Here is a 72,089-nt window from a genome sequence, read left to right as displayed (position 1 = left end):
ATTTGTATGGAGTTCCGATCCAAAAACCTCTCATCAATGTAGTGCTCCACATTAGATTGTTGGCCAGTCTTGGAATACATTAAACACTAGGAAGTGTTCTAATCCTTCCACCTCGCAACTTCAACTTGACTTTTCCACATCCTATGATTTTGGTCTTCTTGTAATCATTAAGGAAGACATCACTACAGTCATATTTAGCGTACTCATAAAACCACTCCCTATGGGGATTAATGTGAAAGGATGTACCTGAGTCAATCAACCATGCCTCATAATCTACACGTCTACTTGAAGAAGAAGCCAAGTACACATCCCTACCTTCATCTTCGGTGGTTTTTTCTTCTATAGAAGGAGAATCATGAAATACCTTTCCTTTCTCAGGAATTTTAGCTCTAATATCCTCTTTTTAGTGCCCTTATTTTCTGCATTTGCAACTTCTCATGTAGTTATAATCAAAATTACAAGACACAAACCTACTCCATTCCTCTGCGAAAATAATTCACAATTTAGAAAACAAAATCAGACATGTAAGAAGAAATAACACACATGAAACAAGTATTTTTATCTAGGGAAAGAAATCGGCTAAAACCCCCAATGCCTACTTGCATTAATTAAATGAATAGAGATGTATTACAATTTATTTTCTCAACTGACCACACCCTACAAGTGCATAACCTATCTCACTGCTCACTAACAGCCTCTGACCTAGACTTAGTCAAATTTTTCCTCTGCTTGAGATCTGATTTCCTTGCGATGTTCCTTGAGGAATTAGCCCCTATTATTTAGGAAATTCCTCTAATTGAATTTCGAAATTCCTTAGGTTGATCATCTGAATGCATACAACACCTGTACACTCAAGACTAGTCTACAATTGATGTTACACTACCTTGGAATCTCCAACTCAACTAGGTATCTTGAATTCTCTGTGTGCACTAGATATTTTGGGATGATTGATCAATTAACTAGATGATCACTAAGTTTGACTGTAGTCCCACTACTTAACTGGCCTTCCACTAGCTCCTCCAAAAGTTGGAACTAGTTTAACTGAAAACACCCTAAGATAACTGACCTTGATTTGTACAAATTAGCAATCACACATGATGAACTAAACTCTAACTCCTCCAATTCAAATTTACTGAGTAAACTAGGTGACACAAGCCATCTCACACAAGTTAACATCATCCAAGTTGTCTGTTGAAGTGGAAATTCGCATTTTCTCAATTTAATCAAGATAAAATTGAGAATTTCTTGCTGCATTTTTCAACACTCCCTCTTAGCAAGAAAGGGATTATCAACCATCCCTATCATGCAACTTTGGAACTCAAACTTCCCTCTTGACAAGGCCTTTTTCAAAATATCAGCATCTTGTTCCTCTATTGAAATGTGCAACAAGAACATTATTTATCTCTACACACAATCCCGCAAATGGTGATAGCAGATATCTATATGCTTGGATTGATCGTGAAAAATAGGGTTTTTAGAGAGCTTGATGCAGCTTTGATTATCACGTTATATCACAGTTCGATCCATCATCTGACCAAATAATCCAACAAGTATCTTTCTCATCTAGATTTCCTCACATGCTTATTGACTAGAAGCCATGTATACTTCTTCTGCCGATATGAGTGCCACAGATCTTCGCTTCTTGCTAAACCAAGAAACCATTGTGGACCCAACATTGAAAATTCCACCTGATGTACTCTTTCGGTTTGATGGACTCCTCGCCCAATCTGCACCTGTGAAGCCACATATCTTCACTCCCTCTATCCTTTTGTACCATAGTCCAAACTGGATAGTGCCTATGAGGTACCGTAAAACATACTTAGCTACCCTCCAAAATAAATTGGTTTTCCTAACAATAGCTTGGCTCATGGTTGTCTAACTACATAGCACATATCTAGTGATGTGTTCACAAGATACATTAGTGAACCCACCAAATGTTGTTAAACAACAACGTCTACTTCCTCACCTAAAGTGGTATCCTCTTTCCTCTAGTTGGTCGCTAGAGGTGTCTCCATGGGTTTGTAACTCTCCATGTGGAACCTATTGTAGCAGCTACAAAAACCCTCGAAATTTTTTCCTTAGCTTCATTTTGGAGCCTCCCTACCAACCATCCTCAATAGCATGTCTTGTACCATCAAGAATATAGGCTCCAGCTGTTTCTCAGTGTCTTATCAGCCTGTGCATGTCAGTTTGCTTCACTCCCCTCATAGGATGTCTTTCTAGACTTAGACCATGTGCTGGCCAAGCAGATCCCCTAGAAAATTTCATAATTATGGAGGGGAACCAACCTTCCCTCCAGAAATTGTGCAAATCAGCTAGCCATCCTGCTAAGCTCAAGAAGTGTGCAATGTTGTCTATCAAGATTCCTCTGAAAAATTGCGTAATTTATCTCGGGATAGTTGCGCAGCCTAGGAATTGCACAATCCTAGGAGACAGTCACCTGTTCCTATCAGAAATTTCACAATTCCTCTGGGACATCCAACTCTTCTTAGCCTAGAAACTGCGCAAATCCCTCTCCTAGGTTTGCAGACTGCTGCATGTGCCTTCATGTCGACTAGTCCCCTCCAGGACTGAGCTATCATAATTTGCATGCATGGGCTACTATCCCCAAAATAGCAGAGACAGCATGCAAAAGGCATCCCTACATCTAGGGATCTATTCATAGCAGCTGGAGGTTACATGCAAAGCTCATTTTAGAAACCTCTCGCCAAGTGTCGCTTTTTCCTAGATATGTGGCATGCATGTCATAACCTCAATCTTATCAAAACTCATCAACCAGATGCTACAAAGCTCATTCCTCACATTGACCTTGTAGCTCTGACATCCCACATCACATCCAGGAATCTTTGGCACTTTCAGCTTAGTTGTTTCAGGGTAAGTCTTCTTTTCATGTCTTGTGCTATGTTTATGTCGCTTTTTTTGTTTCGCTTTGTGAGATTGTTTTCTACTTGATTTCAATGAGAACTTGTTGTCATTTTGATGTATTTTAGCTTGTAGAAGCAACGTTTTAGTTTTCATTCGCATCTCACTACTGTAGCATGCATGACATTGTTTTTGCACCAACGGTCATCATTACAGAGACTCAATTCACACACATGCATGCTTTCCCATTTTTTGAATCCTACACTTATTATTTACATGAATGATCATTCACTCTTGTTTACACTCAATATCACCATGCATTCAGACTTTTCATGTTTTTAGTCGCCCGTTGGCAGGTCTGGGCTGCCTTAGCCTAGACCTTGACATTCCCTGCTAGCATTGTGCATTTCTAGAAGTGAAGGGTTTGCCTTCCCTCAAAAAATTGTACAAGTCTGTCTCAACACTGGCTTCAAGGCTTGCATTGCGCAATTATCAGAGGTAGTGCCTTGCTGGTCCTAGAAACTAAACAATGTAGTTTGTTGGTTTGCATGTCATAGCTGACTAAAATTGTGCATTGCGCGGTTTCAGTCCTCAGCAAGCCAGGCTGGACTGTGCGTTGCATAGCTCCAGTAGTGAATCATCTTCCCAATAGCCTAAACTATGCTTTGCACAATTTTGGTAGTGAGTCTCCCAGCCTCCCAATTAAAATTGCGCAATCTTCACAGACAGACACACAGGTATGTTGCATGTCAATCCTTCAGCTTGTTTTGGTTTTTGACTGACATATTACTTTTCATGAGTGTTGCTATGTCTCCAAGTATCATAGGTGTTCATCTGCCTCTCATAAGCATAGGTACAATGGATTACAGGAGAGTAGAGTTGAAGACACTGTTAAGAGCACAATTGGGGATGCATTCGATCAAGTGTCTATGAACTTGCCTATCTATGAAGACATCAAGTTGTTCATGGACAAGGATATCAATATGAAATGATAGCACTGTCATAGAAGGTAGCACCATCAGCAGCAACAGAAGGTAGCAAACCTACATGTGACAAGTGCAAGAGGAAGGTTGTTGACAACACAGAGGTGGAACAAAGTTGCAAGCTCAAGTAGATCCACTTGTTATGAAAGTAACTTTGGAGACTAAGGCTAGATGCGACGGTGTGACAAAAAGATCGAATGAAGGAAAAGAGAGAGAAACGGAGAAGGACTTGTAGGTACTCAAGAAGTAACATAAGGAAGACCATGAGATGCACAGACAAGAGGAGTTGCAGCATGAACACGCACAGCAGGAGGCGCAACATACAGAGACCGATGAAACTGCGCCTATACAAGTTATGGACCAATCTATTAGTTGGCATGGAGCGGAAAGGGTGAGCAGTGTTGTCAATCACATGAAAGGGTATTTATAAGCATGGATGTCATTGTGTGCATGCATGCGATCCCACCCATTTGGCACACTCACCGAGATGAAGACAAGAAGCAAGTCCAACTAGAGTTGAACATGGATTTTAACAAGTTGATGCACATGGTCACTAGCACGCACTTAGAGATCAACACAGACACTATGCATTAGTATGTTGTTGGTCCAATTGCACTCAAGGTGATGATGCACATGTTGTAATACGAGTTGGACAAAAGAGCCATATCATTGTACCTGGATGCAATGAAGGCAAGGGTTTGCGCTCAGCAGGATGTCACCATTAAGTGCACAGACACCATCACAGATGACCAAGCTTGGCATCAATTCGACACCGTCAACCATCATGAGAATGTCGAAGAGTTGGTCTTACCACAACGGTCCGAGTGTTAGTGATGTCTTTCATGGCTTGCTCAAGCAATTCTGTCTCACATGGGTACATGTGCAGATAGTATGTAACCTCTTGTCAAGTGGAAGTTCAAGTGTCGATAGTTGAATGTATCAGTCATAGATTAGTTGAAGAGTCATGAGGGTAGATGAATAGTCACAAAGGGGAATGTCAAGGGTCACCCCACCTTTTGCTATAAATAGTCCCTCATAACTCATTGTAGTGGCTTTTGGTCAGCCAAGATTCTGATATGAGTATCTTAGAGAAAGCGTGGAGAGTATTATAATGAGCCTTGGCTTCTCCACTGTTTAGAGCTAGTATATCTCTTTGGAGGAGCAGGTGGCAGTGACTGTAACGTTCCGCTATCAGAACTAGTTGTTGGTCATGGTTGTATCATATCACTGGAACTTTCACTTCTTAATATAACAGAGCTAACATGTTTCATGCATATGTCGTATTGTATTTCAGCTATCTTGTTTAATATAAATGATATATGTATCTGTTTTCTTATGCATGAATGTATGATTTCCTATATAAGTATGTATGATTCTTGCTGAAATGTGTTGTCGGTTTAACCATCACTTTGGATTGCTAGCTTACTTGCCTTCCAGTTTGTGATGCATGTTTTCTCATCTGTTCCATTCTTAACTTCGTGCTCTCATCGGTTTCCAAGGGGCGCACTCACCTCACCCTCTGTGTGTTAGAACCGTTCATGCACCTTCCTTGACATGTTGCATATGTCACACCCTTGTTACTAACAGGGACATCTTACTTTCCTTAGCACGCAACCACGGTCATGGCGATACCGTACAACCCACTGCCGGGACTCCTACACCAAACGGTCTGAGGTCTAATTGGGACTTCTTACCGGGGAGGTCCCCTGACATGTTGGCGGGTCCAACACCATCAACATTTTGGCACTAGAAGGAGGGCCATATTACAAGCTGAGTCCTCATCATCTGTTTTGATCCTTCACACATCTATCATGGACTTTTTTATAGTTCGCCCTCTGAAATGTCAGTCAAACGGACATATCTTTCACATCGAGAGGGAGTTCTGGGATCACTTGTCACAAATCACATATGATGGTGAGGGTGAAGTGGCCTGGCTTGAGCAATTAGATGGATTCCATGCGCTCATGGAGGGCATGGAAGATTTTAGTGAGATAGAGGTCTATTTGCTGCTTGCACACACACTTCGCGACCACCCATCACAATAGTGTGACACACTACCTCTTAACTTTGTGCATTCATTCAAGCAGTTCAGTGATCTAATCGAATCTATTTTCCATAATTTTGATCCTGAAGAACTTGATAAAAAATTGTTAAAACATTGGAAGGCCCCGCACGAATCACCTATGGAGTTTTTGGAGCGCATATTCCTATTCATGTTTGAAGCCTTGAAAATTTAGATGAAATTTCAATACCTCATGGAATGATTTGAATATTTCCTTATAAAATATGTCAATCCCAAGAAGAATTTCAAGCTCAAACCCCGCTCGGCATACCTTGGTGATGGAGTTGTGCAATCACAGACGGACACAATCACTGTCACAAGTGACTATCTGTCGTCCCCTCCTCAAACAACTCCACCATCGCAGAGTGATGTGGGAGAGCATGCACACACATCTGTTAAACCATCATATCCTCCTGACATCGCTCCTTCTGATTTTCATGCAATCTTGGTTGTGAGTGCAATGGGTTATCACATGTATTTTGTACCTCAACCTCCTTCTTCATACTCGGATGATCCTCCGGTTGACAAGGTTTTGTGTTCGTCCATTCCAGACTCTACACTTGTTGTGAACGAGGATCAAGCCATCGACAAAGTTGGTGTTGCAAAGCCAACATGAGTTGTCATTCCTGAAGAGTATGGTTGGGAGCTTGAACATCCACTGGCAATAGAGAGTCATCCCTGTCTGTCCATACCTCCTCCATTTTTTCCTGGCATCCTTGATGATCCTGCCATCCCTGATTGTTGATGTGTATATTTGTCCACGAATGCACCCATTGTTGATCATTCGCAGGACACACCGTATGTCACCCCATCATTTGACAACAGAGAGGACCAATCATTCATTGGAAATCCACTTGATATTTCATCTGCTTTTCCCGAAAACGCAGAGGGTGAACATCCTTTCTTCTCATCTACCCCTTTGTGTGATTCATAAAATCGTGAGGATGCCCACAAACATCCTGAATTTTATGATCTTGATTGTCATGATCTCTCTACTCCTTCATCCGATCACGATATTTATTCAACTGATGTTAATCTATCTAAGTCACTGGTCTACGATGATCTATTTGTCGATGAAGTCAAAACCCCGCAGACTGTCGAGGCACTTCAGCCCAAGCTGATGGTTATGTCAAGTTGTTGCTGTCCTGAGGTTGGTATCACTTCCGATTAGGAAATTCTTCAGACACCTGAGGCTCCTCATCACTCATATGTATGCACTAAATAACAAGCTAACACTCAGATTTCACTTCCTCCACTCGAACCTCACGATCCCATCACTCATTCATTGGAGGAATCTTACACAGCAAGAACGTTTGCATGACACAATTTGTATTTATTTCTTTCATTTGCTTGCATGTAACAACCAAGAGTGTGCATATGCTTAACATCTACACATTGTGTCACATAGCAACATGGTAAGTCGACGGACCACATGTCATGTACTTGGACTCACTTATGTTCTGTGGACACATTTAAACTTAAAGTGTCATTGTCTTCACTATTATATCTTTCTTGTTTGTTGGTTTGCACAACTGTCTTGTTTGCGAACCATGCCTTCACTAACATGGGTAGACCAATGCTCTGGTGGATGCATTGGAAATATTAGTTCACGTGATCAGGCCCATGCACCGTTAGCTTGGCTAGCACATGCATGGTCTTTTCGTCAGCCTGTGCATGTCAGTTTGCTTCACTCTCATCACAGGTTGTCTTTCCGAAATTAGACCATCTGCTGGCCAAGCAGCTCCCCAAGAAAATTGTGCAATTTTGGAGGGGAACCAACTTGCCCTCCAGAAATTAAGCAAATCAGCTAGCCAACCTATTGATCTCAAGAATTGTGCAATGTTGTCTATCAAGATTCCTCTGAAAAATTCCACAATTAAATCCCAAGATAGCTGCTCATCCCAGGAATTGCACAATCCTGGGAGACAGACACCTGTTCCTCCCAGAAATTGCGCAAGCCCTCTAGGACAGTGAACTCTGCTTAGCCAAGAAACTGTCCAAATCCCTCTCCTAGGCTTGCATACTACTGCACGTGCCTTCACGTCGACTGGTCCCCTCCAGGACTGAGCTATCCTGATTTGCATGCATGGGTTGCTCTTCCTGAAATAGAAAAGGAAGCATACAAAAGGAATCCCTAGATCTAGGGATCTATTCTTAGTAGCTGGAGGTTACATGCAAAGCTCATTTTGGAAACCTCTCGCCAAGTGTCGTTTTTTCATAGATTTGTGGCATGCGCATCATAACCTCGATCTTATCAAAACTCATTAATCGGACGTTGTAGATCTCATTCCTCACATTGACCTTGCAGCTCTAACATCCCACATCACATTGAGGAGTCTTCAACACTTTCAACTTAGCTGTTTCAAGATAAGTCTGTGTTTCATGTCTTGTGCTATGTTTCTGTCATTTTTTGTGTTTCACTTTGTGTGAGTGTTTTCTTCTTGATTTCAATTAGCTTGTAGAAGCACCGTTTCAGTTTTCGTTCGCATCTCACTACTGACGCATGCATGACACTGTTTTTGCACCAACGATCGTTGTTACAGTGACTCACTTCACACACATGCATGTTTTCCTATTTTTTAAATCATGCACTTATTTGTTTTCATGTATGATCATTCACTCTTGTTTACACTTAGTATCACCATGCATTTAGACTTCTCATGTTTTCAGCCCCCTGTTGGTGGGTATGGGATACCTTAGCCCAAACCTTGCCTTGCCCGGCTAGCATTGCACATTTCTAGAAGTGAAGGCTCTTCCATCCCTCTAGAAATCGCACAAGTCTACCCCAACACTCACCTCCAGGCTTGCATTGCGCAATTCTGAGAGGCAATGCCTTGCTAGCCCCAGAAACCGCACAATGTAGTTTGCTGGTTTGCATGTCACTGCTGACTGAAATTGTGCATTGTGCAGCTTTAGTCCTCAGCATGCCAGGATGGACTATGCATCACCCAGTTCCAAGATTCAGTCAACCTCCCAACCTCCCAGTGAAAATTGCGCAATATCCATAGATAGTCACACAGGTATGTTGCATGTGAGTCCTTCAACTTGTTTTAGTTTTCGACTGAAATATTTCTTGTCATGAGTGTTGCTATGTCTCCAGGTACCACAGGTGTTCATCTTCCTCTCAGCAGCATAGGTACAATGGCTTCCAGGAGAGTGGAGTCAAAGACATCGTTCAGAGCACAACTAGGGATGCGTTCGATCAAGTGTCTATGAACTTGCCTATCTATGAAGACATCAAGTTGTTCATGGACAAGGATATCAAGATGAAATGAAAACAACGTCACAAAGGGCAGCACCATTAGCAACAACAGAAGGTAGCACACCTACATGTGATAAGTCCAAGAGGAAGGTTGTTGACAGCACAGAGGCAGAACAAAGTTGCAAGCTCAAGCAGATCCACTTGTGATGAAAGCAACTTTGGAGACTGAGGCTATGAGGTGAAAACGCGACAAGAGGATCACACGAAGGAAAAGAGAGAGAAACAGAGAAGGAGTTGTAGGTTCTCAAGCGGCAACTTGAGGAAGTATAGGAGCTGCATAGACAAGAGAAGGAGTTGCAGTGGAAACAGGCATTGTAGGAGGCACAACATAAGCAGACCAATGAAACTGTGTCCATAGAGGTTATGCACCCATCTAGCAGCTGGCATGGAGCAGACAGGGTGAAAAGTGTTGTCGAGCGCATGCAAGGGTATTCAGAAGCATGGATGTCATTGTGCACACACATGCAATCCCAGCCATTTGGCACACTCACCGAGATGAAGACAAGAAGTTAGTTCGACTGAAGCTGAACATGAATTTTGACAAGTTGATGCACATGGTCACAAAAACACACTAGGAGAATAGTACAGACACTATGCATCAGTATGATGTTGGTCTAGTTGCACTCAAGATGACGATGCACATGTTCTCAGAAAAGTTGGACAAAAGAGCCATATCAGTGTACGTGGATGCAACGAAGGCAAGAGTTTGCTTTCAGCACGATGTCACCACTGAGTGCACGGAAACCATCACAGACGATCAAGATTGGCATCAGTTCGCCACCATCGACCATCGTGAGAATGTCGAAGAGTTGGTCTTACCACAACAGTCCGAGTGTTAGTGATGTCTTGCATGGCTTGCTCAAGCCATTTTGTCTCACATGGGTACATGTGAAGATTGTATGTAACGTCTTGTCAAGTGGGAGTTCAAGTGTCGATAGTTGAATGTGATAGTCATAGAGTAGTTGAAGAGACATAAGGGTAGATGAACAGTCACAAAGGGGAATGTCAAGGGTCACCCCACCCTTTGCTATAAATAGTCCTTCATAACTCATTGTAGAGGATTTTGGTCAACCAAGCTTCCAATAGGAGTATCTTAGAGAAAGCTTGGAGAGTATTGTAATGAGCCTTAGATTCTCCACTGTTCAGAGCTAGTATATATCTTTGGAGTAGTAGGTGGCAGTGATAGTAATGTTCCGTTGTTGGAACTAGTGCTTCTTCATGGTTGTATTGTATGATTGGAACTTTCACTTCTTAATATAACAGAGCCAACACGTTTCATGCATATGTCGTATTGTATTGCAGCTATCTTGTTTACTCTAAATGATATATGTATCTTTTTTCTTATGCATGCATGTATGGTTTTCCTATATAAGTATATATGAATCTTACTGAAATGTTTTTTTGGTTTAGCCATCACTTTGGATTGCTAGCTTACTTTCCTTCCAATTTGTGATGCATCTTTGCTTGTGTGTTCCCTTCTTAACTCTGTGCTTTTACAGGTTTCCAAGGGGCGCACTCACCTCACCCTCCATGTTTTAGAACCGTGCTGTCACACCCTTGCTACCAACAAGGACATATTACTTGCTAGTGCGCGCAAACGCGGTCAAGGCGATCCCGTACAACCCACTGCTAGGACTCCTACACCAAATGGTCTGAGGTCTAGTTGGGAATTCTTACCGGGGAGACCCCCTAACATGTTGGCGGGTCCATCACCATCAATAAAAGCTTTCAAGTATCTCGTTGTCATGCATGCCCTCAGAGACAACCAATTCCCCATCGCCTTGCCATACTTCCAATTCGAGGAACTAGCGCATGAGACCCATGTCCTTCATTTCAAACTCTTTTGTAAGGTCCCCCTTCCAAGATCTGATCAACTTCTCATCACTAGTTAAAATCAAGTCATCACCATATAATACAATAATCAATAATTTACCTTCTACAAATATATGATAGAGGTTTTCATCTGCTTCACTTTTGGTGATACCCAAACCAGTGAAATAGCTATTAATCTTGGTGTACCAAGCAGAAGGTGTTTTCTTGAGACTGTACCATGCTTGCTTCAGTTTGCACACATGAGTCTCCCGATCAAAAGTATTGAAGCCTTCTAGTTTGTGGATCTTCCACCCCATCCGTGTAGCTAAAGTAAGAATTGATCTAATGGATAAGTACCTTGCTACAAGATAAAATGTCTCCTCATAGTCAATATCGTCAACTTAAGAGTACCCCTTGGCCACAAATATAGTCTTGTACTTTTATATGCTTCTGTTTGTTGCATGATTTACCCTAAAGATCCATATCGAACCCATAACTGATTTGTTTGTTGGTCTTAGGACCACTTACCAAACACTGTTATTTAAAATGGATTTGTATGCCTCCACCATTTGATCCGGATTTAAATAGGAACATAACAAATTACAGACATAACCATAAACACAGAGATGCAGTGGAAATAATACTTCATTTCATTAATGTAAAATACTGAAATATGTTTACAAACAACAATGGAAATAAACCAACTAGGGCGATGGTAGCTTATCTTTGAGAAGAGATGTGGCGGTTACATGCCTCTGAACTATGTTACAATGAGGATTGAAGGCCTATTTATTGTTGAGAAATAATGGAAAAACCCTAAACATCCAAAAAACTAACCCTAGAAGATGAAATGCCAAACTGTGGGCCCCGTTTGGGTAAATTGGTACATCAACTTCCCGGGGTCGTAACTTTGGCATACGATCTTTGTTTGACGCACACAATATCTCGCTAGAAAGATATATCTAAGAACTACAATTTTGGGAAGAGAAACATTGGTCCATGGACCCATGATGCTCCAGTTTTCCCAAAAAATGTCGTTTAGGGCCTCAAAATGGCTCCTGAAGTTCAAGACCCGAAAAACTACTAAAAATAGTAAATTGTGCTACAATTAAGGAAACTGAAAAGCTAAAATAGAAAATGGTGGGGGTCCAAGTGGACTTGGCAGGTGGCCACCAATATCCACCAGGATCATTCCTCCCCCCTTAAGAAGCAATGGTCCCCACTACGTTGAGTTCCTCCATGAGATGAGGAAACTTATGCTTAACTTGGTCTCTGGTGAGCCACTTTCCCTGGTGAAGGAGTTGGCCTGCTTTGACAACTCGATCTAGTTGAATATTCTACTAGCGAGTGTGCTTGATTTGTGTGTCCATGATCTAATCAGTTGCAGCTTGTTCCATAAAATCTAGATTTAACTCTATGGGTGTGAGTTGTTCTGCAATGTTGGATGTGTCTAGTAATGGTGGAAAGTATGGCCGAAGGCGGTCCACATTGAACACTTGGTGCAGGCCAAGGAATGGGGGAAAGCTGAGCTCAAATGTATTATCTCCCACAACCTTGGTAATGGTGTAAGGACAATATCAGAGTGGTCTGAGTTTCTGATAGGCTCCAGTAAGGCGTTCCTTTTGCAAATGCAAGCAGACTTTGTCACCCACCTGAAACTTGTGTGGCAGCCGATGTTGATCATGTCGTTGCTTGTACTTGGCATTTGATTTCTCCAGAATGTCATGGACCTATTGGCGAATATGTTGGATGTGTTCAATGAAGTTGCTTTCCTTATCTTTTTCGAACTGGACATGAGCTGAAACTGTGTGAGTAGCTGCAAATAGCATGGCCACATCAATCAGACATAGTGGTTGGAATCCCAAACCCACCTGAAAAGGTTTGTAGCCAATAGAGTTGTGGAGAGCCCGGTTGTAGCTGTGCTGAACATAGGGGAGGCTCTCGTCCCATGTGCGTGGATGCTTTGAGTTGTACATACGCGGAATGTGTATGATCATCCTGTTGACAACCTCTGTCTGGCCATCAGTTTGAGAATGGAAGGCTGTGGACTTAGTGATTTTGGTGTTGAGCATTGAACAGAGACTGGACCAAAATGTATTGAGGAACCTACTATCCCGATCTGAGATGATATACTATGGGATCCCAAAGTGTACCCACACTCGTTCAAAGAAGAGTTTAGCAGTGGCTTTTGTTATGATATTCTTCTTGCAGACAATCATAATGGCCATCTTTGAGAACGTGTTGATGACCACAAAAACACAGTCGTTTCCATGCTTAGTGGAAGGAAGGCCTGACATGTAATCCATGGAGATGGATTCCCAAGGTCGACTAGGGGTAGGCAGCAGGGTATAGAGGCCTTGCTTCTTGATGGTTGGTTTGGCAATGGCACAGGCAGTGCATGATATGATGTACTTCCCGACATCTTGTCGAAGATTCGGCCAATAGAAATAATTCTGCGGTAATGCCACCATTTTCTCGACCCCAAAATGTCCAGCAGCCCAACTATAGTGTGCTTCCCAAATCATCTTGGCATTCTTGCTTGAGGGAACACAAAGGTGACCCAGGTAGCATAATAGGGCATCTTGGAGGTGAAAATCTGGAACATGCTGACCCTCCAAGAGTGTCTGGTATGTGTGGCCGAATTCTGGGTTGCTTTTGTAGAGAAGTGGCCAATCAGAAGTCTCGTGCCCATAAGAGTTTAGCACAGTGGTTAATGCCATGATTGGTGATCAACTGAGGCAATCTGTAACATTATTGGTGCTACCCTTCTTATACTTGATATTCAAATGGAACTATTGCAAGTATGTGGACCACTTCTTATGGCGATCATTTTGAAATTTCCCTTGGGTCTGTATGAACTACAGGGGTCGGCGGTCTGTGTGGGTGACCATTTCCTTCCCCAAAATCTAATGCTTCCATTGTCTATAGGCCTGCACAATGGAATACATCTCTTTGTCATAAGTGGGATACTTCCGGACTGTGTTTGAAAGTGTCTCACTGTGATATGCCACATGATGCCCATGTTGAATAAGGACTACCCCAATAACATAGTCAGAGGCATCTGTCTCGACCTCAAATGGTTGTTGCAAGTCTGGTAATGCAAGCACTGGTGTCGTGCAGAGGTGATCTTTCAACTTTGTGAATGCCTTTTGTTGAGATTCAGAACAAAAGAATTCTTCTTTTTCTCCTCCCTTAGTGACTTGACTCAAGGGCCAAGTGATATGATAAAATCCCAACACGAACCTGCGGTAGAACTTGGCAAGACCTGGAAAGTTGCGGAGCTTTATCAGAGTAGTTGGAGATGGACAATATCGCATGACTTGGATCTTGGCTGGATCCACATGCACCCCCTATTCAAAAATAATTTATCCCACATACAGAACCTGGGTCATGCCAAAAGTGCATTTCTCCAAATTGGCACATAACTTGTGTTGCCGTAGTCTTTGGAGAACCTCTCGAATGTGGTGGAGGTGCTCCTCCCAACTCTGGCTGAACATCAGGATGTCATCTAAGTATACCACTACAAATGAGTTGGTGAATGGCCACAAGATGTCATCCATTAGCCTCATGAAGGTTGCCAGAGCATTCGTCAATCCGAAAGGCATAACCAACCATTTGAAAAGGCCCTCCTTAGCTTTGAAGGCAGTGTTCCACACATCGAAGGGTTCGATTGGTACCTGGTGATATCCTGAATTCAAATCGATCTTGCTGAAATATTTGTTCCCCTTCAGTTGGTCCAAGAGGTCATCAATACGTGGCATCAAGTACCTATTATGGACAATGATCTTGTTCAGTGCCCGATAGTCAATACAGAGTCTCCAAGTCCCATCCTTCTTCTGTACCAACACAATCGAGCTCCCACAGGGTGATGAACTTGGACGGTTGTGACCTTTCTGTAGCAGCTCTTGAATGTGCCTCTTCATTTCATCATTCTCCAGAATGGAGCGTTGATAGATTGGTCCATTGGGCAGTGGCACACCTGCGGTGAGATCGATGGAGTGCTTGACCTGATAGGGCAGAGGAACCCTTGCAGGGGAGGTGAAAATGTCCTCGTACTCCTCCATGACCTTGTCCATCTGTAGTTTTCACGCGGAGGGCCCTATCTGGAGGTCGTGGCCACGGTCTTCTTCTTTCCTTGAGGGAATATCATCAGGAGAAAATTTCTCGATTTTGGAAATGAGCTTACTGCATTGTTTTGCAATAATCAAAGAGATGGCAGTAGGCGGTGCTACCTCGAGTATCCTGTACAACTTATATCCCAAAGTAACAATAACAACATGGGGCCTTGTTTCATACACAACATGTCGCTTCCACAAGTATGGTTGTCCTAATAATACATCACAAATTTCAAGGGGAGCAATGTCACATAATACCTCATCCATGAAGGGCTTCATGTTGTATGGAAGGTGACACTGCTAGCTCACGTGAAGATCCCGTCCTTGGTGAAGCCACCCGATGGTGTACGGTTGTGGATGTGTTGTGGTCAATAAGCCCAGCTGCTTCAAGACCTCTACTGAAATGAGGTTCTTTTGGCTCCCGTTGTTGATAATGAACTGTAGCCGGGAGCCCTTTACCCACATCTGGGAGTGGAAGAGACACTCCTCCTCCTCTGGATCTTCGGGTTCCACATTCTGGATCTTTGAGGTGGCAACGGTGGCATTAGGCTCCGCGTTGATAATATGCTTCCCTTTGTCATTCCCCTTGTCGGGTTCTGACTCAGAGTCAAAATATGCATCTGATTCTAAAACCTTTAGCTCGGCCACCAATGACTGCTTGGCCCAAGACTCACTTGTGTTGTGAGTGGAGCTCTTATGGAACTGACACCACTTTCCTGTGTCCTTTTTCGACTTCATGGTGCTATTCTTTGTTTGCAGCTTTGGTGGGTTGCCTTGGGCCACCCCACCTTGGATTTGTCCTTTTTTCTGTGGTTTTGGGGCGCCTTTCCCTTGCTTCGAATTCGCAAATCCAAAGTCTCGCTTCTTCTGTTTAAAATTTTGCTCAACCTTGACGGCATATCGGTATGTTGTGCCGAGTGAGGGGATGTTCAGGAATTCTATTTCTTCCTGGATGTACTTGTGCAGGTAGCTGCGGTATTTGAGTACCAAATGTTGCTCTGAATCCTTGATACCAAACTTTGTGTGAAGGGTATGGAAAATATTGGTAAACTCCAACACGTCTTGGTCCCTTCCCTGCCACAACGTGGTCCACTTTATGTATTGATCCTCCTAGCTTCTGACATGGTAGTACTGCTCCTTGATGGCATCTCAGAAAGTATCCCAAGTGGGTACGGCTGAAAATAGTGAGCCTGTACTTTCATCCTTATGCTCGCAGTAGGTTTCCCACCAGTCCTTGACGTGGGGCACTGCTTCTAGAAGAACAAAAATAATCTTTTCCCGACTGGAAAAATCATGAACATAAAAATAACCCTCTAGTAGATTTAACCATTTATCGACAACATCTGCGTCTATCTGACCCTCAAATATGGGGATTTCTATTGGGTTGTGTTATATTCTTTCCATGACTAGCCCACGTAGTTAACCGGGGTGTTAGAGGGGGGGCAGAGCCCCCTGTTCATTGCATCGATTGCATATTGGAGGGGTCACAGGGGGTTTGAGGGGTGCAGGTAACCCCACTCTATGGGGTCCGGGGCAACACCCCAGAAAATTTTGGTTTTGGAACCTATGTTAGGTTGGGTGGACCCACCTATGGTTTTGTGCATGACTTTTACACATGTTTTTGGAATGGTTTTGGACGTGATGGTTTTCGGTCCATGGTATTGGATGCTTCGGCATTTATAAATATGTATTATAACATTGAAAGGAACATAATGAAAAATCAAACTGGTAGTCTTGATTTTGGGATCCAGGGGAAAATATTTGTGTATATGTGTTTTATGTGTTATGCTCTCGCATTGTTTATTTTATGTGTTTTAAAATTCATATGCATGTAATTTCTGTACGGGGTTAAAACCTATACTTGGTATCAAGCTGTTTTGGCTTCAAGGGGACACCTTTGTTGCTGAGGGGTTTCGCTCGAGCCTGTGGTAGACCCTGTTCACTGGGAGATCTGTGAGATCGATTTTGGTGGTGAAAGAAGATGGCGAGCAGTGGAAAGATAGAGATCAAGAAATTTAATGGTTAGAGTTTTGAGTTGTGGAAACTCAAGATGGAGGATCTGTTGGTGGACAAAGATCAGTGGATCGTGGTAGATCCGAGTACTAAACCAATAGGAGTGTTCGATGAAGAATGGAAGAAGTTGGATTGGAAGGCAAAGAGCACAATATGATTATGTGTCTTAGATTTAGTATTTCTGAATGTATCAAGGGAAGCTACGACGAAGGCTTTGTGGGACAAGTTAGGGACTTTGTACTAATCTAAGTCTCTGGTGAATAAACTGTTCCTGTGAAAAAAGTTGTATAACCTGAGGATGAAAGATGGAGACTCGGTGACAGAGCATCTAAACGCATTTAATACTGTGGTAAATCAGTTAGCATCTGTTGATATTAAAATTTTAGATGAAGATAAGTGCATCAGTTTGTTGTATTCTCTACCAGATTCGTGGGATAGTTTGGTTATTACAATAGGTAGCAATGCAACTGCCTTGCAATTTGATAAAATAGTCTCATCCTTGCTGATGGAGGAGATGAGACGGAAACATATGGAGAGCCAGAATGGTGATGCCTTATCTGTACGAGGACAGTCCCAGAACAGAAATAAAACTAAGTCATCGAGTGGGAGATATAAATCTAGAGGGAGATCTAAATCTCCAGGAAAACCTATAAAGGTGGTGTGTTGGAAATGCAGAAAGGAAGGGCACTACAAAAGGGACTGTAAATCTAAAGCTCCTGATAAAGGAAAGGGATCTGATGATGCTTCTTTTGCAGAGGAAAAAACCACCTCAGATGAAGGTGGGGATGTGTACTTGGCTTCTTCAAGGACTCATGTAGATCATGAGGCATGGTTGATTGACCCAGGTGCATCCTTTCACTTGACTCCCCATAGAGAGTGGTTCTGCGAGTATGAGAAATACGATGGTGGTGATGTCTTCTTAGGGGATGATAGGAAGGCTAGAATCGTTGGTGGCAGAAAAGTAAAGTTGAAATTGCAAGGTGGAAGGGTTAGAACACTTTTGGGTGTTCTGCATATCCCTGCATTGGCCAGAAATCTTATTTCTATAAGCAAGTTGGATGATGCAGGTGTAAAAACAGTGTTCGATAAGGATACCTACAAGATGGATTTGGGAGCAATGGTATTGATGCGGGGAGTTCGGATTGGAACTCTATTCAAGCTGCAAGGTACCACGGTTGTTGATGGGTGCAATAGTTCTGTGGTTCCTGAAAGTGGAGCAGAAAATCTAGTGGTCCCTGGAGAGAAGTCCATGTTGTGGCATCAAAGGCTTGGACATATTGGAGAGAAGGGCCTTCAAATACTTCATGGTAAAGGTATGGTAGAAGGTATGACTAATAGCTCTCTGGACTTTGATTTCTATGAAAATTGTGTATATGGGAAGAAGAATAGGGTGAGCTTCCCCTCTGGGGGTAAGAGGGAAAAACATATATTAGAGCTTGTGCATAGTGACGCGTTTGGACCTGTGAAGGTTCCATCACTGGGTAAGTATGTGTACTATGTATTATTTATAGATGACTTCCCAAGGAATACATGGATATATTTCCTTAAGAAGAAATTTGAAGTCTTTGACAGGTTTAAAGAATTCAAGGCTCTAGTGGAAAACCAGACAGAGAAGAAGATAAAGGTGTTGAGGACAGATAGTGGTGGAGAGTTTTGTAGTAAGGAATTTGAAGAATTCCGTAAGAATTTTGGTATAGCACGGCAAAAGACTACTCCATATACAACTCAACAAAATGGAGTTGCAGAAATAATGAACAAGACGTTGATGGAAAGGGAAAGAAGCATGCTCAGTGGTGTCGGGTTAGGACAGGAATTCTGGGCAGAGGCGGTGGACACAACATGTTACCTAGTCAATAGATCACCTTCATCAGCGTTGGAGGATAAAACTCCATAGGAGGTATGGACTGGTAAGAAACCATCTCTTTCACATCTGAGGGTATTTGGATGTGATGCATATGTACATGTACCAAAGGACAAATGAACCAAGTTGGATAGTAAATCTAAAAAGTGAATCTTTATTGGGTATAAGGATGGTTTAAAGGGTTATAAGCTTTGGAACCCAGTAACAAGGAAGGTTGTTTACAGTCGAGATGTGGTGTTCAGAGAGGTGAAAGATGTTATTAAACATGAAGTCCAACCAAAGGAACCTAAGAAGATAGAGTTTGAGCTAAAGGAGGAAGAATCAGACTCTACAGCAGAGGAGGAATTAGAAGGTGAAGAGCCAAAAACTCTGGGTGTGAGAAGATCAGTTTGAGAAAGAAGGCAACCAGAAAGGTATAGTCCATCTGCTTTCTGTTCAAATTTTTCTTTATCTATTATTGATGATGATCCCAGAACTGTGAAGGAAGCAGTAGATTCAGAGGATGGAAAACTCTGGAAAGAGGACATGGTTGATGAAATGGCATCTTTGTGCAAAGATGAGGCTTGGGATCTGGTGGAGTTGTTGGCTGGAAGGAAACCCATTGGCAACAAATGGGTTTTCAAGAAGACAAATGCAGAAGGAAAGGTGGAGAAATAAAAAGCTCGGTTGGTAGCAAAAGGTTATTCCCTGGTACCGGGAATTGATTTTGGTGATATTTTTTCTTCTGTTGCCGAGGTAACTTCTATTATATTTCTTTTATCTGTTGCTGCTACTTTTGATTTTGAGGTAGAACAAATGGATGTGAAGGCAACATTTCTTCATGGGGATCTGGAAGAGGAAATCTACACGAAGCAACCTGAAGGCTTTGCGGTGAAGGGTAAGAAAGAATTGGTATGCAAGTTAAAGAAGTCTCTGTATGGGTTGAAATAGTCACCAAGGATGTGGTAGCATAAATTTGATACATTTATACAGGGACTTGGCTTCACCAGAAGAAAAGCAGATCATTGTGTGTATTTTAAATTAATTGGTGACCATGTTATTTATTTGGTCTTGTATGTGGATGATATGTTGTTGGTTAGAAATGACAAAGCAATTATCCAGGATTTGAAGACCCAATTGTCCTCCAAATTCGACATGAAAGATCTTGGTGTTGCAAACTATATTTTGGGCATGGAAATTAAAAGAGATCGGGCAAAGAGGAAGCTTTGTTACACCAGAGGAAGTATGTCGAGACAATATTGCAGAGATTTAATATGCAGGATAGTAAACTGGTGAAGGTTCCTATTCCTGTAGGTGTAAAGTTATCTGCTAAATAGTGTCCCAAGACACAAGAAGAGGAAGAGGACATGTCACGTGTTCCATATGCAAGTGCAGTTGGTAGCCTAATGTATGCAATGGTCTGTACTAGAACAAACATTGCACATGCAGTGGGAGTATTGAGCAGGTTTATGTCAAAGCCAGGAAAGGAGCATTGGACAACAGTGAAGCGGGTTTCCAGGTATTTGCGTGGCACTAGTGATTATGGTTTGTGCTACCAAGGAAGACCAGGATTGGACAGAGTATTGGATATTTGTGGCTTTGTTGATGTAGATTGGGTTGGAGATCTGGATCAGAGAAGATCTACAAGTGGGTATGTGTTTAACCTATTTGGAGGTGCAGTCAGTTGGATGAGTAAGAAACAATCTGTAGTGGCACTATCAACTACAGAGGTAGAATACATGGCAGCCACTCATGCAAGCAACGAAGCAATTTGGTTGCAGAGATTGTGTTCAATTATGGGGTTAGTACAGGGAGCTGTAAGGATAGACTATGACAGCCAAAGTGCAATTTTCTTGGCAAAGAACCCTGCATATCATTCAAAGACAAAGCACATTGATGTTCAGTATCACTTTGTGATGGATATCATAGAAGACAAAAAGGTGTTGCTGGTAAAGGTGGACACTTTGAAGAATACTGCAGATGCATTGACAAAATCTGTGAACTCTGAGAAGTTCTCTTGGTGTAGAGAAACAATGGGCATTGCAGAGCTGGATAAATGACTAAGCTCTCTTGTGGCCCCCTGTGGAAATAAAACAACAAGTGGGAGAATGTTGGGTTGTGTTATACTCTTTCCACGACTAGCCCACGTATTTAACTGAGGGGTTAGAGGGGGGGTGAAGCCCCCCGTTCGTTGCGCTGATTTCATAGCGGGGGGTTCATAGGGGGTTTGAGGGGTGCAAGTAACCCCACTCTATGGGGTCCGGGGCAACACTGCGGAAAATTTTGGTTTTGGAACCTATGTTAGCTTGGGCGGACCCACCTATGGTTTTGTGCATGATTTTCGCACATGTTTTTGGACGCGATGGTTTTCGGTCCATGGTATTGGATTCTTTGGCATGTACAAATATGTATTATAAAATTGAAAGGAACATAATGAAAAATTAAGCTGGTAGTCCCTATTTTGGGATCCAAGGGAAAATATCTGTGTATATGTGTTTTATGTGTTATGCTCTCGCATTGTTTATTTTTTGTGTTTTAGAATTCGTATGCAGGTAATTTCTGTATGGGGTTAAAACCTACAATTCAAAATTAACTCGTACCTTAAACGGTGTGGCATTTCCAAAGTAGATGTTGGAAGCTGATGCGTCGCCCCTAGGTAGCTGCTGAATGATTTGGGCAATGTTGTCCATCATCGCGTTCCTTTTTTGCTTGAGGGCTTCTTCGAGCAAGATTTTGATAGGATCTCCTACCCCCTCGTCTTTCTTTTCATCCTCCATGGGAGGCCATTGTGATTTGTGAGGCTACTCTTGCAAAGGTTCGACCAGTTCAAGCCCTAACTCCTTATATCCCGACCTTGTTGGGGACATGCAAAGAAAAATAGAGAAAAACAAACCGCTCTAATACCACTGATCCAGATTTAAACAGGAACACAACAAACTACAGAGGTAACCATAAACACAGAGATGCAATGGAAATAATACTTCATTTCATTAATGTAAAATATTGAAATATGCATACAAATAGTAATGGAAATAAACCAGCGAGGGTGATGGTAGCTTATCATTGAGAAACGATGTGGTGGCTATGTGCCTCTAAACTGTGTTACAATGAGGCTTGAAGGCCTATTTATTGTTGAGAAACAATGGAAAACCATAAACATCCAGAAACCTAATCCTAGAAGATGAAACAACAAATTGTGGGCCCGGTTTGGGTAAATTGGTACATCAACTTCCCGGGGTCATAACTTTGGCATGCGATCTCTGTTTGACGCACACAGTATCTCGTTAGAAATATCTATCCGAGAACTACAACTTTGGGAAGAAAAACATCGGTCCAAGGACCCATGTTGCTCCCAACTTTCCCAAAAAAACGTCGTTTAGGGCCTCAAAACGGCTCCAGAAGTTCAGGACCCGAAAAAATACTAAAAATAGTAAACTCTGCTACAACTACGGAAACTGAAAAGCTGAAACAAACAATGGTCGGGGTCTAAGTGGACTTGCTAGGTGGCCATCAATATCCACCTGGATCACCATTGCATCAACCCATACAGGTTTCTCTACTACTTCCTTGAAATAGGATGGGTCTGTCGCTACAAGCTTAGTCATTAGAGCCATGTAGCTAGTGTACCGATCTGATGATGTTCTCTTCCTGTAATGATTGGAAGGAGCACCCACATTCTCCCTTACATCTTGCACAAGTCTCTCAGCTTCCCTAGTTCTTCTCCTCCTTCTCTAGATGGTTCAGGTTGAGTGGTTGTCTCCACTCTCTGCTCGTCAATTTATGGTTGCTCCACAACTTCCTGATGCTCCTCCTTTGAAGCTAAAAACTCCTCTTCTGGTGGGATTTGAAGCTCTCTCTCATGAGAGAACCGCATCGTTGTATCTTCATTAAATTTTACATCCCTCTGCATAACTGTCATTCTAAGGGATGACAAGTACATAAGGTAGTTGTGGGGAGTTTCTCTGTAACCCACGAATACCCCCTATTTTGTTGTTGGCTATAGATTATTCCTTGATTTTTTGGATACATGGCACTAAAAAGAGACTCCAAATATCCTGAAGAGAGACACATCTGGCGTTCTCCCCGAGAAAAACTCCTTCGCTTTAATCATACCCATAATCTGATGAGGACTCCAATTGTGTAAATAGACTGTTGTTTTGCATGCCTCAGAGCAAAAATGTAGAGGTAGGCCTTGATCATGCAAAATCACCCTCACTTATGCAAAAATACTATGGTTCTTTCTCTCAGCCACCCCGTTCTCCTGGGGGTTGTGGGGTATTGTCAACTCTTGGCGATTGCCTTATTTTGCATAGAAATTTTTAAATTCATTCGACACATACTCACCTCCATTATTGCTCATGAGAGCCTTCACCTTCTTGTCAGTTTCTATCTAAAATAGTGCCTTGAATTCTATGAACTTGGAGAATGTGTCATCCTTCTTCCGCATGAAGAAGGTCCAACACTTATGTGAGAAGTCATCAATTAAAATGACAAAATATTTGTGACTAGTAGTGGAGGCTATGAAGAAAGGTCCACGAACATCAGAGTGGATCCTTTCAAGGACTCCACGTGCTTTATTGTCCTGATCATGGAATTTGGATTTTGTGTACTTCCCCAAAGTACATCATCTTGTTGCTCAAGTGCTCCTTTGGGGAATCTTGTGGTTATCTGTTCCATGATCTTCAAAGTGCCATGATGCAAATGACCAAGTATTTTATGCCAAAGTTCACTGACATCGCAACTATGCACCTTCTCCACCTCTGTGTTCAATGTAACACAATCCTCCACATCTAGCTTATACAAGTTCTTCACACAAACCCATATCTTCTTCACTTTTATTGTGGCTATGTGTCTCAGGAATTCCTTTCCTTTGCTGAATATCACATCATAAACAAGATCTTCTAAAACTACAACAGAGACGATATTTTTCTTTAGGCCAAGAATGAACATGACATCCTTCAGCTTGAAGGGGGAGTCGAATCCCTTTGAAAGGTGACTGTACCAATATCGGTTGTGCTATACCTTTCATTCACCCCCATCTAGATGTGCATATGCAAATATTTCTCCTCTAGCTCACTGAAAAAGTCTCTACACCTTGTCATGTGGAACAATGCACTTGAGTCGAAGTACCACACGCTCCCCTTCATTGAGTTGGATATTTATGTAATGAGGTTAAAGTAAAGCTTGAATTGTGAAGTCAAAGCTTCACCTGTTGCTCCTCCTGAGGTCTTCTTACTTTTCTTCTTGTGTGGACACTTCATGGCATAGTGCCCAAATTCATGAAAATGGAAGCATTTAATTTTGGACAAATCTTTCTTCTTGCCCCCTTCACTGGATTCTAGTTTGGATTCAGATTTCTTCCCTTTTCCTTCTTGGCCTTTCTAGCCAATGAAAAGTTTTCTTCATCCTTGCCCTTTGATGAAGTCCCATCTCTGGTATTTTTCCTTATTTCCTCCTGTACCAAATCAGACAATAAGAGCTCCCAATTTGATAGTTTCTCCCTCTTGTTCACCAAACCTTGATAGCTATGCCAACTTATGTGAAGGCCCATAAGGGTTAGGCATACAAATTCATGTTCAGGGATGGTAACACTGACCCCACCCAATTCATCACGACATTTTGTGAACTTGGTCAAATATTGCAGTATAGTGTCACTATTCTGCATCTTGATACTTCAAAGTTTATCCTTGAGTGCCAACTTCCTATGGTCACTACTATTATGGAACAATTATGTCTTTGTTTTCCAGATCACAAATGCAGTTTATTTTATGTGGATATTTAAGATAATATGATCCCATACTCCCTCCAAGGTTATTCTCCTCGTCTTGGCTACATATTTCTTCCACTATGCAAGGTCCTAGACATCAAATGTTGGCGGCCTTGAAATACCCGTCTTGACATATTCAACCCTTCCATTTTCATCCAATATTGCATCCATTCGGTCCTTCCATGCAAAAAAAATTGGGGTGCCTTCCAAGGCATACTGTAGCCTTAATACATTGAGGGTCATCTTCTCATCTCTGAAGAGATCCTGCTACCTTGATCTTGAAATTTGAACCTTTGAGAAACAACTTTGAATTTCTTGTTCTAATGTTGATATTGCTCTAATGTCATGTAGAAATTATGATGTAGATTTTCAACTTCTCATGAAGTTTTAATTAAAATCACTAAACACAAACCTAGGCTACTGCTCTACAGACATTAATTCATAATTTTGAATAAAATTATTAGACATGAAAGAAGAAATAACACACATGCAAAAATTAATTTTATATGGGGAAATAAATCTATGAAAAGCCCCAATGCTTGTTTGCATTAATCAAATGAATAGAGATGTATTACAATTTATCTGCTCAATTGAGCACACCCTGCAAGTGCATAACCTATCTCTATTCTCATTGAAGGCCTCTGACCCATAATTAGTAAAATTTTGCCTTTGCTTGAGCTCCTATTTCCTTGCATTGGTACTTGAGGAATTAACCCCTATTATTTAAGAAATTACTCTAATTGATTTTTTCAATTCCTTAGGTTGATCATCTCACTACATGCAACACTTGTACACTCAAGACTAGTCTACAACTAATGTTACATTGCCTTAAAATATTCACCTCGACTGGGTAACTCAAATTCTCCGCATCAACTATTTATTTTGGGTTGATTGATGAGTTAACTAGATGCACTGAGTTTGATTGAAGCCTTACTACCTAACCAACTTTCCACTAGTTCCTCCAAAAGTTAGAACTAGTTTAACTGAAAACAACCTAAGATAATTGACCTTAATTTCTACAAATTATGAATTACACATCCTAAACTAAACTCTAACTCCTCCAACTCGAATTTACTGAGTAAACTAGGTGACACAAGCCATGTCACACAAGTTAACATCATCCATGTTGTCCACTAATGTGGAAATTTGAATTTTCTCATTTTAATCAAGGAAAAATCAAATTGAGAATTTCTTGCTACATTTTTTAACATCCCTCTATATTTATATCTCTCACTTGATGAATTATTTATATCTATGTTCTTAGACTGTCCTCTTACAGAAAGGAATCTCCATTCTAGCTCTCCATACTTTTTTGTCTCTCTCCTCTAACAAGGATGGTACTATTTCATCAAATTTCAAGGTAATTGCATTGCTACCTACAACAACAACAAGAGTATCCCATGATTCTGGTAGAGAACACAACAAATTGATACACTTATCTATAATATCCCCTGGTCGAATTTCCATGTAAAACAATTCTAAGACTAAGGTTATGGGACACATATTCCAAGCTGAATGGTGGGTACATATTCTACTGGGATCAATTTCCACTTATTTATTGCTAAGGAAATTGGAAAAGACATTGGAAAATGAAAAGTGGCATTAATTGGCATTTTATTTACGAAATAAAGGAAAATATGAGAAAAGGAAGATGAAGAGTCACATATTTGCATGAGAAAGAAAGTGAAGATAAAATAGAAAGAAATGAAGAAAATAGAGGACTCAATGATAAAAGGGCTCCTGAGGATCAATTCATAACCTTTTTCTTTTTCGGTTCAATTTTGGAGCTGTCATTTTCATTCTCTCATGCTCTTGCACACTTAAAGTATTCTTGGAGCATTCTTGGAGTAGTTTGGCATATATTGGATTTGGAGAAAGAAAGAAAAAGGAAAGCATGAAAGCATAAGGGAACAGTTGGAACAATAACTACAATTGGATTTCTTTGTAGGTAACAAGTTGCATGTGTGATTTCCTTGCTAGTTTCTAGATGCATGGTATATGCATGTGATTTTATGGTTTTGTGTTGTCATTGGCATGGGCATTTTCCTAGATTGATAGTATTTTAGCCTTTCCTTGCCATTTCTTGGATAGCCATGGTGTTGTGGGTTTTTTCACTTGTTGTTTTTCTGATTGGTGGTCATGTTCCTTATGGTTGTGTGTTGCAATAAATGCTCTGGAACCATGGAGTAACTTGAGTTGAGTTACCAGTCCTGAAGTCTAGGTTGGGACTAATACTTTAGAGCCCCTGGTGGGTTTAGCTCCTAGTCCCTGGAGCTAGGTTGGACAAATGTTATGGAGCCCTGGAAGTTTGTGGGTTGAGTTACTAGTTCCTGCAGCCCTGGACAACTTGGGTAGAGACAAATTTGGTTGGTGCTAGTGATGTTTGATCGTATGGGTGGAATCACTGGTTGATGGTTTAGGTGGTTGGCCTATAGAAGACCTGCATGGTTTAGGTGGTTGGCCTATAGAAGACCTACATGGTTTTCTTTTGGTTTATTCCATGAGATCCCACATTCATGCTTGGAATATGGCACATTTTTGATTGGCTGAAAGAGAGATTTGGTTCAGCTCAATCTATGGGTGGATGATACATGGAAGTACCTGACTTGGTTGTATTTTCATATGTTAATAAGAGTTATTATTTTAGTTTGATTCATGAATACTTGTAGTGATTATATTGGTGACATTATGGATGAGTTTTCATGGTTCCTATGTTCGTTATTTTCTAGTTATATGCTGGTTATATGATGTGTATTATATATGGTTCTTGTCATGAATTGTTCAACTACTGATTGGTTGAGGAATGTATAGACTAATAAGTGTTGTTGCAACTATGTGGAGAGGGAATAAAACCTTCTTGGTGATTCTCAGATGAATCTCAGATTAATATGATTAGATATGCATTCATGACTTGTAGCTTACATGTTTGTCATGTGTTTGATGAAATGTCTGTTATGGACTAGGCATGTCCTAGGATAGTTCTTCTTCAAGTTTTGTATGAAAATACTTTTCATTATGTCATTTATCATTATGAGAAGTTACAAGCAGTTATGGGTAGTGTTCTAGAGGCTGGCCTGGAAAAGTGGCTCATATATCGGGACTGCACCCTCTGAATTGGACATTCTGGGCTATAACCACATGGAGGGAGTGTTTTGCATGAAGTTGGAGGCCTATAACTACACCCAGGCCCTGTCATGCATGCAGTTGTGGGCTTAGCGTAGAGAAAAAGAGCCCCAATGCATGGTTTGGTCACTTGGGGTGGTCCTTTGGACCTTCATTGTTCTATAGCCCTGAGGGATGTTGTGAGTGGTTAGTTTGTTGGCCCCACTTCCATAATTGGAGCTAAGAGGTTGGGTAATGCCATAGTAACTCTTCTTCTCAAGTTTACACTAGCAGGCCAGTGAAATTGGGTAAATGTGGGAGGGGATGGTTACAGGGTGGTATAAGAGCGGGTTCCCTTCTTTCTGGGCAATATTTCATACCACTTGGTGGTATCAGAGCATGTTCTATTCTCTTTGGGTGATATCTAATACCTCAGGGTGGTATCAGAGCTTCTAAGTTCAAACACTTGGACTGGATGGGATAAATGTATACGTTTACGCATGCACACTAGGTCAGACATGCATCATTGAGGTCATTATATTGCTTGTATAATCATGATGTTGTTGGTATGTTATGATATTGATATGTTGGTTGAGATGGAACATGAGATGTAGATTATTAGAACGAGGTTGCAACACTGAACCTCGGGGTAAGAGTAGATCATCATACAAGCTTGTACATTGGGCATGCATGTATGATGGTTAAAGGTTGTTATATAGATTGTGGTTATATGCATGCCTGTCATTTTATTACTCTTATGGTTACTTGCATGATAAATGCTAGTTGATCAATTTGGTCATATGCACATGCGTCTCATAGTTATGAACAATAGTAATTTGTTGTTATATGCATTGCAGTCATATGCATGATGAGTATGGATGATTCAGCTAAGATCTTGATGTTATTATGTATCATTGTAATATTGATTAACCCATGTAGATGGTCATGGTTATGGTATTAAGGTACGAGTTGATATACATATGATATTGTGTCATGCAAATCTAGACTAACTTGTATAGATGTGATAGCCTCCCCTGAGATACATCGATGTGTGAATTTCATTATATTGTATATTTGCAGGAAATATAAGAGTAGGGATGAAGAGCATAGTAGTGGACAACGATTCACATGACTCCCCTTACATGCCTAAGGTGAAATATACAGAATGCAAAAGTGGCATGATTATGTGGAATGTTTTTAGGTACAAAATGTATAATAAATGAAAATCAAGTTTCGAAAAGTGTGGTTAAATTTAGTAGAGATTTGGAGATCAGACCATTATGGTAGCTGCCTCATTCGACATTAGTGTGGACCATGGATAATAAGGGGTTATTTTTACAGGTTGTTTGAAAGTTTGATTAATTGTATGATAAGAATATGTGTCTATAATATTGCATGAAGGAATTATCTTGTTTTAATATGGTTGTACTAACACAATATGTGTTGAGACAATTTATATGCACTTGAGTGCAAGTGGGTGCTAGTTGTATTATTATTACTAATGACTATGAATTGATTATGATATGGTTGTTAGTCTTGGTGAAGAGTGATTTCAAATTATAGACACGATGTCTTGATCTTTGGAACATGTTACTGACATGTGTGAACAATTGTAGGGAAACATGCTTGGTATTAGCATGACAAGATAACGTTTTATTTGTTTATATAACTAAGAATTGGTGATGTGACAGTGCATAGTAAGACTCAACTGTAGCTAGGAAAAAGCTAAAAGAAATGAATTGAGTGAGAATTCCTTTGGCTATGTTTGGAAACCACAATTCCAAAGGAATGAGTGCTTTACATGAATATATGAAGTCTTATTCACCTTGATTTTGTTTGACATTATGTGGATATGTGCTATATTCACGAACATGTATTCGATAGGTATAAAAAATGGTTTCTAGTTATGGATAGATTCATCAAGTAATTAGAGTCCTTTGAGAGATGATATATGTACGTTTTCAGTTACAGCTCAGTGTGCTTATTACAGCAAGGTAAGGTAATCGGTATATTGTTGTGTTTATTTATGCACTGATACTTGTGTGTCTATGGAAGTATGATGCAGGGGCTTGCATGGAAAAAGACACTTCCATGAAATCTTGAAGAATGATTGGTTTGAGCTTTCCCTTGGAAGCATTGGGAACCCATGGGGTTCAGTTCTGGAGTATGTTGAAAGTTTTTTTCTTCTAGTGCTTTATGATCTTTTTGTGCTTGACTTAAGGTTTTGATTATGTCTGGTGCATGGCCATGCTACTTTTTTTGTGGTGTCATATTGTTATTGGTTTTACATGGTTTTCTTCTTGTTTGTTTCTTGTTCTTTCCTTTTATGTTTTGAGGGTCTTGCAAATTGGTTGGAAAAGAGGAAATTTAATGGATATCAGGGGGATTTGAATGAAACCCAAGGTAATGTAAGACCTGGATGAAGCCTCGTGTACGCATAAGGGCAATTGAAGGCGAGAATATGACGGCCAGTTGGACTGGTTGGGTCCATTGGGGTAAATGGATAGTGGCAAGACAGTCATAAGAAAGGTAACATAAAAGGTAAGGTGAATGGATTTGAGGGATCAGGTGCCTTGGCTATGTTTGGAATTGGCGTTCTCAATTTTGTGGATGTTGTGCATGGATAAAGGGAGTTATCTTAACCTTGACTTTATGATCACTGGTAATTATGTTGTGATCATCATTATGTTGATGTCTGCATATGTATACATGTATTTATGTATTTCGTTCTTTGACAGGGTCATCTGGGATCATTCTTGTGGACAAATGATTTCTTATGTAGGTGAATGGCATGAAGAGTTTCGTGAATTATGAGGAATCAAGTGGGTAGAGTATCCTTGAAAGATCTATGAGGTTGTCATCATGTGGATATTATTTGATATTGTGTGCTTATAACTGTGCCTTTTTTATATTATGGCAAGTAACAATGAAGGATACATCAGTGGCATGAAAGAAATGTGATTTGTGGCATGCTGGGAAAAGCATCGATAGTGGAAAGAACCATAGACCCAAAATTTGGATTATGGATACACATAGTAAGGTGTGGGAAAGATACTAGAAGCAAGGTTGTTTGGTAGAGATAGTGTGGTCTCTAGACGAGCAGTATTGGTGTTATGTACATGTGGTGTTGCGTACATGTGGTTCTGTGTACATGTTGTGCAGGTGCTGTTTTGTACATCTTGTACATGTGGTGTTGTGTACATGTTGCACATGTGGTGTTCTGTACATGTTGTACAGATCATGTTGTGTACATGTGGTGCTAGGTACATGTTGTACATTTAGTGTTATGTCAATGTGGTGTTGCGTATATCTTGTACATGTGGTGTTGTGTACATGTTGTACATGTGGTGTTGTGTACATGTTTTGCATGTGGTATTGTGTCCATGTTGTATATGTTGTGTTGTGTACATGTGATACTACTCTACATGTATTATGTACTTGTTGTGTCGTGGCCAATGTATTCATTATGGTGTACACTAGGTGTAGGTGTATGTGTTGTGTTGTATACCATGTGTAGGTGTATGTATTGTGTGGTACATCATGTGTGGGTGTATGTGTGGGATGAACACTATGTGTCTGTGTATGTGATTAAAGAGAACATAAGGAATTGGGTAATTGTCGAGTTTGGTAACCAATCTTGTGTGTGTACGAAAAGGAAAAAGAACGAAGGAAAAGGCAAAGAACTGATTGAAAGATAAGTATCAATACTTTATTTCAATTTTAATTATACATTTGATCTATGACTTTGATTTATGATGGTTACAAGTGATTTATGATTCTGATTCTGATTTATGATTGTTGTATTTTGAGCCAACCAAATGTGATATGTTTATACATGATGATTTGATCAAAGAGTTAGTTTGACTTGTTGTGATAGGAAGTAAATAGAATTATAGGTGTAACTTATTGACGAGCTACCAATGAGGTATTATTTGAAAATTTTTCAATCTCTTTTGAATATAATGGAATATATGTGCTTGGTACAGGAAAGCGTGGAAAATGCCTAGTTTGGGTGGTTGAAACTGACTGCAAGAATTAGCAGCAGTAAAAAGGAAGTGGAACATGCAATAGTATGTTGGTAAAGAAAATTTAGGAGCAAGGCCATTGTGGTACACTTGTACCCAATAGTGTCCATTTATTTTCATGAGCATGCTATGATCGGTATGATGGCTTTAAGGCAGGGATATGCCTTGGTTTTTTTAACTTTCGATGCAACTGAAACCTTGCAAAGGGATGGATTGCCTGAGGGACTGTGTAGTAGAGAAGGGGATGCCAACAGAACTTCGAAAGTGTGTGATTGCATGAAAAGGGGTGACCAGATTGCCCAAGGGACTATGTAGCAAAGAAGGTAAGCCCATGGAATTTTTTTTGTCATTAGCATTACTAAATGGAATCAGAAGAATAGTGGGAGTGTTCCCTAGAATAATGAGCTGGTAACTCTTCACTAAGAAAACAAGTAGCACAAGGATCATAGCGCTGGACATTGGATCCAGGTTTGACTTTGGCAATGGACTATGGACTTCTTGGGAAGGAGGTGAATCCTAGTACTAATTTTGAAGGTGGAGGTGTGAACCTATGGATTCCGTTGTTGTTGATGGGGGCACTGTATTTTTTTATTTGTTGGTTAGAGAAAATGTGCATATGTATATGAGTATATTATTGTAAATACTATATCGAGTTGTGGTTATAAAGCTCCATAGAAAATATGAATATTTGTTGCCTCAAGCAAATGTGCATGAGTATATATGTGGTTGTTATTGTAAATATTGTAATGAACTGTATCATAAAGCTCTAGTAAATGGTATGTTTTTCATGTTTTCAATAGTGGTCATTGTAAATACCGCAACAATATGGGCTATACAACTCCAAACGAAGTATGTTTTGTTTTTCAGTGGTTTTTAGTCATAGGTGTCATACAACACCGAGGATGGTGTTTCCCCAATGGGGAGGGGTTTGTAACAACTCCTAGTTGATTCTCCATGTAAAATAAAATAAGACCAAGTTCATGGGACACGTATTCGAACCTGAATGGTGGGGATCAATTTCAACTTATTTATGGCTAACGAAATTGGAAAAGGATTTGGCGAGGAAATGTGGCATTAATTGGAATTTTATTTATGAAATAAAGGAAAATGGAGAAAAGGAAATGAAGAGTCACAAATTTTCATGAGAAGGAAATTGAAGAGAAAATAGAGAAAAATAAAGAAAATAGAGGTCTCAATGATAAAAAGGCTTCTGAGGATCAATTCACAATTTTTTTTTCTCATTTTAGTTTTGAAGCTCTCATTTTCATTCTCTAATGCTCTTGCTTAGATTATTCTTGGAGCACTTTGGCATACATTGGATTTGGAGAAAAAGGAAAGTGCAAAGGATGAGTTGGAAAAACAACTACAACTAGATTGATTTGCAGGCAACATGTTGCATGTGTGGTTTCCTTAATAATTTATGGCTACATAGTATATGCATATGATTTTTTGGTTATGTGATGTCCTTGGCATGGATATTTTCTTGGATTGACATTGGTTTTAGCCTTGCCTTTCCATTTCCTAGAGCCATGGTGTTATAGGTTTTCTCGATTGTTTTTTTCTTATTGGTGCTCATGTTCCTTATGGTTGTGGGTTTGAAAAAATGCTCTGGAAGCCCTGGAATAGATTGGGTTGAGTTACTAGTCCTAGAGCCTAGGTTAGAAAAAACACTTTGGAGCCCTCAAAGGTTGTGGGTTGAGTTACTAGTTCCTCAAGCCCTAAAAAACTTGGGTAGAGATCGATATGGTTGGTGTTAGTGATGTCCGACTGTAGGGGTGGAATCACTAGTTGTGGGTTGAGGTTGTTGGCCTCTAGAAGCCCTAAATGATTTTGTTTTGGTTTATTCCATGAGATCCCGCATTCATTCCGGGAATATTACACAGGGGTGATTTGCTAAAAGAGAGATTTGGTTCAACCCAAACTATGGTTAGGTTGTACATGGAAGTCCTTAACTTGGTTGGTATTTTAATATGTTAATAAAAGTTATTATTTTACTGTGACTCGGGAATACTTATAGTGATTATATTGCTGATATTATGGTTGAGTTACCATGGTTCCTATGTTGGTTACTTTCTAGTTATATGTTTTTATATGATGTGTATTATCTATGGCTCTTGTCATTTATTGTTTATCTATTGATTGGTTGATGAATTTAAAGAGTAATAATAATTGTTGCAACTATGTGGAGAAGGCATAGAGCCTTCTTCATGATTCTCAGATAAATCTAAGACTAATATGATCATATGTGCATTCATGATCTATAACTTACATTTTTGTCATGTGTTTGACCGAATGTCTGTTATGGACTAGGAATGTCCTTGGTTAGTTCTTTTTCAAGTTTTGTATGAAAATACTTTTCATTTTGTCATTTATCATTATGAGAAGTTACAGGTATTTCTGGGTAGTGGTTCGAAGGTTGACCTAGAAAAGTGGCTTAGATATGAGGACTGCACCATCTGAACTGGAGATTTTTGTCTATAACTACATGGAGGCAATGTTGTGCATATGGTTGGAGGCCTATAACCACACTAAGGCCTTTTCATGCATGTGGTATTGGGCTTAGGGCAGTGAAAAAGAACCCCAACTCAGTTTTTGTCCCCTAGGGTGGTCCTTTGCCCTTGAGTGTCTTGTAGCTTTAAGGGATTTTATGAGTGTTCAATTTGTCATCTCCACTTCCGTTATTGGAGTTGGAGGTTGGGTCATGTCATAGTAACTCTTCGTTTCATGTTTACCCTAACAGGACAATGAAATTGGGGAAATGTGAGGGGGTGTTTACATTATCTTTGTACGAAATTTAAATATCAATAGATTACGAATGACTTACCACAATAGTGAAGACATTCAAATGTTTTTTTATCGTGTCTCCATCTCTCACCCTTACGTTATACAACCTTCTCCGTAGAAATAGTTTGCTGACCAGGGACATAAATTGATAAAAATCCCTTAACTTATCCCACAAAAGCTTTGTTGTAGCTTCTCCTGAAACATTCAACAATCTTGAATTTGAGACACATAGCCATGTCATGCTCTTTGTTTTTTGACCCAACTTCGCCTAGTCTTCTGGTGACATTGTAATTGGTTTAACGCCTGGATCTATTGTAATCCGTGACCTTTATCCATCAATAGATCCTCCATCTTAAGCATACACAACTCAAAACTTTATCCATTGAATTTCTTGATCTCCATCTTTTCATTGTTCGCCATCTTCTTTCATCGAAAGAATCGATCCCACAGATCTCCCATTGTAACAAGGTCTACCACAGGCTTGAGCAAAACCCCTCAACCACAAAGGCATCCCTTGAAACTGAAACTGCTATGATACCACTTGTATGTTTTAACCCTATAAAAAAATTATTTGTAAATGAATTCTTCAAAAATAGAAGTTACAAAATAACAAGAATAGAAAATATACACAAAGATATTTCTCCTAAAACCCAAAACTAGGAAAACTTGATTGATTTTTCATTTTATTCCTTTCAATGTTACAATACATTATATATATGTCGAAGCATTCATAAACCCAATCCATTAACCATGGATTGGAACATATTTGTAGTTCTCTTGATCGAACATACATAATACTATTGGAAAAACCATCATGCCCAAAACCATGTGCAAAAAATATGCGCAAAACCATGGGTGGGTCTGTGCACCGTTCTTGGGTTTGCCCAACTATTATCGGGTCTGCATTAAAAAAAAAAATCCAGGGTGTTGTTCGGACCCTTGTAGGGATCTACCATCCCCTACAAACCCTCAGCAGAGCTATCATCAACCATATGACCTCCCCACTGCGCTACATGTATATGTACTCCACATGGGATAGTCATGGAAAGAATATAACACATACCCAACATAGGTTATAGATAAAAATTTTGGAGGTAGATTAGTTTCCAAATATATAATAAAATTAAGTTTAATTCATTTGAAAATATTTTTTTAATAAAATAACAAAATTAAATTTCATTTTATTGTAACTGATCTTTAATGAGATTGTTGCACTTCTAGTTTGATCGAGGCTTATTGCACTCTCCCACCCATTCATTATGAAGTAGGGTTATAATAGCTAGAAAATTTTGTAGCATTTTACGGTGCACTATGCACAGTTATTTTTCATCAAGGATAATTTCACTTCCTAGAAATAATTTTTTAAGAAGATACGGGAAACAAACTTTATGCTTGAGTTTCTAAATAAATAGAATGTTTCTAAGATTTATATTTATGAAGTACAAGTAGATTAACATAAGCATAAAATTGAAAATGATTGATACAGTTAATAAATATTCTTAATGGTGAAAGGTATGAGACCAATAGGACTCATTGGTCGTAGTGGACGTTAATCATCATCATCATCATCATGAGCAAAAAATAAATTAATTAGTGTGTATTGTTAATTGGATTTTCATCATCATCATGAGTAAAAATAAATTAATTAGTGTATATTGTTAATTGGATTTATTTTAGATGGTTGGAAAGAATGATTAAAATTCTCTCTTTTCAAGTTTGATTTTTTCAAATGATACGATCGATTTTAATGTAATGACTTTGAACTTTGTTTTAGTGCCTAAAGGATTCACATGTGTATTCTTCTTCTAGAATATAAAGTTATTTTCAATGTGCAAAAACATAATGTACACTAATTAAGTGTATTAGTATTTATCAAATAAATAGATGAACACAATCCACATAATGAAAAATGATTGATATAGTTAATAAACATCATTAGAAAATTGTTAATATAGATCATTTTTATGGTTGTGCTAATTACTATCATATTATTAATGTGTGTTATAATACATATTGATTTAATTAATAGATATATGATGAAAAATTATTGATCAATATACATCAAACCATCACTTTTAATTATGTGATTATGTTAGTATTTATTATAAATAGATAACTTACCTAATTAAAAATAATTGATATAGTTAATATAAATCATTAATTTTAGAAATTTGAAAATGATTCATTAATTTTGAATGGTAAAAAATGATAATTGATGATTGAGATCTAAAAAATAATTGATGGAATGTCTATCAGCCTTCTTTAATTACTTGATTTTATTATTCGAATGTGTGTCAAGTATCTTTGATTATGTCATTGTACTGGTTATTATCAAGATGTTCTGCAGTTGCAGTTGGTTGTTAGTGGTTGGAGTTTTAATAAATTTTGTTTGAGTGTCCACCCATTTATTGGTCGTAGTCATTTAGTCCAACGTGATCGATTTATATTCACAGGCTTACCGTGAGTTGATTACGTGGTCACTCCGTCATTTGCTGTGGACAAAGTCTATAAATAATAGATAGGTCCGAGGATATCTGGAAAACAACATAGGTTCAGTCTCCTTTTAAGATTAGGTTCAGTGTCCTTTTAAGGTTCTGTTAATTTGTCTGTAAAATTCTTTCTGTCTACAATGGCTCTATCAAAAGCATTTATGCATCCCAAGCTCACTTCAGGCTTTTTGTCTGCTCCTTATTTGGATAAGGAATCAGAACTGCTCCTCCCAATCAAGAAGAATGTCCCGTTGTGTTGTTTGTGGCCCAGCTCCGCACTAGTAAATCACCGCGGAGGCAATAAATCGAGAACACTCAATCGATTTTGCTGCCCAGAGACAGAATCAGATGGGTTAGCATCGATGAGGGTAAAACATGACGCATGTACGTCAAAAGGAACTTTGTTCTCATTGAGCAAAAGAAGTGTATTACGGGAGGCCGCAGTTGCCAGCAAAAATATGGAGAGCATGTCTGATACACCTCCATGCAGGGGTCTTGGAATTGTAGATTTTCTGAAGGACAAGAACTTGCTCATCACAGGTGCCACAGGTTTTCTGGCCAAAGGTATGGAACACTTTCCTCAAGTTATTAATTATTCTTATTGATTTTTTATTTTTTTAATTGAAAAAATTATTATGTCGGGAATAGTTTTTTCATTCATAATTTTGTTTGGGATTGGACCACAAGACTTGTAGGAATCAAACCTCCTTACTTAATAGTTAAACCACATTCACAAAACTATACTTAATAAACTTTGAGATCGCTCACTGCTACATTTATCTTTCATTTATCTTTCATTCATAATTTTGTTTGAGATTGGACCACAAAACTTGTAAGAATCAAACCTTCTTACTTAATAGTTGAACCACGTCCACACAACTATACTCAATAAACTTTGAGATATCTCGCTATTACATTTATATGTGCAGTGTTGATAGAAAAAATATTGAGGATGCAACCGGAAGTGGGAAAGCTGTTTTTGATAATCAGGGCTGACGAGTCCACGTCTGCGTTAAGGAGATTGAATAATGAAGTAAGAAAAGTATTCTTTTCGGTGTTTTTGTGATTTCTAGTTTCCCAATCTTTTGTGTAGAGCAATCTATTTTGACATGTTGGTAAAGCAGACTTATCCAATGCTGAGTTCATCTCTAATGATAATGCAGACTTATGTGATGCTGAGTTCACCTCTAATGATTTGTGAAATTAGGTTCTGAACGCCGAGTTATTCAAAGGGTTGCGTGAAATTCATGGTAATGAATTCCAAGAATTCATGTTGAAAAGACTGGTCCCTGTGGCTGGAGATATGACGAAACAAAATCTTGGAATTGAAAAAGATATGGTCGATGTCCTCACAAAGGAAGTGGATATTATTGTCAGCTCTGCAGCAACTACAACATTTGATGAAAGGTTTTGTATTATTTAACTAAGGTTTAACCCACATGCATAAATATAGTTAATTTGTATAGGTTTTTGCCTTTGTTAATAATAAATTTGAGTCGTGTTTATATAGATTGAAATTCTTGTATTTTTTTATTTTGAATTTATATAATTAAATAAAATTATAGTAATTATTTTTAATCATTTAATTTAATAAAATTATATATTATATTTTCAATTAATTTAGGTGAAGGTGAGTTTCCCAAAACAAAATATCATTATTTTGATTGTACATTTTCATTAAATATAAAATATATTAATTATTTTTAATCATTTAATTTGAATAAAATTATATACTATATTTTCATTTAATTCAGGTGAAAGTGAGTTTTCCAAAACAAAATATCATTCTTTTGATTATACATTTTTATTGGATTCAGACAGGGTGACTCCATGCCCAACTTGGAATTGATATTTGTTTTTTAAATATATAGAGTATATCTTCACATTTCTATGTTCAATTTGGAATGGGTATTTATTTTTTAACTATATAATATATTATTGGAATTGGTACTTATTTTTTAAATATATGTATATCATTGGAATGGGTATGTATTATTTAAATATATATTATATAATTTAGGTACTAAGTATTATTAATTTATAATATTATTTGGGCATGTCATATTATTAATATATAATATCCTGAGGTGATATTGTAATAAAGTTTATTTATAAATTAAGAATTTTCATGATTATGTACAAGTAAATTTTTTCCTATAATTTTTTTTTTGAGATTTTTTTTTTCAAAAATATACATTTAACTTTTGAGCATATAAGCATATGGTCCAAAAATTAGGTAGGTCTAAAACTAGGTGGAGAGACTTAGGCCTCAAATTTAGTCTTCAAATCATGCGGTCTGATTTGTGATCCAATCTCAATCAAAACTATATATACATGAGCTGCTCCAATCACTACTTTTTATAATATCTACGCTGGTATCATGTCTAGTCAACTCACCCTAAATACAATTAACTTCCTACTCTGTTGCAGATATGATGTCGCCTTGGAAACCAACACAAAAGCAATTATTCGCCTTCTGGAATTTGGCAAATGCTGTGAGAAATCCCAACTTTTCTTGCACGTCTCTACCGGTAACCCATCGATCTCATTCTCGTTCGTTTTCAAACTTTATTAACTCATCGATGTCAACATCGGTTGCGCTTACTTCTAATGGTTCATTTCATTACAGCATATGTGAATGGGCAGAGAGAAGGTCGATCAGTGGAAGAGCCTTTTCAGATGGGGTACAGTATAGCCGGGGAGAAATCAGCCTCTGTTCCACCTCTGGACATCCAAGCTGAATTTCATTTAGCAAAGAAAGCATTGGCAGACTTTGACAATGAATTTTCAAATGTAGAAAACTACAAGTTGAAGAAAGCGAAAGTCACTCAAAGGATGAAAGATTTGGGAATGGAAAGGTAACATTATAAAGATGGTTAGGGTTCCTTTTTGGCCCATAGTGTGAATATGGTTTTGCAATAGTTATGTGTTTTTCTGGGCTTGACGATTTTAAATTTTGGAATTTGATAAATAGAAATAAAGTAAAACAAATTAAACAATAAATTTAACTCCTATTTTTTATATTTAAAAATATTTTTGAAATCTATAATATATATAGTTCAACATTTAATACATAATCTATATAGTTCAACATTCAATACATATGGATGATTTTTTAAACTATCAACCCATATTCATGAATTTTAAACTTTATTAATATATCATTTAGCCCAATTTTAAGTTAAAGCAACATTCGATACATATTGATGGTTTTTTTAACTAGCAATGCATATTCATGAATTTTAAACTTTATTAATATGTCATTTAGCCCAATTTTAAGTTAAAGCAACATATTTCTTAAGATTCGAGATCTTTTCACATCAATATACTTAATAAATTACACAGGTCAATAGTTGAAATTTAAAATGTTATTTGTCAGTTGGAAATAAAGGTAAAATCTCCTTAAGATTCAATGTCGTTTCTTAATTAATAGGGTTAAATATGTTACTACTTAGAAAAATAAATATAAAATAAATAAATAAAGAAAAGAAAGTAACAATCATTTTTTTTAACCACTTAATAATAATTTCAATATTTATTTTATATATATATATATATATAATTAACCACTTAACAATAAATTCAATATTAAATATATATATATAGTCCAGGGAGATCTAAAATTATTAGAATTTAATTAAACGGTTGAATTTGAATGTTCAAATTTAATGATGAAAACGGTATTTTACAGGGCAAGATCATACGGATGGCAGGATACATACGCGTTCAGCAAGGCAATGGGCGAGATGATAATAGTTAATGGGAGCGAAGATTTACCAGTGGTTATTCTTCGTCCCACTATTATTGAAAGCACATGCAGTCAACCTTTTTCTGGATGGATTGAAGGCCATCGGTAAGTATAATCATTTGTGGATTGAATTTAAGCGAATATTAATGTTATATAACACCAGCTAACTCGACTGTTCAAATTCTAGAATGATTGATCCAGTCATTACGCACCATGGCAAAGGTCAGTTATCTTGCTTGTTGGGCGATCCAGAGACAGTGATAGATCTGGTCAGTATCCATAACACAATGTGCAGAACCGTTTCCTAATCCTTAGAGATTCCCTTTTTTCATTAATGTGTTATCGTTTCTTGAATTCAAATTACAGATACCCGCGGACATGGTTGTAAATGCAACTTTAGCAGCCATGGCAAAACACGCAGGAAAGAGTGGCGTAAAGGTTTATCACGTTGCTTCTTCGGTGGCAAATCCATTGACATTAAGAGAAACTTTTAAAATAATATTTGAACATTTTAAATGCAATCCATACATTGATCACAACGGAAAGCCAGTAAGATTGCTGAAGGAAATGACGTGGATTAATACTATGGAGAACTACAGGCAGGCTTTGGACACGGCATTTGATTCTCCTAGCGGGGTAAGTTGGTCACGTTATAATTTTGTATTGAGTTTTTCAGATTATTTGGATATAGAAGGGTTTGTCAATATAGTTTTTGTTTATAGAATATAATTAGTAATAGAATTTAATTATAGTATAAAGTTTTAAAATATTATATGTATCTAAATTTTTTTCATATATATTTAAAAATATTGAAGGTCAAAGTGTTACTCATTATAAACTCAAAATGTTATTGCAGATAAATGGGTTATCAACAGAACATCTCCTGCAGCAACTGAAATACATGGCCAAAATTCACGAGCCATACTCCTTCTGTAAAGCAAGGTGAGCTGTTTGCAAGAAGAGCAAAGATTTCATGCCGAAAATTATACTAATTAACCGCTAATTTCTGCGGATACACAGATAAACAAAAATTTTTTTGTATGTTTGTGCAGATTCGATATCTCAAATTCTGAAAAGTTGTCTCAGGAGCTGTCTCCAGAGGAACGAGAGAGTTTTGGATTTGATGTTAAGAATATCGAGTGGAGAGATTACATTGGAAATATTCATATTCCTGGACTTAGGAAACATGTCTGGAAAGGACGCGGTACGGGAAAACAAATTACAAATATATAGTGCCTGCATTAACTAATCAGTGTCCAGGTTTTGAGGTTCATTCTCTTCAGTGATAATAGAAAGTGGAGCAAACTATGGAGAATACATTTGTTTTTGGCTGTTGTGTGGCAATAGTGAAGTAATTTTTCTAATATAAGGTGCAGTTACAGGGTATGATTAGGGTGTGCAGTGTGACGGTTCATTGATGTAAGAGGAAATTTGTGTGGTTCAGAATCTGAGGAAACGTTTTGTTAAAGAAAATTTGTTTCAGAATTACGACGCAACGTCGTATTAAAATAAAATTTCTTGAGAGAATCCTATGGAACATAACATTGGCAAGCTTTTTTCGTGGGTGTTAAATAATGGTCGAGTATTAAAGCAGAGATAATGTTCATAGATGAAGCAATAGTATATATAGGTGTTAAATTTATTTTTCGCATCAAAAGTCTTTTATTAACCTGTTAAAAGATTATATACTCGTTTCTACCGAATTTGATGGCCACCAGAGCAACACGCAAAATGTCAAAACTTACACTGACCCCACAACCATCGGTACATTAAAGGAAAATAATACTAAAATAAAGATAAATATTTTTTTTGGATTTTAATTATAGTTCATTAAATTTAAAGATTAAGATTCATTAAAAAAAAACCAATAAAATTCATAAAAATAACCATTTTCCTAAAAATTAAAAATGTCACATGCATAAAGTTTCTTCATTCCTTTTAAGGGAGTTAAATGTAGGTCTCCAATCATTAACGATCAATCCTTGATTGTCATGTACTTTTCTCCATGTTTCTAGGCAACACATAATTATTCATTTGACACTTTCAATAGATAATGTTTTCTATTTTATATTTTAGTTCTAAGTTTTTGGTTTTTGTCTTTGGGTTTAGACGGTGGTCCAGTTCAAGATGTTATAAAGTTAAGTTATGTTATGTTATGTTATGTTATGTTATGTTATGTTATGTTATGTGATGTGATGTGATGTGATGTGATATAAATATATTGACTAAAATTATATAACAATAAAAATATAATTAAAAAAATATAAAAAATATAAAAATGAAAATAAAATAAAATAAAATAAATAATTATAATTTTTTTTTTGTAGGTAAGCACCCACGGGGGATTTGTCTCCAAGGCTGCTCAAAGTTTTTGAAGCAATGGGGAATGCAATAGGCAAATACATCAAGCAAGATGTGGAAAGAATTGCTAGATGCATACATACTTTTGCCAGAATTTGTGTCGAAGTTGACCTCAGTCAAGGGCTTCCTGACAGCATCATTTTGATCCATAACAACTCCGAGTGGAAACAACCACTAGATTACGAAAATACGGCCTTCAGGTGCCGAGGCTGTCAACAGATAGGTCACCTCCATAATAATTGTCCTCAAGTCAAAAGAGAAAGCAGAAGGAACAAGAAACAAGCAAAAAAACCAAGAGGCTGGCAGCACACAAAGAACCCAGAAGAAGAAACAGAAGACGAGGAGGCAGATAACCCTCCACTTGATCATGACGATGATCCAATTGGGGGCGAAGCCATGGCTTCCTCTCCCATAGCAATCAATAAAGTTCACATGCCGCCAGAATCTGAGAATTTGGCAGCTCAGGGAATGTTGGCCTCTTTGTCGAAGAAAAATCCAGTTCTTGAGGACACTAGTGGGGCTAAAAGACATCATTCTCCAGAACACTCCAATTCAGATATGGACGCTCCTTGTATTGTGGAGGACTCCTCTCTCGTCCTTATTTCATCCTCTCCAACTCAAGGGGAATGGCGAAAGGTTGAGAAGAAAAAGGGGAGAAAATCATAATTTCCCTCCCTCTTTGTATATTATTTCTTTCGGTCTCTTTCTCTTATCTATCTTTTCTTTCTTTTTCTTGTCCTCCAGCTGAGGCTGTTGTGCTAGTTCTTTGCCAACCAGTTGAGGATGTTGAGCTGGACTTTGTTAACCAGCTGAGACTCTTTTCTTCTACCTTTTTTAAGGCAAAGAACGAGTCTTTCAAAATGCTCTGCATATACTTTGTAACTCTCTATTTTTATTAATAGATGGTTCGCTTTTTTCTGTGGAGAAAAAAAAAAGCACCCACGGGGGATTTGAAAGGAGTTCCTATACAGTGCACCCATTCACCGTCAATCCAAAGTCCCGTGGGCATAATTATAAATTATTAACAAATCAAATATAAAAACAAAAATAAAATAAAATAAAATAAATAATTATAATTATCAATTATTAATAATTAAACCAACCTAGATCCATTTAAACTTTGGATCTATCAAGCACTAAAATTAATGAAATCTCTTTTCACTTTAAAAGAGGTTTTCACCTTGAGAGATTTGATCTCTCTCGGCCCTTGATTGATCCGGAGTTAATATGGATCTAGGTTGGTGTGACCATGTATTCGATAACAAATTTCCAAAAGACGACATGTTTGTTGACAAAGGTGATATTAAAAATGATAACTCGTAGTCGATAACATAAACCCATTTAAAATTTTCCCTACATATAAGAGCATATCTTTTAGTAAACCATCACTAATGTTAATCTCAATATCTTTTTTAGCAACCGTTAAAAAATGCATCTTAATTCACATTAGATGTGTTTTTATATCACTATCTAAATTATTTCTAATATGATTAAAAACTAATAAATACCAAAAATAAAGGGGTAGATTATGAAGCCAAACCCAAGCTAGCAATCATTTTATAGACTTACTGGTAACCTCAAAAATAAGGAAGAGTGAGAAAACAATAAAAAAATCCATAGAGCATAAATAAACCTCACAATGCTTTGTCCAAGTCAAATGTTGAATTTGCATATTACTAACGAAATTTGTAAAAGGAAAGAAAGTTTGTAACATTAAGCTTAGAGAACCCCATCTTTGGGACTTATTTACATTTCTCCACATTACATGTTAGACATAGGAGGGTTTATAGTAGCTAAATTAGATATTTTGATTTGATCCACATCCTTAAAGAAATAGGTTTAAGGATCAAGGTCCTTCGACTGACCACTCTGTGCAAGTGGAAAACCAAAGTGAGATTTGCATCTTTTCTAGAGTCATGTTATGAGTCCCTAGATAATCACAAAGTCTAATAGCACATAGATATGATTTGTAGGCCTTATCTTCGATGAGGTATTTTCATGATCCATTGATAAGTTTCCAATAATATCTTAAATCTAGAATAGTCCGAACTCATGTAGTATAAATTCATATCATGAGATCAATACAATGTGAGATGAAGATGGCATAAATTTTTTCCCACCATATTTTGTCTCGCTTGTGCTTGTGCTAAATTATTAACATTCAAGTAGATAGTGAGACAACAAATAATTGTCAAAAGTATTTTCACCTTCAAAATAAGATGCTACTCATATACCATGAAATCCTACATGAGCACCAATTAATGTGTTATATCTACTAGATAAGTAGAATAGTGAACCCAAAAGATTGATATTTTTTCTATAACGAAGTGAACTATGATTTGAAAACTTACAATAAGATCACAAAAATATCTACTTCACTTCACCCAATAATAATGATTCATATCATGCATTATTTCAAACAATTTGCTTTAAAACATTTCATGAAAGACTTGACCATATCAATGACTACCCCTACAAATTTATGTCGACCGAGCCTTTCATCAAACATATTTTAGGTAGGAATTTTAGTGGAACAAAATGTAGGCCCATCTTATCTCATGTATATTGTTCATGGGAAATTTGTCTTCCCTCTTTAATTAGGGAAATTTTGAGGTCTAAAATGGTCCTCCTAAAGAACATTATAAAATAATAGTGGAAATACTAAAATAACATTAGATTACCACATCAAGTTTTGGAGGGAAAAAGAAAAAAAATTGTTTTTTCAACTTATCTCCCTATGATTTTACTGAAATTTAGAGCGAGAGAACTCGTTGGATGCATAATTAAATTTTTCATCCAAGAAGTACCCATGTTGCATACTTTCGATAGACATTATTGTACGAAAAATGTGAAATACATGAAAAAATGTGATTGCAATCACAGTTTTTTTTCCACATTTTGCTTGTAGTAGGTCCATTGAAAGTATGCAACATGGGTACTCCTTGCATGCAAAATCCACACCAACGACTACTCCCACTCGAAATTTGAATAAATTTGTAAAGAGATAAGTTGAAAAAACAAGTTGAAAAAATAGTTTATTTATTTATTTGTTTGTTTTAACTTTTTACTCCAAAATGGTGAACCATCCCCCATGGTTGACACCATCATATTAAATCCTATTAGTTCTTATAATGTTAAATTTTGTTGTACATTTTTGTTTTGAGGCCCATTTTTTACCTCATAATTCCTTTAATAGATATTTTCTTCACATATAAACTATTTTCACCGCAATGTTCTCAAGTGAACTTTAGGAAAAAATGGTGGCTATAACATCTTCAATCAATCATGAAAGTTAGTTAAAACCCTTGTAAAAATAATTATCAGAGTCAAGAAAGAAAATCAAATCAAACTCTCTAAAACCATTTTCTCAATCTTACAAGTGCCCCACATCAAAACTATCCCTAATAGAATATAAATAGTCCAAGTATTGTTGATTTGGAGATACTCTTATTCAATTGTTTTCACACATATTATTGATTCAATAAAAGAGAGCCATGATGTTGGCATATTTGTGTGAGTAGTACTCTTTAGCTTTAGGAAATATATTAGCTTCAAAGGAGAGAAAACACTTTCCATCACATTACAGTTTTTTTCACCTTTTCTCTTGCGGGGGAGAAGGTTTCCATGTTTCATATGGTGAGTTATCTTCATTTATATGTTAATGGAAGAGTTAATCATCGTCTAACAATTTCATTCACTTTTTATACATTTTTTTTATAAATACTAGGCTTTGACTAGTTTAGAGGTAGCTTTAATATTGGATGGAAGATTTGTTTACTTAAAACTAGCCTTATTATTGGATAGAAAAATTGCCTACTCAAACACCGACAAAAGATATAAGAAAAGTTTATTAATTCTAGAATCTTTAAAATATTATAATTTTTATAAGAAAACCATATAATTATCTTATTTATTATGAAATAGATACAATTGTCACTAAATCTTATGATTATTGATTTGCATTTAGTATTTATAATAAAAAAAAAACTCATGAGAAAATTAATTAAGATTGTTATTTTTTTTTCAAATTAGTTAAATATGTTAATCATTCTTTCAATCAAATTAAGAAAAAAGTAAAATAATTATTTCTATTTCAAATTTTCTAATTAAATGTACATCTACAAAACTATTTAGCATATGATTAGATATGTCTATTTAAAATAGTACTTCTAGAATTTTAATTTAATTATCAGGTTGATGTTAGAGATTTAACCTCCACTAAATATGTCATAATACTCTTAATCACAAATCTAGGGTTGATATTTATATCCAAGTTATTTATGTTTTTTTAATAATTCATCTCAAATTAATTAATTAATGAAAATGTCACATCAACATGTCATATTGGGCATGTGGTATTAATAAGCCATGGTAATGACCCATGATATTGTAACAAAGGATATTTACAAGTGAGAATTTCCATGGTAAAGTGTGGGTGAATCTCCATAGTTAAGAATATTAATACCTGTTTTTTAAAATGTATATATGTTTAACTCAATACTAATTCCTTTTATAATTTTTGTTGTTTTCTAAGTTGTGTGAGTCTTGAGATGATTGCGCACTTAATCTTTGGCTTGAGAAGCCGGAACCCATGGCCATCTAAGCCCACAAAATCGCCTAGGGATCGCGCCCGACCTCGGCCACATCAACCCTTAACATGGCTAAATTTTTTCCCACATAGTTCCGAACGAGTAATATTAACATCACATAATGCCTTAACACTACACCCCATTACCATATATTCTCTGCTCTATGAGCTAATTCCTTTTATAATTATTAGTAATAATAATTTTAGATAATTTTATAATTACTTAATTTTTATGACTTTTAATGTAGTTGGCAGTATGGATTTACCGTGGGTATGGTTACACTAGAGTAGAAAAAGCACAATTATATCTATATAATATTAATGGAAAATTTTAATACTTCCATTTATATTTATTTATAATTATATATTTTTATATAATATAAAAAAAAACATTTTATTGAATGACATTTTTTTTTAATTTAATTGAATTAATTAATAATTAATTTTAAATTAGGATTCAAAATAAATGTTGAATTAAAGTAATCTCAATGGTAATTATTAATATGAATTGTAATTGCTTGATTTTTTTTTCTTATTTTTCTTTGCTAGACATTCTTCCTCCCACATTATGAAGTACAATTTAATTGACCCTTTTTCTCTTACTTTGGAAAGCATGAGCGACTTAATTTACTCTTTCTCTCTTACTTTGAGGGAGTCACTACGTTTTTACCCACTTATATTTTTTCATTTTTTTTCTTTTTCTTGAACTAGACCGAGTCTAGGCTAAAGCGAGCCCTAATGTTGGATGTAAGAATGATCTACTTAGCAATAAAATGCTATCACTAAGATGGTACAAATCTCAATCAAACTTGAATACCGCTTAGTACAATTTAATTTCCCCAAAAAATAGCTCACATCCTCAACTCCTACCCATAAATGAACTTAGGACGTAATAAAAATTAAATGCCACACGAATCAATCAATCTGCAACTCACAAATACCTACCAATTTAGCATATTCACAGAGCCTTACTTAAAGAATGACGCCAAATGGATTTTTCTATGCACAAAGCCTTAAAAAATGATGCCAAATGGATTTTGCTATTATACGCACATTAAAACATTCGAACACATATACGTGTAGTGCCCCTTTTTACAAAATCTTTATGAATAATTTATGTTATGCTTGCCGCGAAATCTTTGAAATGAAGAATTCATATGTCTCTAGTTGTGGTAGACGATACCCTTCCAATAATCAGGGTTTTTGGTTATTCTTCATTGGATTGTTATGAATATTAACCTTGTGCAAACTCATCCAAAAATGGTTTATTTATTGCTCAATTGTGAATTAGTGTCAATATAAAGGGTATTTATATCTTTGAAATATTGATGGTCTCCTCACAAATTTCTTTCATCGACTCTGTAATTTTTCTCTCCTCCAACCTTGCTTATTCATACAATGAGCTATTAATCAAAATTTCCCCAATTCAGACGGTGAGTTATTAAACATATTTTCCCCCATCTAATGCCCATTTATTATTTAATCCATATAAATGGTTTGTAATATTGTTAACTATCATTGTGAGTTTTTACAAAACAAGAGGGCTAAGCTCTTTATTCAACCTTTCTGGTTAATGGTGCTATTACAAGGCTACATATGGGTCAATAGAGCCAATATAAGATCATTTATTGATATAGTTATTAGTTATTGAGGGATCAAATCTTTCAAGGTGTAAATTTTTCTTTTAGTGTGAAAGTTAAGAAAAGATATGCATCTCAAGATATTTGAAAAGATATGTATCTCAAGATATTTGATATCTTTCGACACTTGATAGATCCAGAGTTAAAAATGTATCTAGGATAGTTTTATACACACATATACCTGAGAACACCAATGACAAAAAACCTATAGTCCGGAAATCCTCAACAGTAAATTGACTCTATAACCTTAATTTTAACTAAAGTAATAGTTTGTTATAATTTTTTAGGTTTAATTTTAATTTCAATAATTTTATTTCATTTTGTTTTTTTAATTTTTTTTTTTTTTTTTATGTAATTTAGCCAAGTCAAAATGTTTACATTACTTAACATAACTAGATATTACAACATATCTTCCTCTTCCATATTAGGTTGAAGAGAACTTCTAAGCACAACAATTTCTTTGGACTTTATTGGTAGGATTGAATATCAAATCATTGTAGCTTAGAATGGTGATTAATTCATTGTATTTGAAATTAAAAAAAAAATAGAATCCAAATCTTAAATGACAATTAAATTTGTTAAATTATTTGAGTTTAATTATCAAATAACTTAGAAACATTTATCTCCATAAAAGGAAATTGAAATTCTAATAAATTCCTAGTTTAAAATTAACCATCCTAGATCCATCTTAATTCCAAATCTATCAAGCACCATCAGCGATTAAATCACTCAAGGTAAAACTTCTTTTTTGATTGAGGGATCAAATATCACAATGTGCAAACCTTTTTTAGTGTAAAAATTGAGGAAAGGTTTGCACCTCGATAGATTTGATCCCTCTTGGTGGTTGGTAAACTCAGAGTTAAGATGGATCTAAGCTAGTTTAAAATTTGATAAAGAAACAATACTTAGACTACATTAATATTGATTTTAGTGACGAAAAGATATATATATATATATATATATATATATATATACACACACACCAAAACTTATGTATTCTAAGTATTTTTTCTCCATTAAATTTCAACTCCAGTGTGGACATATAAAAATTAATAAAACCCCTTTCATATGGCAATGTCAATCACTATAATTGCATAATCTTCCATATATAATTTTAAATTATGTCTCCCCTTGTATAAACTACCACTTAGTACAATTTGCAATAATTTTCAATAAAACATAAGTATTGAAATTTTACGGGATGTGTTATGTAGTCTAAGTATTTTTTCTCCATTGAATTTCAACTCCAGCGTGGATATAAAAAAATTAATAAATGCCCTTTCATATGGAAATGTTAATCACTATAATTGCATAATCTTCCATATATAATTAGTCCCTGCCATCTGGCAGATGGCATGGACTATGGTAATTGATATGGTAGGCTTGACATTAATTTTAGCTGCTTTTTTAGCTGTTTACTCTCGTGACTATGGCAAGTAACCAAATTATTTAACCTAACAATATATGAAATCTTTTCACCTTCTTATTTAGCCTTTTCCCGAGGTGGAGAGGCTAAACCATATATTATAGTTCATGCCATTTCCTTTGCATTTTGAAGTTTAAAGAAAGTGTTAAACTAATGCTAACATTAGTTTGAATAAAATTTCGTTTTTAGGAATTAAAAACATATCTTCAGTTACATGGCTGCCAAAGTTGTAGTCTTTAAACACATGGCTACCAAAGTTGTAGGGCTTAAACACATGGCTCACAGATGGCTCTGAATGGGAACATCCAGCTATCGATTGAACTGGGAACCTTAGAATATATAATATGGGAAGATAGCCGCATCAGGGTAATGGCGGATAGAATAGGAGCAACCATCTTAGCGAAAGGGTGACCGTCTGCATGTACTGGCATTGCCCCTTGCCCCTTCTTATCGCTACTGCAACAACTTGCTTCACACAGCAACCGCAAATGCAACATCCCGATTCATGTCCCAGGAACAGAGGAAAATGAGGGTTTCACATCTTGAAGAAGCAATATGTTCTCTGACTCTTATTTTTTCTTGAAGAAATTGGTACTGTCTTGCTTATCTAGGCTGAGTTTGACACATTTTGAATTGCACTACTTATTCAATTATATTTTCTCTTTTCAGTTCTGTTTGTTGTTTTCTCCTAAGCTTAGTTCTCTTTTCATTAAGTTGCACTCAATTATATTCAATTTGCATTAGCTATCCTAGAAGCATTCAATTTGCATAAGAGCCCAGAAGCAAAGCTTGGAAGGATAGTAGCTGGCCCGGACTAGGTGCAACCATGTGCTTAGCTAACTGGTTGCATAGCTTCATGTGGGAAGGATAGAAGCTGACCCAAACCAGTTGCATAGCTCATAGCTTCATCGATCAACCGATCGACCGCTTCACCCAATACTTCTCTTCTCTAGTTAATTCTAAAATATACTTCTCTTCTCTGGTTAATCTACTCTTAGAGGTACAATTCTGAAATCAATATAAATTACAAATTATGAAATAAATTTAAGCTACAATAAGCAATAAGTAGCAATAAGTAATTCAAGCTGTTAAGAAATTGCTCAAAAAATTGTGGTTATTGAATATAGCTCCAATTTTTTCTTACTTGCAAATTTCTGAAATTAATTTAAACAATAATAATTCAGGTTGTTAAGAAATTGCTTAGAAAATTGCAGTTATTGAATAGAGCTCCAATTTTTTCTTACTCGTAATTCTGAAATTAATTTAAACAAAAATTTCTTATAATTCTAGTAATAAGTAATTCAAATTTTCAATTCTGGCAATAAGTAATTCAAACTATCAAGAAATTGCTCAGAAAATAATGGTTATTGAACAAAGCTCCATTTTTTTGTTAACTGCAGAGATTGGAGCTTCACGAGGGATTTTGTGATGAAAATTAGGGATGTTGCCTGCATCGACTACCATTACAGAAAATACACAAGATTTCTAGGCTTTGGAAATCATAACAGAGAAAAAGACATAGGATTTCTAGGCTTTGGAAATCGTAACAGAGAAAAAAAGTCTAGAAAAACTAAAAAATGGTCGCTGATCAATGAATCTTGATCTTATTAAATAGAAAATAAAAAAACGCTTACAAATATGCTTGTCATTAGATCTACAACTAAACATTAATCAATTTCTCAGAAAAGACAGTCAAAATAACGAATCATCTCCATGATTTTCAGCTTTTTCTTTTTGATCCTCTTTTATATTTGGAGGGAGAAACTTTGCTTTTTAAGGTATGCCCCACCTGTGCTTTATTCCCGCCCATCCATCATGTTTCCGAATAGCGCACACCAGTTCAATGGGTCCACAACTAAAAGTCTTCTATGTTCCTTCTTCCATCATGTCCAACCATGGCACCAAAGCTGCACCTTCTATGTGAACTCTAGCACCTCCCTGTATCACTGCACATATTTTCTTCTTAGAAACACTTGATTGTAGGGCATTGGAGAACTTCAAATTCTCCACCCATATCCCCAAAGAGTGCAGGCGCCTCCTCATTGAGTAAGGCAGTTTCTCCCACAACAAAAGCATTGCCCAGCGGAACAGCCGACTCAGGTCAGCATAAAGGGCATCCCTGTGTTTCGGGATGGAACTCCATTAATGCTGAAAGAAAGCTGATCACTGCAGCAAATACCCAATCGAATTTCTTTGATAGCAGTAAGGCTAGGCCACCATGATTTACAAACTTCAACATTGTCTCGTCAGACACTGGGTACTGGGCAAGATGGCGACTGCTGGTTCAAGGTCTTCATATGGACCACGAGAATAAGGGACCATGAGCAGAAGAACTGGTTGGTTCGAGGCCTCATGGAGCTATGGATACACATACACTGCCAACATAGTTCCTTATTTCGTACGACGAAACAATCAGGCCAAGTGAAAGAAAAGATAAGGCACAACTCTGCCTGCATATTCCATGAAATTCTAAGGAGTTGGTGGGTGACTAAAAGGGCTTTCAGGTCTTCCTTATAGTGTAGGTGATAATGGCAATGCCAAAGAGAACTTGTTGGTCTTGTTGAAGTTGATACCTTGGCATAACAATCATGATGTTAAAGTGAATTTGACATGTTACACTATTCGTGCATGTAGCCAATGATTTATGTGCAAAGGTGTTATGCTCTAGAAAAACATGCAGCCAGTAAATTATGTGCACAGGTGTTATCCTCTAGAAAAACATGATAATTTGAGGTGGCCACTACTATAGAGGTGACAGAACAACCTTTCTATGGATACACATAGCTAATTACCCAACAAGTTCGACGAAGACAGTGTAGTTACGAGGCCAGACTTTGTAGAATAGGTTTATAACTTTCTTGGTGTGAGAAACCCACTAGACTATATAAAGTCAATGGTTAGTTAATGGTCTCATCTCGCTCTCAAAGCATCTCATTGCAGCACATAATATCATTTTTTCAGGGTGTAAATGATGGCATAGTGCATATACTGGTTGGCATAGTGTTTCTCAAACTTGGCGTAACATTGGTGTAGAGTATATACAAGTTGGCCATGCACAATTCCAAATATGAGACATGCCCCTACTATCTATAGGCCCCACCTCTATTCCGGCGGGATGCGGATATGATGAATGGTACAACTCAGTGGTATATAAGACTGGCATCGTATTCTCTATTTAAGGCAGCTGTTATGATTGGATCAAGTGGGCCATCATCAAGTCTTGTTCCAATTTAGATAGGTTAATTAGTGAATGTGGAGCGAAATGGTCAGCTACAGTAAGACAGGTGTTCTAGTGGATCAAAACATGTATTCAAAAGAGGTATAGATCCATAAACCTTCTTAGCTCCTAGGTCAAAAATTGCTATTACCACTATGACTCCAGCTACATATTGATCTGCTACTGGTTCATCGACTGGATCAAATTACTATTAGGAATCAACTGCTTCATATACTATGAAAAAAATGGTGTTGCTTCTTCAACAGAAGACAATTTGCTGGATCGACTGAATCTGGATTTGCTTCTTTCTTTGATGATGTTGCTTTTGCTTGTTAAGAAACGAAGTAAACGAGCTCTGGATTTTAGGATCAGGAACTTCCTACACTCGCTGCTACTCCTGCTTCTGGATCGACTTAAACCACCTCTTCTACTACGCTGAAGCCCCGCTTCATGCTCAAGGCAGGGACTAGCTTCCATGCAACCTCCCTTGTTTTTAATTATGTTTCCCCTTGTATAAACTACCACTTAGCACAATTTGCAATAATTTTCAATAAAACATAAGTATTGAAATTTTACAGGATGTGTTTAATCAAGTGCATACACCACAATATAAAAATGTGTTAAAATGTAAAATAATATTTTGGAAAAATGAAAATCATGGGAATAACATTAAATTTTTGTAGTGATCATTTCCTGGAAATCAATAAAACCAATATAGATTTATTTTAAATACGGATCTAACATGAGCTGAGAGGGATCAAATTTATTCACGTGCAAAATTTATGATGAGCCGACATTATTTAAATGTTTTGTATAGTTATTTTTTTTATTTTTTTTTAGATTTTTAGATTTTTTTTTTTGGCCAACATGAGCAAAATTTCAACTTTGATGATGGACAGACATGCTTACACATCATACTGGGCTGTAGAATGAGCCTTTCGGCTTAATTATATTGTCATATCTCTTTTTCAAAGGAAAAAACTCATAGGGAAATCCAAGGGATGCATCCCTACACTTGTGAATATCATCATTGTTTAACCTCGTTAGTGTAAACTAGTGTGCCTCAGTTAGAGGGATTCAAACTAGATATGTGTTGGCAGAAAATTATCCAAATATAAGAAAATTGGTTGAACTAACCCTTTAGAATTATCTCATATTATCTCAAAGCCACTAAAACTACTTGGGGTCAACAAAATCTGAAACATTCAGATGTAGGATAAAAATGGATGTCATGAACATAATGCTCATTTGCATTATTAAGCATTACATTGTTTTAACTAAAAAAAATACTTGAACTCATTGGGTAATCATAGTTGTTGATTATAAATAATCGAAACTCTTGTGAAATTTGAACATATCCATGCTTCGTTGAACTACCTACATTTGCAATCAACCCACTCTATTCTCAGGAAACCTTAGAAGTCCTTCTAGTATCTATAGAAAGAACAAAACGAACAGTTAGAATCTATTATTAAACCAATAGATAATGCATTATTTCAACAAGATAGAAAAAAGGAATGTGATAAGAGGGGAAAATTAACAACGCCATTGAAGATAAAAACTAAAACAAGTTCTCATTCAATTTCATTTGGCTTAAAATAAATTCCCTATTATTTCAATAACAATTGTAAAAAGTAGCAATAATTGCATTCTATCAACTCTACTGAAATCATGTACTTATGTTTCCACACAAGAAACTTACGGCATATCATAGTTGCAAGGTTTCAAAAAATACTAAAAGTGATTTTTTACCATAAATACATAGAAGTTAAATTCGTAACATTTCAACATACTATAGACCAAGATGGAATCATGAATAAGCCACCTTTAATCAAAATACCTAAAATCTCTCCTTTACTAAATTAGTTTTCTTCACGGGGGGGGGGTTGTTTGAAGGACATCTGTATTTGGAATGTAGATGGAAACTAGATAATTGGGATATAAGTTCCCCTCTGATTCCTCTACATGACTTGGTTCTAGTATTAATTCAAAACTTTAGTTGTTATGCACCCAAATCTATTAGATCAAAAGATAGAAGAGGCTAGGTCCATTCTAGCTACTCAGCAAAAGGAGGATATGGCTTTCTTATTAGCCAGCAAGACCTTCCCCCCACTAGAAGAAATTGAAGATGGGTTTGGAAAAAGGACAAGATACCCCAAGTCAATGCATTTAGCTAAATTTTGTTATATAGTAAATTTGACGAGTGTTTTTATTGATGTTTTAATATTGTAAGTTAACATTCTATTCTAATTTTCAACCAGGTTAGAAAACTTATGAGGGCTCATTGTAATATACAAAGGAAACAAGACTTTTTGCACTTATTAAATGAAATAATCTAAGTGCTCCGTAATCAACCATCAATTCCTAAAAGATAAGCTCAAAAATAGTCTCTAGGATACAAAAGTATTATAAAGTTGTTTTGATTTCCAATGTTCCACAATCACCCAACAATTCCTAGAAGATAAGCTCAAAAATAGTCTCTAGGCTACAAAAGTATTATAAAGGTGTTTTGATTGCAAATTCCATAGTAGTTAATATATATTATGACTCTTTAAAAAATAAAACACCACTAAACCTTTTCAAAACTAAATACTTAAAATCAATAAACATAAACAATGAAACAAAGAAACATTCATCACGTTGTTTGCATTTCTTGTAATCCGATATAAGCCAAGAGACACTATCATCGTTGTGTTGTGTTATATTCTTTCCATGACTATCCCACGTAGTTAACCGGGGGGTTAGAGGGGGGCTGGACCCCAACCCCCCACCCCCCCCCCTCCCCCCCCCTTCATTGCGCCAATTTTGTAGTGGGGGGGTCACAGGGGGTTTGAGGGGTGCAAGTAACCCCACTCTATGGGGTCCAGGGCACCACCCCAGAAAATTTTGGTTTTGGAACCTATGTTAGGTTGGGCGGACCAACCTATGGTTTTGTGCATGATTTTCGCACATGTTTTTGGATGCGATGGTTTTCGGTCCATGGTTTTAGATGCGATGGTTTTCGGTCCATGGTATTGGATGCTCCGGCATGTATAAATATGTATTATAACATTGAAAGGAACATAATGAAAATCAAGCTGGTAGTCTTGGTTTTGGGATCCAGGGGAAAATCTCTATGTATATGTGTTTTATGTGTTATGCTCTTGCATTGTTTATTTTATATGTTTTAGAATTTGTATGCAGTAATTTCTATACGAGGTTAAAACCTACATTTGGTATCAGGGTTGTTTTGGCTTCAAGGGGACGCCTTTGTTGCTTAGGGGTTTTGCTCGGACCTGTGGTAGACCCTGTTCAGTGGAAGATCTACAAGATCGATTCTGGTGGTGAAAGAAGATGGCGATCAGTGGAAAGATAGAGATCGAGAAATTTAATGGTCAGAGTTTTAAGTTGTGGAAACTCAAGATGGAGGATCTGTTGGTGGATAAAGATCAGTGGATCGCGATAGGTCTGGGTACTAAACCAACAGGAGTGTCCGATGAAGAATGGGAGAAGTTGGATCGGAAGGCAAAGAGCACAATACGATTGTGTGTCTTAGATTCAGTATTGCTAAATGTATCAGGGGAAGCTACGACAAAGGCTTTGTGGGACATGTTAGGGACTTTCTTCCAATCTAAGTCTCTAGCGAATAAACTGTTCCTGCGGAAAAAGTTGAATAACCCGAGGATGAAAGATGGAGACTCGGTGACAAAGCATCTGAATGCATTTAACACTGTGGTAAGTCAGTTAGCATCTGTTGATATTAAAATTTTAGATGAAGATAAGTACATTAGTTTGTTGTGTTCTCTACCAGATTTGTGCGATAGTCTGGTTATTGCAATAGGTAGCAATGGAACTGCCTTGCAGTTTGATGAAATAGTCTCATCCTTGCCGACGTTGGAGATGAGACAGAAAAATATGGAGAGCCAGAATGGTGATGCCTTGTCTGTACGAGAACGGTCCCAGAACAGAAACAAAAATAAGTCATCATGTGGGAGATCTAAATCTCGAGGAAAACCTGTAAAGGTGGTGTGCTGGAAATGCGGAAAGGAAGGGCACAACAAAAGGGACTGCAAATCTAAAGCTCCTGATAAAGGAAAGGGATCTGATGATGCTCCTTCTACAGAGGCGAAAACCACCTTAGATGAAGGTGGGGATGTGTACTTGGCTTCTTCAAGTACACATGTAGATCATGAGGCATGGTTGATTGACTCAGGTGCATCCTTTCACTTCACTCCCCATAGAGAGTGGTTCTGTAAGTATGAGAAATACAATGGTGGTGATGTCTTCGTAGGGGATGATAGGAAGGCTAGAATCATTGGTCGCGGAAAATTAAAGTTGAATTTGCAAGGTGGAAGGGTTACAACACTTCCGGGTGCTCTGCATATTCCTGCATTGGCCGGAAATCTAATTTCTGTAAGCAAGTTGGATGATGCAGGTGTAAAAATAGTGTTCGAGAAGGATACCTGCAAGCTGGTTCGGGGAGCACTGGTATTGATGTGGCGAGTTTGGATTGGAACTCTGTACAAGCTACAAGGTAGCATGGTTGTTGATGGGTGCAACAATTTTGTGGTTCCTGAAAGTGGAGCAGAAAATCTAGTGGTCTCTGGAGAGAAGACCATGCTGTGGCATCAAAGGCTTGGACATATTGGAGAGAAGGGCCTTTGAATACTTCATGGTAAAGGTATGGTAGAAGGTATGTGTAATAGCTCTTTGGATTTTGATTTCTGTGAAAATTGTGTATATGGGAAGCAGAATCGAGTGAGTTTCCCCTCTGGTGGTAAGAGGGTGAAACATATATTAGAGATTGTGCATAGTGATGTGTTTGGACCCGTGAAGGTTCCATCACTGGATAAGTATGTGTACTATGTATCATTTATAGATGACTTCTCAAGGAATACATGGATATATTTCCTTAAGAAGAAATTTAACGTCTTTGACAGGTTTAAACAATTCAAGGCTCTGGTGGAAAACTAGACAGAGTAGAAGATAAAGGTGCTGAGGACAGATAACGGTGGAGAGTTTTACAGTAAGGAATTTGAAGAATTTTGTAAGAAGTGTGGTATAGCATGGAAGAAGACTACTCCATATACACCTCAACAAAATGGAGTTGCAGAAAGAATGAACAAGACATTGATGGAAAGGGCAAGAAGCATGCTCAGTGGTGTCGGGTTAGGATAGGAATGCTTGGAAGAGGCGGTGGAGACAACATGTTACTTGGTCAACAGTTCACCTTCATCAGCGTTGGAGGATAAAACTAGACAAGAGGTATGGACTGGTAAGAAACCCTCTCTTTCACATCTGAGGGTATTTAGACGTGATGCATATGTACATGTTCCAAAGGAGAAATGAATCAAGTTGGATAGTAAATCTGAAAAGTGCATCTTTATTGGGTATAAGGATGGTTTAAAGGGTTATAAGCTTTGGAACCCAGTAACAAGGAAGGTTGTGTATAGTCGAGATGTGGTGTTCAGAGAGGTGAAATATGTTATTAAACATGAAGTCCAACCAAAGGAACCTGAGAAGATAGAGTTTGAGCTAAAGGAAGAAGAATCAGACTCTACAGCAGAGGAGGAATCAGAAGATGAAGAGCCACAATCTCCGGGTGTGAGAAGATCAGTTCGAGAAAGAAGGCAACCATAAAAGTATAGTCCATCTTCTTTCTGTTCAAATTTTGATTTATCTATTGCTAATGATGATCCTAGAACTGTGAAGGAATCAGTAGATTCAAAGGATGGAAAACTCTGGAAAGAGGCCATGGTTGATGAAATGGCATCTTTGCACAAAAATGAGGCTTGGTATCTGGTGGAGTTGTCGGCTGGAAGGAAACCCATTGGCAGCAAATGGGTGTTCAAGAAGAAGACAAATGTAGAAGGAAAGGTGGAGAAATACAAAGCTCGGTTGGTAGCAAAAGGTTATTCCCAGGTGCCGACAATTGATATTGGTGATATTTTTTCTCCAGTTGCCAAGGTAACTTCTATTAGATTACTTTTATCTGTTGTCGGTGCTTTTGATTTTGAGGTAGAACAGATGGATTTGAAGACAACATTTCTTCACGGGGATCTGCAAGAGGAAACCTACATGAAGCAACCTGAAGGCTTTGTGGTGAAGGGTAAGAAAGAACTGGTATGCAAGTTAAAGAAGTCTCTGTATGGGTTAAAATAGTCACCAAGGATGTGGTATCAAAAATTTGATACATTTATATGGGGACTTGGCTTCACCAGAAGCAAAGAAGATCACTGTGTGTATTTTAAATTAATTGGTGACCATGTTATTTATTTGGTCTTGTATGTGGATGATATGTTGCTGGTTGGAAATGACAAAGAAATTATCCAGGATTTGAAGACCCAATTGTCCTCCAAATTCGACATGAAAGATCTTGGTGCTGCAAACTATATTTTGGGCATGAAAATTAAAAGAGATCGGGCAAAGAGGAAGCTCTGGTTAAACCAGAGGAAGTATGTCGAGACAATGCTGCAGATATTTAATATGTAGGATAGTAAACTGGTGAAGGTTCCTATTCCTGTAGGTGTAAAGTTATCTGCTGAACAGTGTTCCAAGACACAAGAAGAGGAAGAAGACATGTCCCATGTTCCATATGCAAGTGCAGTCGGTAGCCTAATGTATGAAATGATTTGTACTAGACCAGACATTGCACATGCAGTGGGAGTATTGAGCAGGTTTATGTCAAAACCAAGAAAGGAGCATTGGACAACAGTGAAGCGGGTTTTCAGGTATTTACATGGCACTAGTGATTATGGTTTATGCTACCAAGGAAGACCAGGATTGGATAGAGTGTTGGATATTCATGGCTTTGTTGATGCAGACTGGGCTAGAGATCTGGATCAGAGAAGATCTACAAGTGGGTATGTGTTTAATCTATTTGGAGGTGAAGTTAGTTGGATGAGTAAGAAACAATCTGTAGTGGCACTATTAGCTATAGAGGCAGAATACATGGCAGCCACTCATGCAAGAAAGGAAGCAGTTTGGTTGCAGAGATTGTGTTCACGCATGGGGTTAGAACAGGGAGCTATAAGGATAGACTGTGATAGCCAAAGTGCAATTTTCTTGGCAAAGAACCCTTCATATCATTCAAAGACAAAGGACATTGATGTTCAGTATCACTTTGTGAGGGATATGATAGAAGACAAAAAGGTGTTGCTGGTAAAGGTGGACACTTTGAAGAATATTGCGATGCATTGACAAAATCTGTGAGCTCTGAGAATTTCTCTTAGTGTAGAGAAACAATGGGCGTTGTAGGGCTGGATAAATGACTAAGCTCTCTTGTGGCCCCCTGTGGAAAGAAAACAACAAGTGGGATAATGTTGTGTTGTGTTATATTCTTTCCATGACTAGCCCACATAGTTAACAAGGGGGTTAGAGGAGAGGTGGAGCCCCCCCTTCGTTGTGCCGATTGCGTAGCGGGGCGGGGGGGGGGCGGGTCACAGGGGGTGTCACATGGAATAAGTCGATCTTATGGGCAAGATAGACCTTCCTAGAATCTAAAGAAGACCTAATGACAAGCAAACCAACCAGACACTATCTTTCTCTAAATATGCTTTAATAAACAAAGGCAAACAAGTGTTTTTAGGGCTTACCTTAGGTTCAATGCAAGTTTGTGGATGCCCTCGCTTCTTCGATCCAAATGAGTTCCTTTGTCGCGAATCTGCAAACACAAACAAGCAAACAAATTAAATAGCACCTGAAAAGCCAATATCATAAAACATATTTAACATGAAAGTCAAGGAGTTCATGAAACAAATAACATGAGATACTTGTTGAGAAAAATGAGTTTGATTGTATTAATTCAAAAGAAGAAGAACTTTAAAACCTATGCCTTGACGTTGTACAAGCTCCTCCCAGGGTCCAGCAAGAAGTCTCCTCTACTTTGACAAGTTTCACTCACTTCCCAATGAAGCCAAAAAGGTATGTGATCTCTCCTCTTAAGCTCAACTAGGAAGTCTTAATTTCACCAGCATTTACCCTCAAAAATGTTCAGCTTCTAACCTCCTTAGCAACTAGCCCAATGCCTGAATTTATAGTGCAATGGAGGGAGGTTACTAGGTCCTCCTTCAAAGGGATAAAGCCCTCCTTCAAAGGGATAGCTCCTCTCATCAAGGGATTAGCTCCTTCTCTTTTGGGATGCATGAACCACCTAAGAGCGGCAAATCCACATCAAAATTCCTTCTAGAATCATCTAGAATTAACCCAAAGTGAGTTTTTTAGAATAAACTTGCACCTTTTTGACTTTCACAGGGGTCCGCACCCACACCTTTAGAGACAGAGCGGGCAGGTCCACAGTTTTTGTAAACAGAAGGTGCAGGACCGCAGGTAATAGTGAGAGAAAGTGCAGAACCAGAGTTTCATTGATTTTCAATGTCTCTCTCCCATTTTCAAAGCTTGACTTGAAGAGCTGAGGTCTGAGACTTGCTTAGGAGGACAATACAAGTGATGATAGACCCATACTGACTGCAAATAATCATGGTGACTGTATTTTTGTGTAACAGGGGGTTTGAGGGGTGCAGGTAACCCCACTCTATGGGGTCTAGGGCAGTGCCTCGAAAAATTTTGGTTTTGGAACCTATGTTAGGTTTGGTGGACCCACCTATGGTTTTGTGCATGATTTTCTCACATGCTTTTGGACGCGATGGTTTTCGGTCCATGGTTTTGGACGTGATGGTTTTCGGTCCATGGCATTGGATGCTTTGACATGTATCAATATGTATTACAACATTGAAAGGAACATAATGAAAAATCAAGCTGGTAGTCCCGGTTTTGGGATCCAGGGGAAAATCTCTGTGTATATGTGTTTTATGTGTTATGCTCTCGCATTGTTTATTTTAAGTGTTTTAGAATTCGTATGTAGGTAATTTATGTACGGGGTTAAAACCTACAATCATAAATAATAAATAATAAATAATTTGCGATTCTCATAACTTATTAGATTGATCACACATAAATGAAAAAGCACTATGAATACAACAAACTATCCAAAAGAAAATACGATACACAACACATAAAAAAAAAACCACTCAATGAATACGACAATCTAATCTTGCAAATAAATAACCTAACTAGCCAATTAAAACAATACAAAATATTTTCCACATGACTGTGCCTTGAGTGAGCCCAACTCAAGGCTGAGTCAGTGCCTTGAATTTTTAACTACCCATAGAAATTCGACAAGGAAAAATAAACTAACAAAATATACCAGAGCATGATGCAAATGAATATGTAGAGCTCCCCCAATCACCCAAGCAAAATTTCGATTAACTTCAAGATCAAAATGATAAAAACATATCTATGTTCGTGCTCTGGGTGCTTCTATTTATATAGAGTTTACAAAAATTAAAGATAACCAAGCCAGAGTTTGGATCATTCTCGACTAATTGTCTCAAAGATAAACATAGTAAATTATTACAAACATAAATCAGACTTAGTTTTGACCCAATCCTCTTATTCTATTTTCACTCCTCACACTTACGAACTATGAATAGTTCATTTAACTTTTAAATCCCAAACTTATCATTTCTCATATCAATGAGTGCACATATCCTATGAATGTTTGAAAATGAGCATCTTTGATTGTGACTATTTTGAGATAGCTGCTTGCTATGGGGATTTTCTAACATCCTATCCATTGGAATGTAAAAGGCCTCCTAGGAATATCCTTGAAGTTGTCCTAAGAGTGGTTATAAATAGAATAACTATCTGAAACCTTTCGAATTCAATCAATGAATCTGTTCCCTAGTCACAATTTTTTGTGCATACAATTAAAGTTTCCATGCAACTAAGTTTCTTAATAAGCCAACTGACTACAACCATTACCATAAGTTTCATAATAAAAATTCCATAGAGATTCGATTTGCATAATTGAGTAACTAATTTCAGCCAGATTTGCATTTGTGTAGTCAAGGAGGTCAATAGAAGCTTGTTGGCATGCGACTTGGACCTCTTCATATGTAGGCTCTATGGATAATTAATCCATTCCCAAAATCCATGGTCCCATTCAATAAATCTCGCAAACAAAAACTTGTCAATATGCACACTTGGAGTTAATTGAAGAGATTCATCAATAGGCTTCAATCTTTGGATACATTTATAATGTGACATAAACTCATCAAAATGAGTTCCCATAGGACACCCTGTCAATACATCTGAGGCATATGAAATCATATGCAACAATATATGTCTTTTAACTTGAGTCAGTAGCTTGACCCTTTTATTGAAATCACACCTAGATATATATATACACATACAAATACAAATACACTTGTGCTTGGAATTTATAAGAAAAGTTAGGAGTAGGAAATGATAGGGTTCTTAAACCAAAATTAAAGATTTTTATGCAAAAATTGTTGTCATAAGAGGGACTCATCAAAAGTCTTGATGGGTGAAAAACTGAGCAAACTAGGAATCGAAGGACCTTCATGGTGCACTATGGTGCACCATGTGTAACAATTAACTGGAAGATATTCCACATATTATTTGGAGTTGTTCATTCGTTCTATAGGTATGGAAATGTTCGACCACGTGCATCAGGAACAAAATTCACTTCCTAAATGATTAGGAGGCCATTTTAAGAAAAAGGCATATTGATTATTAGGGATCCTTCAAATGAAAGGAAATTATCAAACATGTGTGGATTTCCCTCCCAAAATTCATATGTTGGCAGACTTGGATTTCAAAAATCCATGCAATTTGTAGAGAGAATAAAGTCATTCTGAAGGTGGTCACTAATAGGGATCTTATTTTATTAGTTGAGGCTATAAACTCCCATCCAAAAAAAATGTAAAATATTTGATATTGAGACCTGAGATGAGATATTTGATTAGCAGGGTGGGAATTAGTCTTCTGGGATTGAATTCCTTGATAGATATGAAGCTATCAATTAAAAAAGTGATGTTGCGAATGTTAGAAGAGGAGTTTAATTGGTGGAAGGTGGTAATGAATAATTTTCTCTTTTTATTTTATGGAGAATCAAATGGAAATCCAGGGGTGGTAGGTTAGGGTGTGGGTTCATTCTTTATCCTAGAAAACAAAAGGAGGATATGTATGAATGGAGTCTTTCCACTTGACTAAAAATATGGTAGGAGGCGAGGCCTTGTTCCATGGCTTAAAGGTTGCTCAAAGTAAAGGAATTGAACAGATCATTGTAATTACAAATTCATAGAATAATATAATGGCTTTGGTTATGGACCACAGGCCAAAGGATGTATAAATGGTTGTTATTCTATCTCGAATATGAGTATCAATTAGTAAATTTCAGTCAATGTCATTTTTCCATGTTTTAAGAATATTTAATAAAGAGGTAGATAGCTTGGCCAACCAAGATTACGAAAGGGGGCTTTTGTATTTATGTTTGAACTCTCACCTCAACAAGGAATACCTCCTACATAAATCCCATGGAAAGTTGAACCAAGCTCATGGACTAGAAAAGGGAAAAAGTCAAGATCGATTTAGTCAACTAATAAGTGCATTTACTTCAAATGTTTTTTTTCTTAGGCACATTTTGGAATTTTTTTGCATATAGATATGGAATTATGGTATCGGTTGAAATAAGGACTAGTTTTAGTTTTCATGGAGAAGATTCCAACTCCCATCTTTCATCCTCAGTCTAGGCACTTTGTAATCTTGCACTCTCTTTTTATTAATACAAATATATTGTTTCGGTTAAAAAATAAAAGCATTTCAACAAACTAATTCCAAAAATTATAATGATTGTATAGTAAGGCATAAATACTTAGCCTACAATAGTTGGAAACATTACTTAAAAACATTAACATAATATATGAGACTCATGATAGACTACGTTACACTACGCATATCATTGTTATTCATTAATATTCCTTGTAACATGCTATAAAATATCAAGAAACTTAGGAAAATAAACTTGAATTTGACAATTGTATGTGGTATGTGGAGCAAAAAGAAAAGTGATATAAAAGTTGATGCATGGTTCACTAGAATTGAGTTAGATTTTAAAACATAAATTATAGAAACTTTATTTCAAGAGTTACCACACATAAGATATATGGAAGATATACAAGGTTTAAGAAAGAAAAAAAAACACCTCACTTATTTTTCATATGGTAAAATACAAGTATACTTGTATATGTATTAAAAGAATGATTGATATCATTGAAAGAAAAAATGACAAGAAGAATTTCTTTAAAATGGAAATTTACGATTCTTAATCATGTCTAGAGGAATCAGATTCTAAAAATTGTAAAATATATATTAGAGAACATATTCTATGTTGTATACTTAACCCGATATCCATTCACATTGTTTTTTATGAAATCATTCCAAAAGCTCAACATTTTGACCAACAAATTTTCTAGCCAGTGAGAGCTTCCCCCCACTACAAGAATTTGGAGACGAGTTTGGTAGAAGGATAGGGTACCCAAAGTCAATGAATTGCGTTAGATGTTGTTACACAATAAAGTCTTGACGGTTGAAAACCAGAGGAAAATAAGCATCTAAGAACTTCCATGAAACACTTTGTGTAAAAATAATTTAGAAGATATTCCACATCTTATTTGGAGTTGTTCGCTCGCGACGAAGGTATGGTAGTGTTTGACAAAATGCATTAGACACAAAATTTGCTTCCCAAATGATTGGGAGGCCATTTTAAGAAATTGGGATTTTCATTATCAATGGTCCTTCAAAGGCATGGAAATTCTCAAACATACATGGATTTCCCTCAATAAATTTTTGTATTGGGAGATCTAGATTTTACAAAACTATGTAATTTCCAGAGAGAAGAAATTCAGTCTGAAGGTGGTCACTAATACGGTTCTTATTTTATTATCTAAGGCTATCAATTCCCATCTAGAAAAAGTGGAAAATATTTGATGTTGAAACTCAAGGAGGGATGTTGGATTAATGATGTTGGACATTATAAAAAGCGTCAATGCATGCATTCATCAATTCTACTAAAATCGTGTATTTATGTTGTCTCACTAAAAACCTATGGTAGATCACTGTTGCAAAATTTTAAAAAATATTAAAAATCCTTTCTTACCATAATGCACAGAGGTTAAATGCTTAACCTTTCAACATACTTGTTGATGGTCCTGGAAATCTGTCCACAAAGGGGGTCTCTCGGGTATGAAGTCCCAACTATACCTTACATTGTTTGGAGTAGGATCCCCATCTGGAGTTTCATCCCGTTCACCATAACTCAAATATTTTCCTTAGATTCAATGGGTAACATAAGAGATTGTATATATAACCTTTGAAACAAACAAGTAAGTTGACTCTGTGAAACAAATTGTAATGTGTAAAAGGAAGTTTTCATGAGAGTGGAGTACTCTAGGAGGAAATTAATAGTAATATCCTAAGAGAGGCACATGAGAGAAAGGAAATATTTGTTAATTATCTACTGAAGTAGTTCACATAGACACAATGATCATTAAAGAAAATAAAACATGCTTTCAACAAGATGAGCACCAAAGCCAAAGAAATAGTTCATTTCTTTAGTACATATGAACATAACATATACCACAAAAACCCAAAGAATAGTCCTATAATATTCATGATACATGCATGAATATTTGTTGGCTCAACAAGCTTCTAATGATTTAGTAAAAGATCTAATTACACGGTTACAATGGTGAGACACTAGCTCCAACAGTGGAACATTAAGTCACTACTTGCTCCTCCAAGGAATGATCTTCTCTCCTATGTTTGACTAGAGGAGCGAATGCTAGCTCTCAAAATTCCAAGCCTCACAAAATCACTTTGCTTGAGTTATGATGGTTTATTTATAACAAGAGGAATGATCTTTCATATCCCCATGACTCTTGAGCTTCCGGCATGACTCTTGGACTTCCTAAGTGACGTTTTTAATTCTATTAACTCTTTGGTCCACATGTGACCTTTCATATTCCACATGTGACTCTTCGACTTCCACACATTTAAATTTTGTCATTTTTTGAAAATACATAATTACACTCCACATCATGTGACAAGACCCATTGACACATATGACATTGTGATAAACCTTGTACAAGACATAACTTGGAAATGATGACATGTAACTTCGTGATAATGTGGAAATGCCAAGATGCTTTCTTTATTGCTTATACCTTGACTCTAGGCATGATAGATTTTATATATACTTCATCTCCACCCTCTAATTCTCATATTAGTGTTGGAACCTTCCAAGGAAACATGATATGCCATCACTCTGTCATGGTTTAGGATATTTTCATGTCTTCATGATGGTTCTTCTTCATGCTTCTTCTTTAAAAGTTCTTCCTTGTAGCCTCTCCTTGACATCTTCCTTGAGAAAAACCTTACCATGTTCAGATGATACACCTGCAAATGAATTTAAGTCAAGACCAGGCAAGATTAGTCTAGAAAATGTTTATTTTACCTCTAATCTCCTCATGGAAAAGGATGATTTTGATGGGCCTATGCAGGAGCTAAGAGGGAGAGGCCTTCCTCGAAATAGTGCAAAGTTACAAGAGGTAAGAAGAGAGTTATTTTTCACTAGAAATGTGCACTGCGCTAGGGAAAGAGAAAGGGACAAGCATGTGTGTGCAGTGCCAGAGGAAGGGACTAGGAGACTAGGGAGTGAAGTTTCCCAAGAGAGAAAGAGGGAGCGCATACTACATTTTTTAGCTTCACTGGTCAAGAGGTGTCTCACTACTAACTAGAAGTGTGCATTACGTAGTAGAGAGGGAGTTTAAGCAGGTGCTCTACGTAGTGGGAAAGTCTAGTGGACAAGGGTTGACGACTTGCTAACTAAAACTACCTAATGCACTGTGACTGAGGGGTAGGCCTGAGTTTGTGTGTAGTTTTATTTTGCAAGGGTGTAGTGAGGCTCCACTTCTTATTAGAAGTGTGCACTATGTAGTGGAGGAGCAATCTGAGCAAGTCCATTACATAGTGGGAAATGTTATTAAATAACGGTTGATACATTGCTGACTGAGACTGCACAATGCATAGTGAAGGAAGGGCAGGTTTAGTGTACTATGTATTTCTATTCAGCAGTGATCCAAGAGAGGTTACAGTGTCCACTAGAACTATGATATGTGCTAGGGAGGCAAGGAGGGATCAAGCTTGGGCACAGTCTTCAAGGATAAGTAGGGAGAGATTGAGAGACTGTAATTCAATATTGTGCAATGTGTTTGTGGATAAGGTTTCCCTTAGGATGTCGCAGTGCACATTTGCAAATGGTAAGGGATGCACCACTATTGACTAGAAATGCACTATGCGTTCATCCACTCATCGAGAGTCTAAATGTGCAAGATGCTAATGCAAGGGAAAACCTGAAGATGCCTAAGTGTGGGATCAATGGTACATGACTAGAGAGAACATACAAATAAGTTCCAAAATAGGATCACACACATGAATTCCATCAAACAAAAGCTAGAAGGATGCACAATACTTGAAATCATCATGCATACCTTGAAATTATAGAAAAGCAACAATTATTTCTAAGTGTGACAGATAAATTGTATCTTTGCGACACTTAGAATGAATGTTGGAAAACGAGTATCGACTACAGCTAGAAGGTGCACTGAGTTGTGAGAGAGTGTCTAGTGCATAATTTTATGACATATCAAATCAACTAATGCAGAAGAGTGATCTAGAGATGCATTTCGTAGTATGTCATAGTGTGACACATGTAGGAGTGAAAACAATCAAAATGACACTTGTGACAATGAGAGTAAGTGAAAACGACACTTGCAAAGGATAAAAAGTGAAAGAGACACATGTCAAAATGGAAAGAAAATAAAAGTGACATTTGTGAAAGTGAAAGCAAGAAAAAATGACAGTAATGAAAGTGAAAGTGACACTTGTGAGAGTAGAGGCATGCAAAAGCGACAACTGAGAAAAATCACCTCAATGATTTTACATTTACAACTAAGAAGTAAGAGAATGACTGACAAAAGGATTGCATGCTCACTGTCGACTGGGATTGCACATTAACTGTCCGTAGGGATTGCAAAGTGCATTGTTTGAGAGGATTTCACAATGCACTATTTCTCAAGACTACGCAGGCACTGATATTAGGAACTACACAAGCACTCTTCTCAAGAACTATGCAATGTTTGTCTTCGAGGATAGACATTGATTACTAAGATTACTAGGAAGAGGTGTGTTTGTGAATGCTTTGAAAGTTGTGGATGTGTAAGTAAGTGGTTTTGATAGTTATAACCTCGTAAGAAGACTTAAACACTTTGGAAAACATCAACTGACCATGGAACGACATATCAAAATATCCTCATTAGGATCCAAAATTCAAGTGTAGGAAATTTTTTGGAGTGTGTTAGTTGTAGTGACAACAATACTATAGACCAAGATGGAATCATGAATAAGCCATCTTTAATCAAAATACCTTAAATCTACCCTTTACTAAATTGGATATCTTCACAGGGCAAAATTTTGTTTGAACGACATCTTTGTTTGGGATGCAAATGGAAAATAGGTTAATTGGGGTATAGATTTCCCTCCGCAACCTCTCGATGACTTGGTTCCACTACTACTTCAAAACTTAAGAGATTGTGCACCCAAACCCATTAAACCAAAATATAGAAGAGGTTGGGGCCATTCTGGCTACTCAGTAAAAGAAGGATACGATTTTCTAGGTAACTAGAGAGAGCTTCCCGCCACTATAATAATTTGGAGATGTGTTTGGCAGAAGGACAAACTACCCAAAGGAAATACCTTTAGCTACTCATTGTTACATAATAAAGTCTTCATGTCTGAAATCCCTAACAAACTAGGAATTAATTGACCTTCATGGTGTTCTCTTTATAATAATCAATTGAAAGAAATTCTACATCTAATTTGGAGTTATATGTTCATAGCAAATTTATTGTAGAGTTCAACCACATGCATCATACACAAAATTAACTTCCCAAATGATAGGGATGCCATTCTAAGAAATTGGCATGAAATTTATTAGGGATCATTGGAAGGATAGGAAATTTACAAACAATTGTGGATTTTCCTCCCAAAATTCTTATGTTGGGAGATCTGGCTTTCATGATACCATGCAATTTTCAGAGAAAATCAATTCAATCTGGAGGTGGTCACTAATAGAGGTCTTAGTTTATTGGTTGAGGCTATCAAATCCCATCTAGAAAAAAGTGGAAAATATTTGATGCTAAGAACTAAGGAGAGACATTGGGTTAGCAGGGTGGGAATTAGTCTTCAGCGATTGACTTCCTCGAAATTTATGAATCCATTAATGAAAAAATAGATGTTGCAAATGTCAGAAGAGGAGTTTAATTAGTGGCAGGTGGAAATGAATAGTGCAATACCCCTCCACTATTCTGGAAACATTTTATTTTGTATTTGACTATTAGTAGCGTGTTGGATGATGAGCCATGATGAACTGATTAAGAGGAGAAGTTGATGTAACTAGATAAATAAATTGTTGAATAAAGCTAGAAATTGTCAGGAAAGAAACGTTGGAGTAAAAAGATGCTTGCCAAAATTTGAATACCAATGGAGTGGATCAGATTTGATTAAAAATTCCTTAAATAAAAATACTCAATTGAACATAAGAACTGAGAAAAGAATTGCGGGAGAGAAAAGTTAGCTTTATGAGGAAAAACAAGCGAAAATTCTAGGTTGAAGGATGAGCAGATCCCTAAAAGGTGGGACACCGTGAAGGAAAAATATGCTGGAAAAGTAATGTTAAAAACACATTATGTGCAATCAAAGGGGATCACTGATTCCAGGCAAGAACATCTTAACTCGGGGGGAACCAGAGGTTGGTTCATGGTTGGGTGGATCAATGCTTCCACAGGCACAATTTCCAGACTAAATTGCTGGTTAGAGATTATGATCGTTGTTGTTACTCTGATTATGGATTAGAATTAATAATTATTTTTGCATTGCTGAAATTAATTGTAATTTTATGATATGAGAATACCCTTGATAGTCTTTTTCTTTTATGAGGAAATTTCTAGATTGCTGAAATTAATTGTAATTTTCTGATATGAGAATACCTTCAATAGTCTTTGTTCTTTTATGAAGAAATTTCTGCATTG

The 72,089-nt window shown here is 37.2% G+C and overlaps 1 protein-coding gene across 1 annotated transcript; it reads left to right on the top strand.

The window, feature by feature from the left end:
* The first annotated feature begins 37,160 nt into the window (after window positions 1-37,160).
* LOC149175213 (fatty acyl-CoA reductase 1-like) lies at window positions 37,161-42,409 on the top strand. Its single transcript, XM_089422791.1, has 10 exons — window positions 37,161-37,680; window positions 38,046-38,149; window positions 38,324-38,523; window positions 39,547-39,647; window positions 39,746-39,974; window positions 40,808-40,969; window positions 41,052-41,133; window positions 41,231-41,500; window positions 41,721-41,806; window positions 41,917-42,409. The coding sequence occupies exons 1-10, from the start codon at window positions 37,257-37,259 to the stop codon at window positions 42,095-42,097; spliced, it is 1,839 nt and encodes a 612-aa protein (XP_089278917.1). The 5' UTR covers window positions 37,161-37,256; the 3' UTR covers window positions 42,098-42,409.
* The last annotated feature ends 29,680 nt before the right edge of the window (window positions 42,410-72,089 follow it).

This window comes from Pinus tabuliformis, chromosome 4_1, assembly GCF_031772625.1.
Source record: "Pinus tabuliformis cultivar Carrire ecotype Pingquan chromosome 4_1, CPIR1, whole genome shotgun sequence".
In the NCBI taxonomy this organism is placed as follows: domain Eukaryota; kingdom Viridiplantae; phylum Streptophyta; class Pinopsida; order Pinales; family Pinaceae; genus Pinus; species Pinus tabuliformis.
This window is presented reverse-complemented; position numbering and strand designations above follow the sequence as displayed.

Bases quoted from the DNA above. Each gene is read 5' to 3' on its own strand.
- LOC149175213 (XM_089422791.1), top strand. From the start codon at position 37,257: ATGGCTCTATCAAAAGCATTTATGCATCCCAAGCTCACTTCAGGCTTT. The intron at 38,524-39,546 runs GTTTTGTATTAT...ACTCTGTTGCAG, and splicing joins ACTACAACATTTGATGAAAG to ATATGATGTCGCCTTGGAAA. The intron at 41,134-41,230 runs GTCAGTATCCAT...TTCAAATTACAG, and splicing joins CAGAGACAGTGATAGATCTG to ATACCCGCGGACATGGTTGT.